We start from the raw sequence: 72,089 nt of genomic DNA on the forward strand, positions 1-72,089 counted from the left end.
AGTCTCCACATCCTCCCACTCGAAAGCAAACAGATCTCGACTCCCTTCATCCAGTGGACATGCCCAAAAGGCGTCTTTTAAATCAATGACTGTGTACCAGCGAGTGGAGGGAGGTATCCTACTTAACAGGGTGTAAGGATCCGGCACTGTGGGAAATCGGGGTATGACTATCCCGTTGATATTCCTCAAATCTTCCACCATCCTAAATTTGCCATCTTTCTTCTGAACTGCCAGGATTGGGGAGTTGAAAGGTGACATTGTGGGCTCCAGGAGTCCCTGGCTCAAGAGGGCGTTTACTACTGGTTGCAGACCTATCCTTCCTGCTCTCTTCATAGGATATTGTGGAGTCCAGAGATGAGTAATTCCGGGCTTGACCATAATTTTTATAGGTTCCATATCTATTCTTCCCATAGTTTTCCCATCCACCCAAACTTTGGGGTTAATTTGTTCTTCAGTCTCCGTTTGGAGCACATACATTGGTGTCCCTTGTTCTTCATCCATTAATCTAAACCCCAGGGGAACCATTAGATCCCTTCCCAATAAATGTACCCCTGATTCTGGTATAAACAAAAGGGAACTTTCAACCCCCCATTTTCCTCGGGTGATTCTGCTTGGTTCTAACTGCTGTACTTCAGTTGGTTTCCCACTTACTCCCACAACCTTAATCGTTTTGGATGTTTTACTTACTCCCGGTATATTTACACAGACTGAAGACCGGGCTGCCCCAGAATCCACCAGAAACACAACAGGTTTCTGGGAGGGACCCACAAATAGATTCACCAATGGCTCATTCCGGGTCCCGGGGCCTGAGCCGGAGAGTCCCTATTCATCAAACAAACTGTACAATTCAGCCCCCACTTCCCCCATTGTCCTGGCGGTCTGTGGCTGTTCCTGTTTCTGTCTAGGCATATCAGGTATTTGCTCCCGTGGTGTCCTACAATCCCTAGCAAAATGACCCATCCTTTGACACCGATAGCACATTACTCCCCCAGGCCTGAGTCCTACTCCCCTAGTTGGGCCATAGGAGCCTCTCCCTCTATATCCTCCTCTGCCCCGATATCCTCCTGTCATCCTCTGTTCCTTATTTTCTGTCCGTTCCTCTGACTTCTTCTCCCCTTCCCCCGCCTTTTGTATGGCTGCTACCATCATCTGACACTTCTGCTTTTGTTTCACAACATCCCTATTTACAAAAACCTGCTGCGCAGTTCTCACTAGTTCACTAATTGTGGCATCTTGCCAATCCATCTTTTGCAGCTTCTTCTGAATATCCGGCCAAGCTTTGGTAACAAACTGCATTTTCAATAAGTTATCAAAGGCTGGCGAATCTGATCCTACTCCAGAGTATTTGGTCAAATGTTCCCTGATCCTTTGTACAAAATCTCCAGGTGACTCTTCTTTGGTCTGATTTACCTCAAACGCTTTAGTGAGATTCGTGCTTTGTGGCACCGCGGTCTTAATTCCTTCTATAATCATTTCTTTTAAATCTCTCATGTGTGTCCTGTGATCATCATTGTTAGGGTTCCAATTGGGATCCGCCATTGGATATTTCACATCGGGTGCTACTGGGTTGGCGGGCTGCAGTGCCTGTTGCCGGGTTTCCCAGTATGTCATTGCTGCCCTTCTAATCATAGCCCTTTCCTCTGGGGTGAAGAGGTGCCCCAGAATGTACATTAATTCAGTGTAGGTATATAGGTGAGGTCCCATCCACATCTGTAGCAAACTTGCTACTTCTTGACTATTCTCATGTAATTTTGGTAGAGTTTGCTTAAGTTCCCTCAATTCCGAGGGTTTGATGGGACTCACTACATATACCATCACTGGATCCCCTGCCGCAGTCAGTCCACCCGGGGTCTCTCGGAGTGGGAACGACTGTATGGATGACTGACTATCAGGCTGATTGTCAGGCCCAAAATTACAGGCCATTCGAGGGGTGGGGGGGCTGAATGGAAGATTGATCACATCCTTTTTCAGCTGGTCTACTCTCCTCCACATGCGAGGATGGAGAGGGGCCGCTGGAGTGGATGTATGAAGGGGAGGCGCGGTCGGTTTAGACGTCCCCGAGGAATATTCTGGGGGCTCATCATCCATTCCCAGATTAATTAGTGCCACATCTGGAGTCATTAATGACTCTGCCCCTTGTCCCTGTGCCTGGTGGTTGTCTGGTTGGTTGGGGATCCTTTGTGTATTGGCCGGTACCGACACCATCTCATCCTCCGACTCATCCTTTTTCTCCTTTAGGGGAAATTGTTTTAAGGGAGGAGGATCTGGGCCAAAAAAGGTTATATGGGACCATAATTCAATGTATGGTTTTTCCTTATCCTTCTTAGACCTAATCAAATAGCACTTCAGCTGTTTTATCCAATATGGGTCGGTTTCTCCGTTGGGGTTCCAATTAAATTCCCCTCCTGGCCCTATAGGGTATTCTGGCCATATTATCCGGCAGAAATTTATCATAGTTGCCTTAGATAGTCCCCGGCTGTATGGCTTGATTTCCTTTTCATCCCATTGTAACAATACCTGGCCCAACGGGCTATTTGGATCTATAGGGGTTTTGCCTCCGTTCTCCGGGCCCCTCCTACAGGTGCTCTGACCCTTCCCCATCACAGTATTATTGTCTCTTGTCTCTCACTCTCAGATTCACACGGAATCGCCTGGCCGTTTCCCTCGCGGGCGAATGGAACCGCAAGCTAATCCTCCCGCCGGAGTCCCGGGCCCTCCGGTCCACACTCACGCGTCCGTTTGGAACCTCTCTTTCACACAGAGACTTCACACATACACAACCCTCCTTCTCCCAAGTCTTTCCCTTCTCAGGAAATCACACAATACTCACCCCTTTCAGTCCAGTGCCTCCTTCTCGGTGGCTGGTGAACTGGCAGGCGTCCCTGCAGGGCAAGGCAGTCCCTGACTGCAACGGTCCCTGACCGCTTCCTTTCTCTTACTTCCCTTAGACACACTTAAATCGGTTCTCCGTCGTTCAGCCCTCGGGATCTGTCACCACGGGGTCCGGACAGTGGGTCTCTCCGAAAAGAACGGAGTGCCGGCCGACCCTCTTCCGAGATTCCCGCCGCGCAGACCGTCGAGGGCCCCACGTTGGGCGCCAAAATTGTGAGAAGTCCCTTACGTGGACTTGCAATCAGACAAGGAGACACCGAAGTAAGTCTTACCACTTCCTCTTTATTGTAACGCGTTTGCAAAGGCGGGCTCCACGACCTGAGTGGCGAAGAGCGCCGATCCACACAAAAGCTGAGGTTTATATCCCTATTTCTGCCGCCCCTCCTAGAGGCTTGGCTTCCAATCTATCTATCAGAGTAAGACACATTTCTATACATTAACCAATCTACACTCGCTATTTTAAAGTTTAACCTTATTAGGAAGCAGGGGCTATACTTCCTTATCTCTACTCTTAACTTAGCTGACATGGCACCCTCTATTCTAACTTAGCTGACAGGCATCCTGTCCTAGCATCCTGTCCTATTCTAACTTAGCTGACAGGCATCCTGTCCTATTCTACTTAGCTGACAGGCATCCTGTCCTATTCTACTGAGTTCGAGACACATCCTGTTTTATCACTCACTCTCACACTTTGGTAAAGGTTGTTCTCCAATTAGGGACAAATGCTTCATTCTGCCTAATATTAGGTCCAGCCCTGACAGGATCTTCTTTTGAATGACTGATGACTCAAACAAAGAAAGCCAATAAGTTTATCCTAGTGGGAAGGCAAATAACGAAATGAAACTGTAGCCTTATCAGCTAGTAAAGGGTCCTTTAGTCGCCCCAGGCAAGGACAAAGATAGTCAAAAATGACACCGGGGGGTTTGAATCCAGAGAAAGAATTTAATTCTTAAATTTAAGAGACTCCTGGTGGTCAAGCTCATGACAGGAGTAAAACAACACAAATTGCAAAGCTTTCTTATACCCTTCTTTTGGGCTCTTTCCCCATCCTCTGTAAGAGTGCGTACGCTAGGGGGTCATGCATGCAAGGGGGTCACGCACGCATATATGGATCTTCCTGTGTCCAGTTGTTCTCATGCGTAACCACATGCTGACTTAGGCAGCCTTGACTATCTTGCTGCTCTTTGCGTCAGACTGCTAGCATCAGACAAGACAGTCATCTGGCCTTGATAGCTTAGCTGGGCATCCTGTTTTGTTTACATTACCCTTCGGCACACAGAGAGTGGCAAAGAGAACAAGCATTTTAAGCAAGTCACCCCAGGGATATGGGGCTAAGCCACACAGTCAGAATTCATACAATGCAAGCAATGCAAACTATAGGATCCGATTTGGCTCAATAATACAATTAGCAAATCACTCCTCCACAAAACCAGTATTTCCTAAACTGCAATCCTATACTCACTTAAAAGGGTAAAGGTAAAGGACCCCTGACAGTTAAGTCCAGTCACAAATGACTCTGGGGTTGTGGCGCTCATCTCACTTTACTGGCCAAGGGAGCTGGCGTTTGTCTACAGACAGTTTTTCCGGGTCATGTGGCCAACATGACTAAGCCGCTTCTGGCAAACCAGAGCAGCGCACAGAAACACTGTTTACCTTTCCGCCAGAGCAGTACCTATTTATCTACTTGCACTTTGACATGCTTTCAAACTGCTACGGTAGGTTGGCAGGAGCTGGGACCGAACAACAGGAGCTCACCCCGTCACAGGGATTTGAACTTCTGACCTTCCAATCAGCAAGCCCAAGGCTCAGTGGTTTAGACCACAGCGCCACCCGCATCCACTCACTTACCTGGTATTAAACCCAGTTAGAGTTAGTGGGGTTGGCTTCTTAGCATGTATAAGATTGAATTGTCAGTCAGTGTAACCTGGAGCGGGGTGTTCTTTATTATCCCAATGTCAAGAAGTAGAAATCCACTAAAACATTGCTGGTGAGGGTTAACAGTGCCCCTTACACTGATTTGTCTTTCATACAGAGTCACAAACACATACTCCCCCATGCATAGCTTTGGTCCCGACACCACTCATCAGACAGACCCATGAACCACTCTACTCACTGACACACACATCCTGCTATTCTCTTGAGCTCTAAGATGGAAAGGGGTAATCATGCACTTCAGTTTTACACTTCTCTGAATTTTGCAGTGCACTCCAGTTGTGTAGGGTGTACAAAAATGCAGGTATTAAATGTGCATTAAAATGCATATATTAGTGAAATAACATACAAAAGCGTATTATATCAAGGAACAATTGCATTGCAAAATAATCTGCATGAAAAGGTTTATATTAGGAATAATAATAATAATAATTAGTGTGAATAATTGCACATAAAAATGCTGACAAGGACGTTAAAAATTTGCAACACTGAAGTAGCTATATAGAGAACTGAATGTAAGATTGAAAAGATGAGAAACTGAAAGGAACTGAAATTACAGATTCATCCATTCCTAGTGGGACCAGAATGAAAAGTGGGTGGGACCATCACAGAACACACCCCTCAGTCTCTCTCCCACCCAGCTTTTCCTCTCTCCCCCTTCCCCACCCAGTAGGCTGCTAGGGAACAGACAAATCACATGCAGAGGACTTTTGAAATTAGACTAGGGGTCACATGAAATTGGGCTGAGAACTTTAGACTGTTGTCTACCTCTTCTGTAGCCTTTGGGTTCAGTGGGAAAAACTGGGTTACAGGCTCCTATTTCCTTTCGACCTTCAGACACAGAAGCACCAGAACAGAAATCACAAAATGTTTGACATGAATGCATCATAATCCTGATAAGGTTCTTTGTTCAAGTAACTGTTCAAAGAAAGGCTATTCTTGAAATACACAGTTTTTAATAACTTTAAAACTTTCTGTGGATCACTTTATCTCAAATAAGAGCCTTTCTTCCTAAAAGTAAGGAAAGAAGAAAAGAGATTGCATCTGTAACTGTGCTAACATTTAAGGTTTTCTTTTTTCTTCTTTGTATGCATACCAGAAAACCCACAAGCTCAACGGAACATCACATATATCAAAAGTACCTGCCTTTACCTTCAAGGTATGTGCTGCGTGGTGCTTTTATGGCCCAATTTGCATTGATTAGGACACGAGAAAGCCAACATTCAAACAGCAAATGCTAGATCATTGCAAAGGAAAACATTCTCACAAATCACGCTGGCAAAGTAAACAACTTGAACGCTATTAAATAATTCATATGCACAACTCCTTGACATTGAGAAGCCGGCTCTCCACCAACGGCGCAGCTCAGCTTTGCAGCCTGATTAATCTGCCAAAAATATATTAAGACAGAATGAAGCAGGATGACACAAGGGAAGAATGGAATTTGTGTTTTAGTTTCGTTGCAGATTTTTGACCATCATTCTATGGACAACGCAAAGTTAAACGGATAAACCATTGATGCAATCAAAGTGAAGATTTAGCAACCATTGAGGTGAGTCCAACCTGCAGAGAGAGATACAAAAGGACTCTGATTGCCTCTGTTACCTGAAATGTCTCTGTTGGAGAGTCCAAACATTAACATGACAGAGTTATGTGGGTCAATCATTTCTTCTTTAAAAGTGAGAACTCCTGATATATTGCTCCAGTTTTTTGCTATTAAGGCTAACATATAATACAAGTGTCTCCCCACTTATGTGGAGATTATGTTTCTGGGTACCACATGGATATGTGAAATCATGTATATTGGGGGACACCATCTAGAAACCTAAACTCTGCCAAACATTCATAAAAATCTGCCAAACTCCACCACAATCACTTCCTCCAAACCTCCTTTCTCAAACTCCAATTCTCCACAGGCCTCATGGGGTTGCTAGCCTTTCCCAATTTTGTGCCATTTTTACAGTTTTCCTGCTCTTTTCTAGCCATGTTTGCCCTTTTCACATCTTTTTTTCATTAGTTGAGATTCCAGCATTGCAGAGGGTTGGACTAGATGCCCCTTGGGGTCCCTTCCAACTCAACAGTTCTATGATTCTATAATTCCACGAAGGTTTCATGGTAAAGCTCTTGCTGCCATGTTGATTTCAAGTAAAGGCTTCCTGGATCAAAGCAGCACTGCATTCAGTGTCTGGGCTAGGATACATTCTTCTGATTAGACAATGATTTCATAATTTCCATGATGGCTGCAATGTAGCAAGGGAAGGGCACAAGAGGGAGATAAGAGAGATAACTTTGGCCAACCACATGTCCCACCTTCCTACATCTAGTGAGGAAGCTCTGTATGAAGCAGCAGAACTCTGTTCAATAACTAGTCTGTTTCTATGACTTTCTAGACTTTTCCTGGAATGAAAATATGCTGAAATGCAGAAGGGTCCACTGTATTGGGGTAACTCAGTTGCCCAGTGATTGCTATCCTGACAGCAACTGGAAACCCAGGAAGTGACAGCAGTAGGAAGATGTGGGTCTTGGGTAAGGGCCAGCGAAGGACAACTTTGGTAGACTGTTCATGCACCAGACCAGGAGATTGTGTAAAGGTGTATGATTCAGTTCTACTATTGAAGCTGAACAGATTTGGCCCTTTAAATGACCATGACTGGAGACCATATGGAATCACAGAGAAGCTACTTAAAGAGGACGGTTAGGTTTTACTTAATAAATAAGACATTGATCATTTGTGTACTGTTGTTGGGAGTGAGCCTAGTGCCATGACAGTGATCTTCTGTATCATGACAGATGCAATAACATTTGAACATCCTGGGAAACTCTTATTTTCACAATTCTTACTCTAGCTGTGTAACTCAGGGTGTCTGATCGACATTGGCCTCATGTCAGTCTTGTTCCAAGATCTTAAATTTCAATTTCATCCATCGTTATTTAGAACTGGTGAAGAATGTAAATTCTTAAAGGATCAAAGACCAAACACCTGTGCATAAGGGAAGGTTGCACCAATTACAGTCTTCCACTCCTCGGAGCAATGGCAAGTTCCAACCTTCCGTTTGCTGTAATTGAATTTCCTTATTATTCTCGATTAAATTCACATGCCCTATTACTTAAATGCAGCATATGTTTCTGAATTTACATGCCTCAGTTCTTCCTGACTTGGAAGGTTGTTCCTCAAGGTGTATTTGGTTTTGTTATCCAAGCAATAGGTTACAGCCACATTCAGGCTGCTAATAAATGAGTCTTAATAACATCAAATCACTGGAACAGAATACATGATCTGAATCTCCCTGCTTCTCTAATATGGTTAAAAGATAGCAAAGCTTCAGATTTTCTCACATTAGTTCTGCCCAAATCATGTGCAGTTTTCTCTTAGTTCCAGCCTCGGGCAAACCATTTCCACCTTGATTAATTTCTGATGGAACTCATGTGCACTGCAGATGATTCTAGATCATGTTCTGGGGTTCATATATGGTTTGCTAGATCTGCAAAGTCTCACTGTTGCATGGCATGAACTTAGTATGGGAGGGTTACTTTGAATGCATCTAACATAAGACTCTCCTGTGGTTGCATGTTTCATGAGGTCAGCTTTATTCAATACATTCTACCATTATTAATTTTCTGACTAGACAACCCCTGACAGACTTCTAAGGAATCCCAAGGTTGAGCAGCATTATCTTTTAGTGAATTTCCTTCTGGTGTACAGAAAGACAGACTGTCTAACTTGGTTAATGGCCCCATGGAGATAAGATTGCCCAACTCACTGTCAACTCAGCTTTCTTAACACCTGACTAAAATGGGAGCAGAAAGGCTCCAAGTTCTCAGTCACACACACACACACACCTATAACTTTGCTTCTGGTGAAATATACCATAGTCCACGAATTATCTACATATATATAGACACTGCGTGTGCAGAGGTAACACCCTTGCACTGTAACCGCTGAACCGAATTGCATCAAATTAGGGCAAAGCGTACCTTGCCCGTCAGCGAGGGATCTGGTGTAAAACTTTTCTCAAAAAACCACACCTTTCACACCTAAAATAATGATTAAACACAAAAAGTGGCACACAAATTATACATCACCAGCAGAAGCTCTGAAGACTCCAGCAGCATCCAATATAAAGGCAGATCGCACACTGTCACCAGCAAAAGCTCTGAAGGGCGGCACCAAATAATGATGTCATCAACCGAGCAACTGAAACCACCAAGGCGGCCATTACCAGACAACCCACAGAGTCAGGCCAGGGCCAAGGAATGGAGATACAGGGTGGAAGCCTCGGCTCGCATTTAAATACTAGCCCAAGCCAAGGCCAACAGACTAGACCTCACCTCTACTTTAAAGCCTACAAACTAGGGTTCTGGTCTACTTTACAAACTAGGCCTCGTCTCTACTTTACAGCCCACAGACTAGGCCTCAGCTCTAATTTACAACCTACAGACTAGGCCTCACCTCTACTTCACAGACTAGGCCTCCCCTCTACTTTACAGCCGAAAGACTAGGCTCCACTTTACAGACTAGGCCTCAGCTCTACAGCCCTTTAAATACTATCCCGAATGGAGCCCTAAATAGGTCTAAATAGGTCATGGACTAACATAGGGTGGGGGGAGCCACAGTGGGGGGAGGGGGGACGGGATACCTCAAGGGTCGCTACAGGATGGGAGTAAACACAGGGGTGAGACACAACCACCGAGGGGGGGGGGAGGAAAGAACACATAGTCCAGGGGGAAATGGACACATCCTCCCCCTTTCCTGGGAAACATTTCCTTTTTTCTCACAAGGAAGCCTATTCAGGATAAGGGAATTTCCCTTAAAAAAGGGAGAACTTGACAGCTATGACCCTGAGTCAGGCACAGCAACGCATCATGGATCGTCACAGGGTGAGGGAAGCAACAAGGATAACCCACAGTAATGCGTGGGAGGGTCAACTACCGTAGTACCTTAATAAATGTGCTTTTTTTAAGGTGCCAGAAGACTCTTTTTTTTGTTTTGGCTGCAAATAACTAACATGGCAGTTTCTTTGGAAATGGTCACAGTGGAAGGAACGTGATTTGGAACATGCCAACTAACAAAGCTCATGAAAAAATAATTACTCATCTTGCTACTAAATTAAAGCAAATTTGCAATATGTGCATGGATTCATCTCATTAATGCCCATATTGATCTTTCTAAATGGGGAGATGGGCAAATCTGTAGCACACACACAAGAGCTTCTGGTTTCCCAAATCTGTGTTGTTTAGAGATGAGGTGATGGGGGGGGGGGAGAGAGAGATAGAATAAGAGAGTAGGAGAGAGAGCTGGCACTTCAATTGTTAATTACCTGAATACATTTTTCAGAAATGTTCATTTACAATTATGAATGCACAATGATTTATTGATGAAGCACTGCACTACACAATATATAACAGTTAATTAAAGCCAGCTTGTGAGTCACGTTCATTAAATTTGAATGATTTCTTAATAACTAGCATCACTGTATATCTAATTCTTGTGGGCTCTGGAGAATGTTGACTGAACAACACAGTTATAGTTATTCTTGTTTTTATTCTTATTCGGAATCTGATGGTTGCTGAGATCAAAGCTATTCCAAGCAGTTATTATCCCATTAACAAGCAAATGTATCATAATTATATGTTTTAAAACCAGAATTTGGTTTATCAGCAAAAATATTATTTCTTTCTTCTTCTTCTTTTCTTTTTTTAAAAGGAAGTATTCATTCCATGATGTGGCCATGTTGTTAAAGAGCTTCAGCAGGTAGAAAATGTGGGAAGTGGGCTTCAGGCTGTGTTCGCCACAAGATCAAATCATTATAATAATTGTTATAACAACAGTTGGTCCTGCAGCATGTTAAAAGGTTAATAAACCATTCACAAATCAATTAATTCAACTTAAACTGTAATCTGAAGGCCCTTTGTTCAGCAGTGGGGCTACTCAGCATTTGTAGGCATGCTGAGCACAGCAACCAGGGGGGAAGCAGAGACAGGCAGAGCCAGGTCTCATCCAATATATTTTGACACCTGGAGAAAACCATAACACACACACACACACACACACACACACACAAATATATATATATATATATATATATATATATATATATATATATATATATATATATTGGCACAGTGATCAGATTTGTACCAGGCCTAATGCCATCATGCGATGGAATCAGGACCAGCTCAGGAGCCCACTGATCCCAGGCCAGTTCAGCCTCACCCCTCCCACCCCCAGAAATCCCTGGTCTTGTACTTTGTGATGGCTAATATTGGCAGGAATTCTGCCAATTCCATGTATCAAGTTGGTGGAAGGAAAGGGGAGCTCCACGCCAGCACCATTACACTGGTCTCAGACAACATGCTGTGGCTGGTGGGAGCAGTGGCATGCAGTGGACTAGGGCAGTGTTTCTCAACCAGTGTGCCTCCAGATGTTTTGGGACTACAACTCCCATCATTCCTGACCACTGGTCTTGCTAGCTAGGGATGATGGGAGTTGTAGTCCCAAAACATCTGGAGGCACACTGGTTGAGAAACACTGGACTAGGGGGACTAGACTGGTCTCCTCATATTTTTATTAATTTTCACATAAAGCATATTACATAGTCAAACATTTAATCTCATTACATTTGTTGTATTTGCAATTTATCTTTTACATTTATCCATATCATTGTCTCCTAGTCTTAATTCTCAAATTAGAAATTCAACTTAACATTCAAGATTTAAACTTAGACTGGTCTCCTAAATGTTCCTGGTAAATTAGAATATTAAAGTATTAAATCTTGGCACCTCCTTCCCAAAGCCTGGGAAGTTTCTGCCTGACTTAGGGAGGGAGACATGATGTTCTGATGGGTCCAAGAGCCCTCCTACCACCTTCCCAAAGAGGTAGGAGGGTTCCAGCATCCTGTCAGTGCCCTGGTGACTCCTTCCCAAAGCCCAGGAAGCTTCTGCCCAGGCTTTGGGAGGAAAGCCCCCTCATCCCCATTGCCTTTGCAAGCTGGTGCCTCTGGTCATAACTGTTCCACTATGAAAAGTTTCACTGCACACCACTGGGTGGGAGGGCAATGGATATTGACAGTTTTGAGTGGAGAGACCCATCCAAAATTGCCACCCCTTCTGACTCAGCCCAGTGCAAAGGGACTTTGAATTGCTTTCCCAGTGATTTCTAGAATAGACAGAAACCAATCATGTGAATGGGTCATCATAGACATAATGTCACAGACAGAACACTTCAAACACAAGTCTTTCTAGTGGAAACCATTCACAAATTCAGCTTCCTAGAATCAAGCATAGAACAGTCAAGTTATAAACAATCATATGCGAACAAGTTTCAGATCTCAGTCCAAGCCAAATATTTTTCTGCATGGCCTTTGTCATGTTCCATCAACCTAACATGCTCCAGTAGATATAGCACCCAAGATGTAGCACCCAATATTTCCCTTTTGTGAACTTTGGGAGACTGCCCCAAGGTGTCTGCAAAGCCAAGATACTTTAATAATCCCAGATGGTTACATCCTGCAGATCCAGACCTACCACAATATTGCTCTCCACTACAAAGCCCTGAAAGGAATCTGGGTGGGAGAGCTTTCGTGGGATGTGAGGAGGTTGGGCATAAAGCCACCCCTAGCTGGCATTGCTTATGAGGCCATAAAAATCATTCCATGCCCTCTTCTTCCTTTTGGAAGGTCAATGTGGTGTGACAATGTGGTGTGACAAGGACACATCAAGGCAGCTCTTTGTGGCAGCAGCCCTTGGTGAAAGTGGTCTTTTCTGACAGTGGCAGCAGCAGCTCTTGGTGGTAGCAGTTTGCAGTGGTCGTAGCCGTGGCACAGGGTGGCTCAGTGGACATCTCTGCTGAATAGGAGAGGTCCAGAGAGGACTGATAAATATGTCCTATATGCCAGGAAAAGGACTTCCTGCTGATTTGTTGTCAAAAGTTGTTAACAAAGAACAACTGGATGTGTTTGTACATATGTTGCAGATGTGCTAAGTACTGTTGCAATAGGTGCCATGAAAAGGGGGAGGGTGTTAGTATTTTCATTCTCCTTTTTTAAAAATCATTTTTATTTAATTTTCCACTTTAAACATCCAATCATATCACAAATTATACAAATATCAATTGAACAATTAATCCAAATCTTCTGCCATATTATAAAAAAAATATTCAGACTTCCCATGCTTCAGGCTCAGAGGGTCTAATCATCTTATAATACAGTGTTTCCCAACCTTGTGCCTCCAGATGTTTTGGGACTACAACTCCCATCTTCCCTAGCTAGCAAGACCAGTGGTCAGGAATGATGGGAATTGTAGTCCGAAAACAGCTGGAGGCACAAGGTTGGGAAACACTGTTATAATATACTGCATTTCTAATCAATATAGTCCAAATCATTTCCAATAATTCTACTACTATTATTCTATCTTTTTTTTTCTTCAAGCCCCTGAGTTGTTCTAGCAAGCAAGTTTAACCAAACAATATATGATTCTGTGTGAATTTTATGCCTATGATTCCCATCTGTGAGTTAGCACGCTGGTATCTTGCCAAGTCAATCCAGGAACCCAAAAGTCTTTTCACAGCCAGCAGCCAGCATCTTCAAACGATTCCAATAAATCAAATCAAGCCTCTGTTCATTAGTTTCTCAAGACTGGCTACATAGTACAGCCTTTTCAGGAGAGCTTTGGCCGGATCAAAACTGGAAACACACATCTAAAGAGAATAATTATGGCTCACTCCCCCTTTGACACATGGTGGACCCCAATTATAACTGTGTCATATCCAAGAAACTTCTTGACCAAGCTCCAGTTGCTGAGATTGTTTCTCTTTGATGTTTATACTTTAGGGAATCTTAATCTTAATCACCCTCCAGGCAAATCCAAAAATAAAAGCTTTAATTGTTTATATTTTCATTTTCACACAGTCTATTTTTTAAAAAACAACAACAACATATTATTACAATAAATTCAACTTTCCAATGCCACTTGCTTTATAAATGTTATAGATGATTCTTCTAAGGGAGGTTTTGTTAGTTAGATATTAAGGCACAGCAAAGGAAAGTCTCCCCCCCCCCCATCCGCTCCATCACATACCATTCTAGCTCTGGAGTAATCATTCTTTGGTTATCTTTTATTTCCTCAATGGCTAAGTTTAGCAGAATAAATTTTCCCTCTTCATCTGAAGCATGTCCAAAACTTAAATCCAATTATTATTCTTAAGCCTTGGAACTTGGTTCGCTTGTAAAAGCAGCGTCCAGGAGTGCCAGACCATCTTGGGGGCTTCCATCCAGAGCCCCCAGCCCCTCCTTCTTTCCGAAGTCGAAGCTGGTTGATGGACTGTGTCTTCCCGTACCCCCTGGAAGATTTAGGGAGGCTGATTACTCCCATTCTCAGCCTCTAATTACCCCATGATGGCTAGAGATATGTTATTTTCAGCCATCTTCTACGGTGCCCCAAGCAGAAGTCCAGTATTTTTATTCTCCTGTTGCTGGGCCATATGATCCCATGTTTACATTCCTTGTAGTTGTATGTGTGAGAACGGAAGTAAGACTATAAAACTTCCGCTCTTTGTTATTCTCTCTTGGACAGAGAGGGTGGATGGGTGAGATGCTGCTCACACTGCCTGCTATTCATCTTCTTTTACTTTATTGGCTGTAGATAATAAACTACTCTGATGCCACATATCTGGATAGTCTGGCTTCTTGCTAACTCTGCTATATCATGCACACAGGTCTATTGGATGTGTGTTGCTGGATGTACCGGACTGCTGACTCCGAGTGAGTGTCCTGCTATTAGGCTCACCAGAGCCCAGTTGGTTTGTAGGTATCTGGGCAGCTTGAGTAGAGTATGTGGAGTGGGAGATTGGTTTCAAATGCCCCCCCCCCAATTGTGTGCCCTGCTGCCAGGTCAGAGCCCTGTAAACGAGGATCTGTCAAGAGGGCTTGGGGTCAGTGGACTAGCAGGCCATGTGCTAAAGGGTTGCAGGTTTGAAGAACATATGAACAAACACTGCTCTAAAGATAACATGCTGATATGTTTAGACTAAGCTTGTATGGTGACTTGATGTTATACCATAATAGTACTATAAAAGAAGAAATTACAGTGATAAATGATATGCAATGTAAATAAGAACTTAAATGACTCAAAGATGACGAGTGCTGGTGGAGGGGAGCCAAATGGGTGTGGTATTTCATCCTTTTTTCTTTCTTACCCGTTCCCTTTTTGGTTTGGGGTGTTATGGTAATTGTGTGAACCTGTTTTTGTTTGTTTGTTTGTAAATATGCTTAAATAAAACATTATTATTATTATTATTATTATTATTATTATTATTATTAAAAGGGGTTGCAGGTCCTTAGGTAGCCAGAGGTCCATGTCGGGGCCCAGCATTGAAGGAGGTAGTGGTATGGTCGTGGGCTTTGTGTATTGCCTAGTGAGTGGCCTAGTAGTGCCCATAGGATACTGGCCTGGGTTTCGGGGCTATTAGGCATTTCACATTTGCCAAGCACCAGATCTATCATTGTACACCTATTTGGAGTTAGTTTGGCTTTCTTCTTGCCTTTTTTATCCATTTAGCATCCACCATCCATCCATCCATCCATCCTTTCATTCAACATCCATCTAACCCTAACCCTAACCCTACCCACCCACAATTTATTCATCCATCCATCATTGGTGCACCCAACCTTTATCCATACAACCAACCCACCAACCAACCAGTGAACATCCCACAGTGTTTTCCTTCATTTAATCAGACACCATTTATTCCTTTATTCATTTAGCACTTTTGTAGTAGTGTAATATAATGGTTGGCTACCAGCTAACATACTATAATTTTCCCCCTCCCCCATCCAGTCATAATTGTGGGAGCAGGTGATGGTTCTAGGGACTTTTGATTTTAACTTGAAAGATTGCACACAAAAAGAGGAGCATAGTTGGTCAGAAGGGAAAAGGGAAAGTCCATAATGACCCCCTTCCCTACAAAGACTGGTGTGTCAAGATTCATTTTCAGATGTGAATGAGGGGCCCAGCATTAGAGCCAACCTGGTCCTGCTCTGTCTTGAGGCTTTGGAGCAGGTGGAGAATAGGAGGCCAGTAGCTGGGAAGGGGCTGGCTAAGATAACTAGAACTACAGTTAAACAACTATTAATGTATATTGCAGTGCATAAGGACACTTGAGAGGCAACAACTAGTGCAGCTTCCTCATCAGTGGTGAAGATGGCACCTGACCATCAGGAGGGGGAAATCCAAGAGCTGAGCATGATTCTGCAGAAACCATTCTCCTCACCTCCCTTACAAATGTGAAGTTCTACTTTCAAGTTCCATCACTTACGGTATGATCTTTAAAAACTGTGTCAAGCTACTTGACCAGATAGATAGATAGATAGATTAGATAAATTAGATAGATTAGATAGATAGATGATAGATAGATAGATAGATAGATAGATAGATGATAGATAGATAGATAGATAGATAGATAGATAGATAGATGGATAGATAGATAGATAGATGATAGATAGATAGATACATGATAGATACATGATAGATAGATAGATGATATAGATGATATAGATGATAGATAGATATACTGTAGATAGATGATGAAAGAAAGATGTGATTCTACTTGCCATTTCTCAGATTGCTGCATATTAAAGGTATTGTCCAACTGTGGATTTGGGAGCATTTTTTCTTCCATTATGGAGCAACACAGCTACCTTTGCTTTTCATGAGATAAGAGCAGATCAGTTATATAAGGACCCAATGCCACACACTCAGTGTACAGGCCAATTAAACCCTAAACTCTATCTCTCTTTCTCTTCCAGCTTTCAGCCCTGCTTGATTGGTGCAACTGCTGAGGAATGAAAACTCACTAGGTGTGACAAATTACATGGAACACACGGTCTACTTTTCCATGCCATCCTTGCCCATTTGACCCCCATATATTCATTTTTGCTGGAGCAAGTGGTCTCATGTGGGGCACTTAACAAAAGCCCATATTTAGTGCAATTTTTATCTGACAGTTCTTTTCTAGCTTGTCAGAGCCACTTCCTGACTGTGAGGCACAAGAGTCACTTGCAGGAATGGAAGCTAAACTTTGGGCTGATGGGTATCCACAGCACACCCTAGTGATACTTCTGTGGTGTCATCTACTAACTAGGGGGATGGGAATGTATCTGCCACCAAGTTATTACCTCTAGAGACTTGCAGGGAATTGTAGGAGTGTAGAAAGTGGTCTTATACTAAGTCAGATCTTTGACCCATTTAACTCAGTGTTATCTACACTGACTGTCAGACATGAGATTTCAGACAGGGCTCTTCCTCATCCCTACCTGGGAATGCAGAGCATGTGCTCAACCACCGAGCCCCAGCCTTCCCTACAGGACAACATTGCAAGCTGTCTCCTACCAGATCAGATTACTTAGTCTTTTGTCTGTCAAGGGGCTGAGTTCTTTTTGGATTTGGAGCAGAATGAACACACAAATGGGGTGAGAGCTAAAGCTTTTTATTAAACAGCCCAAAGAAAGCTGTGAGGCATTGTCATCACTTTATGTTCTTTGAGTTGTTGGGTACTCAGTCAGCCACTGACATGGAACTTTCTGAGTCTAGCCCAGAGGTTTTCAACCTTTTGGAGTCCATGGCTCCCTTGACCAACTATATTATTTCTGCAGCTCCCCTGGGGGGGCTCAGGAGCCCAGTTATGTCCCCCTTTGCCTGCAGAGTTGGCAGCATCTCACCATTTCCGAACACCCTCCCTTGTGAAGTGTTGCCTCCTATCCTCTCCCTCCTTGGGAGTCCTCCGGGCATCCACAGCAGTGATGTCTTCTCATGTCTTTATCGACCTGCATATCCAAAATATTTGTTCCTCAGCTGAACTGTGGTGCATTCTCTCTCATGTTGAGGCAATAATCAACCATAGGAGAACAAGAAAGAATCATGTAAGGGCTATCATTATCTCATTCAGATTCCTCCTTCCCCCTTTAGATTCTGCAAGGGAGGTTTGCCTTTTCCCCGTATACCCCTCAACTACTTTCTTTCCTATGTCTCCCTCCACATTTCCTAAGCGAATTATTCCTTGGCTAGGCTACCCTACTCTGGCCATCTTTCCCAGGCTTCTTTCTCTCATACCTAATTAGCTCAGTCATTTGCAAGCATTGGACTGGAACAGCGCTGCTCACAGAAATTTGCTCATTCCTGCCTTGCTTCTCTATGACATCAGGACGCATCACCCACATAAACCCCAAGGCTTCACCACCAACAGCCAATCCCCTCCCTACATAACAATACAAATACAAATGTGTAGATTTTAGAAGCCCAGATGCAGTTATCCTGCATGGGAAGGTTGATTGTGTACCTTTCACATTATGGTAAGCATTTATTGTGGAAAATATTCATTATACATAGGACTGATCAGGTTTGCACACAAACACACACACTTTCTCAATTGCTAGCTCTGCAGCCAGCACTTACCAACTTGATAAATTGCTCTGAGCATTCAGTCAAGTTTAAGCAGTCCTGCTTGTTTTTATGTTTCTAGTTGAATTAAGACAACATAATAGATTGTTTTAATTAACTCCTCAAGAAACAACTACAGGTGGATATCTCCTCCTATCTTCACCAACACATACACTCTCAGTGACAAATATATCTCAACCAGAGTTGTGACTGAATTCTTCCTATTTGAGCTTCTTTGATGGCTCTGCTCACACAGGAACACTTGGAGGGAATTTTCAAATGTAGCAAAAATAGGGATCAATATTGAGAGCCAGAAGGTCAGGGACTGGGACCAAGGAGACCCAGGTTCAAATCCTGAGCCAGTGAAGGAGCTCACAGGGGGATATTAAGCCATTACATATAAGGAAAAAAAACCTTGCACTGAGGTTTAGCTTGTTGGCTTCCTGTAGGCATCTGGTTGGCCACTGTGAAAACAGGATGCTGGACTAGATGGGACATTGCCAGAGTTCCCTTTGAAGGTAGACAGATTGTTAACCCATTCTGGAAATTGTAGCTCTTTGAGGGGAACAGAGGTCTCCTAACAACTCTCAGCATCCTTTAAAAAATACAGCTCCCAGGTTTCTCTGGAGATAGCAATGGCTATTTAAATTTGGTATCATAGTGTTTTAAATGTATGATATGAAAGTGGCCTTGGTTTGATCCAACAGGTAAATCTGATGTCCATGTTCTTATATTATATTGTATTATATTGTATTCTTTATCAAGATGTGATTGAATATATGATTGCATCAAGAGCCTTCTTTGGTTGATCCAGAAAAATGCTTCTGAAGTCCTTATTCTTTATGAAAAAATCATTTCGTTTCAGTTAATACATCCCCTTAAGAAGAAGATCTGTAGCAGAAGTCATGACTCACATCGTTTGAAGAATGCAGCTTGTTTTTCCCCCAATAATCAATATTTTTTATATATAAATAATGTATATGAAAAGTTCAAGGCACTGGTTTGGGTGTATAAAGAAAGCCTTATTCAGCTTGGTACCAGGAAACCTGAAACATTCTTTTATTCCTTAGGCAACCAGTGTGCTCTACAGATGAGAGGACCTTCTGCAGATACCATCTTAGCAGGAGGTCTGTTCCACACAATGCAGGAATTGGTAATTTAGGGTTGTGGTGGCACTGCACCTTGGGCATCCTTCCCCCTCATGAATATTAAACAGGTGCCAACTCTGTTGTCATTTGAACACGTACTGAAGACTTTCAACAAGCCTTTTAAGCTGAAATCTTTCCCAGCTCACATCTGTATTGCAATTGTTTTAAATATTTTTTATTTATTTATTGTTTCATCACTTCTTGTCTGGCAACCTGGACTCCTTTGGGAGGAAAGCAGAAATAAATAATAAGTATAAACCTTTCACCAAAATTGTTGTCTTTGCCCTGTTTCTTCCAAAATTGTTGTTTTTGCCCTGTTTCTTCTTTAACTGTATCACATATTCATACAGCTTGTTCTTCCATTTAGACAACTGGAATATTATGGATAACGTCCAGCATCTTGCTAAAAAATTCATCCGTGCTGCAACTACAATGTGTGATATTAACTGTCAGTGAATTAGAGGTCCATTTTTATATGCTCAGGTCAATACAAAGTGGGATTAAATATTTGTTAGCATTGAAGTCCTTGTCATTTCCAAGGTGAGTTTCATTAGGAATAAATCCCCCCATCTCTGCACACCATCCATTTTGTGCCTCTCTGTTCCTCCACCCTACCATCTCCTTTTGTCTAGATTGGAGTGTTATTGTGAGAGCAGTGCAGAGATTTTTATTTATTTATTTTATTTTTTTAAAGCAGAGTAATCCAAGCACAGATAAAGCAATGTCGCACAGTTATGAACCTCCATCTAATGGAAGCATTTGAAGGCTATTTCTCCTTGACATTTTCAAAATGATGTTCAATGAGTTGTGCAGAGGGGGAAATACAAATGTATGCATTAATCCTGTCTTTAAAAGGGGGGAATCCTTTTCTCTTATTCACCCCTACTTTATAAGCTCAACCCATTGTCCAGCCACCCACCCATATCCAATTTTGCATCAAACCTTCTTTGTTCTCTGTTTGGGTGGGTTCATTGTGGGAAATAAATATGAACTCCATCATCATCTTAAAGACATAAAAAACACCCATTATTTTCGGAGCCAAACTGGAATTGCTGTACTGTATTTTAAAAAAAAAAAGAGTAAAGGGGCAAGAATTTTGTAAAAGCTCTGATTTCCAGTTCATACAGCATTAGTGCTAGGGGGAGCATTCAAAACAGAGGGTGGGGTGTTGGCTTAGACTATAAATCATCCATGAAGTCCTTGTGTACTGCTTAACCAAACTGAGATGTTATTAAACATCCTTCAAAACAGCACATGCAGTATATGAGTCACACAAAGAACAAGCCAGCTCTGTGTCATTTGCCTTAATAAGTGTATGCATACACAGATGATGTGCTCAACTCCATTTTGTCTGCACAACAAAATGGTTGACTCTACTCTCCAAAAGTATAACCACTAACACAGGGAATTGGGAAACTCTTTGCATCCTGAGGTCCACATTCTCTTGTGAGAAAATGTCCAGGGAACCAGTACAGTGGTACCTCGGTTTAAGAACAGTCTGGTTTAAGAACGATTCAGTTTACAAACTCCACAAAACCGGAAGTAGTGTCCCGGTTTGAGGGCTTTACCTTGGTCTAAGAATGGAATCTGAACGGTGGAAGGGCACCGGCCACGGGAGAGCTCATTAGGGAAAGCGTGCCTCAGTTTAATAATGGTTTTGGTTGAAGAATGGACTTCTGGAATGGATTAAGTTTGTAAACCAAGGTACCACTGTAGTGGGGTGGAGTGGAGCCAGAGGCAAAAGTGGTCAGAGCAGTAGTTTTGTTCCAGCCATGAAAAAGTTGGCTGTTTATACACATATCTCTACCCTCCTTTCAGGCAAGCAAGAGGCATTATCACATTTAATGGACATATTCAAGCCAAGCAACAGCACTCAAGGCAAGCATGATCTGTGGGAGAATGTACGGCCTTGGGAGAGGCGTGGTCTGGAGAGAATCCCAAGGGCCAAGTAGAGAGATAAGGAGGACCACAATTGGGACTCAGGTTTGACATCTCCAGCTGCTGCTCTAACATTTCACTGTTGGAAGTTTGCAACATTTCAGTTTTCAAAACAATAATAACAGCACACACTTCTACCTGCATTATTCCATATTGATGTGCCTAGCAGATCTATATACTCTGAAATAGCCTTTCCACTACTAAATTAAAAAACAGAGATTGCTTCCATCTTTTTGTTAAATAAACCATAATTGCACTACAATATATTACCTGCAGTTTGTAATTTCTGTCTCAGCTGAGGGCCAGTTCCAGATTTCAGGAAGACCTCTCCCACAAAGGCCTCTTCTAGTTGCAGACGTACCAGGTGGGAGAATGCAAACCATTACATTAAATTGCTCACAGTGCTCTGGAGTGTTTACCAGGGCACTATGGATTATTAAAATACCATAACCTAGCTACGGTACCTATTGTCAGGAGCTCAGGGCAGCCATGAGTCATAAGCAGGGATGGATCAGCTGATTCTAGTCCTCCTCAGTTTCACATGAGTTCATTCATAAACCTGTTCCATCCCATTTCTGCATAACCCTGCAGATTCTTGTAAAATGTCAGCAATTTCAACATTTGTTTCACAAAACTCATTTCCCCCCCTATGGGTTTTGATCTAAAATACAGTATACATTTTCAATTGCCTTTTGGTACATTTTGTTAAGGAGCCTAGAACTGTATTTATTGCCAAATTCAGATAAGTGCAACTTCTGAAAAATAACTGCATTCTGTTTTCATTTTTATTTTACACTTGCATAGCTGCCAAGTTATCCCTTTTTAAAAGGGATTTTCCGTTATGCTGAATAGGCTTCCTTGCGAGAAAAGGGAAAACTTGGCAGCTATGCACTTGAAACAATAGCAATATTTCAAATTTTTAAAAACCCACACAATTAATATTGACTCCCCTCCCCCTTTGTTCCATGGTGCATTTTACAGTATTACTTTCTTCTCCACTATACAGTGGTGCCTCTGGTTAAGAACTTAATTCATTCCGGAGGTCTGTTCTTAACCTGAAACTGTTCTTAACCTGAGACACCACTTTAGCTAATGGGGCCTCCTGCTGCCGCCATGCCCCGGAGTACAATTTCTGTTCTCATCCTGAAGCAAAGTTCTTAACCCGAGGTACTATTTCTGGGTTAGCGGAGTCTGTAACCTGAAGTGTTTGTAACCTGAAGAGTTTGTAACCCGATGTACCACTGTATATTTTGATGTTTCCCTGTATCTTATTTTCCCTCAACTTTGTATCTCAGTATTTTTAACTGCTGAATTAATTCTATTCCTGCTAGCTTTTAAATGTATTTACAATGTCTCCAAATAATCTATAAAACTAATCTTCTAATCTTTCTCAAATAGTTTTTTTAATCCTGATCTCTTATTCTGTTTGTCAATCTTGCCATTTCTATTGGCTTCACCTGCCATTCTTCCTTCGTCAGTACTGTATCTTCCCTCCACTTCTAGGCATACTATACGCCATTCATGCTGCTGTAGTAGCATATATAATAAGAAATTTATGACCCCTGGGTATGTTTACATCCATTATACCTAAAAGAAAAGCTTCTGGGGTTTTGATGAACATCTTTTTAGGCACCCCCCCCAAAAAAACCTCATTATATATCATTTCCCATAAGTTTTTTGGGGGGTGTGTGTGACTGCATTCTGATCCACATATTGGCCTGGGAAATGTGAATTAGTTTAGTTTCTAATGAAATCCTCAAGCACACATAAAGGGCCCTTTTAGAATACTGTGGCCCCAATAGTTGCCCAAGGGTGTTGGCACTGGAACTGGCTCAGCAGTTTTCAGTGTGTGAGATGGTAGGCTGCCCATTGCATGGCACCTTAGGGCCCATACTTTTTATTTGTGCTGGTACTAGATATTAGTTGTGACCACCCCTAACTCAGAGAATTAAGTCCTAGGAGGAACAGGACTTCCAGTCTATCGCCATTGCTGACCAGTGGGAGAATCTCGAGCTCTGAGATTCTCTGGCGCTGTGAGGGAGGGGGAGCCATGAGAGCGCCATAGACCCCTGAAAGAGCTCCAGATGGAGCGTTTTGGAGACGTGGGGACTCAGCAGCACCTTTTTCTGTCTCCTCTGCCCCCTGGTAAGCCCTATTAAGGGAGCCGAGAGCGAGCGGAGTAAAGAGACGTGGTACCTTGATTCAATCTATTACCCTCGCAACGTGAAGCTCTGAGCCGGCAGCCTGTGGAGTGGTGGATTTTTCCAGATTCAAAGGGAAAGGATTTTAAAGGAAAGGATTTTAAAATTTCTAATTGAAAAGATTTGGACACAGGAGGAAATTAAAAGAGGAAGTCAATTTCCCCTATTGAGCGAATTGAGACGTGATTAACTTGCCCGAAGCCAGGAAGTTGACAGGAAGTTTTTAATCACCAAAAATCGGACTTAAAACTTTCCCCCTAAGGCAGGGTAAAGGGGAGAAAGGTTGAACTTTGCAAAATCCTTGTAAAAGTTCTTTAATTTGGTCTGGGGAAAGTCCCCCTGGAAGCTACAGTCGGGTCCCTGCAGGGATCAGCGAGCTGCCATTATGACATCACAATAGGATGGAATTTGTTTACCTCTTTGAGGCTGAAAACTGTCAGCATTGAAGAGAGTGTAAAATATAAAGTTGGGAATAAGAAGTTTGACAGAGGCTTTTTTAAATAAATCGATATATGAGTTTTAAGATAGGGAGAAGAATTAAAAATGAGAGTTTGTAACCAGATTGGGCATAATTTCTGTTTCTGGTGATTGGAAATACGAACTGCGCCATTTCCTGCTGTAATCTGTGCTGCTCCCACAAAATTGGAGACGACCAGGATGTCAGTAGACACATCATCTGACTTTATTGACTTTCAAAAGGAACTTTTGGAATTGCTTTTGGATTTTAGGGATGAACTGTGTCAGAATGTTATACAGATTAGAAAAATAAGACAGAACGGTGCGGAAAGTGAGAAAGGACTAATCTCAACAAAGTATGAAGAGAAGCAAGATGAACAATTATCAGCCATGGACAATGCAATTGAATTTAAAGATGATGAAGAAGCTGCATGGAACATTGTTCCCCCAGTGAGAGGTGGGGGACAGGACTCATGTTTGATTCAAAGAGCCCTCAAGGAAGAACCAGCATGGAATAATGCCCTCCCAGTGAGAGAGGGAGGACAGGATCCATGCTGGGGCCAGAACTTAAGGGGTATCAAAATTGAGACATGGCTGGGAAGTGGAAATGTAGTTGGATGGTTTTGTGCAGCAGCTAGGAATTTGGGGAGGCAGCAGGGGACGAAGAAGGGAGAGTGGTGGATAGGTGGTGAAAAAGCAGGAGTGGGGTGAGGAGTAATAATGGATGCTATTTTCTGACTGATCAAGATGGCCCGAAACTGGAACAACCTATGGAACTGGCTGATTCATCTGGGAGACCCTGAGTCCAGGGGAGGGGGGGGTGAATTAGATTTAAGTGTTTAAATGTTATTATGATAAAAGAAATAATATTTGAATGTATGGAAAATTTGGGGGGTATAAATTTGAGGCTAAGGGGAGAAAGTTAGATGGGAAAATAAATTTAGATTTGGATTGAGATAAATTACGGGTGGAACATAGTTGATATATTGAAGAATAGAAATAGTTGTGAGATAATGAAAAAATGTGTTAGAATGATTTTTTAAAAATGAAAATTGCTTAATTTGAAGTTAAAAATGGACCCGGTGTGAGGGGAATTGAGGAAGTCTACAATGTTAATTAAAATGTTAGATTTGATATGTTCTTTTTTTCCCTTTCATGTTTTTATTCCTGTTTTTTATACCCCCCCCTTGTTTTTGTGATTTTTTGTAATTTGGAATGTTAGAAAATCAATAAATATTATGGGGGGGGGAGTCCTGGGAGGAACTAGGCACCAATGAATGAAACAGGAAGGGCTGTGGCTCAGCAGTGCAGCATCTACATTGCATGCAAAAGATCCCAAGTTCATGCAGAGCTGGGAAGAGACCAGTGTCTGAAATTCTAGGAAGCCATTGCTCTTCAGTGTATGTATATACAGTGCTACCTTGGTTCTCAAACGCCTTGGTACTCAAACAACTTGTACCCATACACTGCAAACCCGTAAGGAAGTGTTCTGGTTTATGAACTTTCTTCAGAAGCCGAACATGCTCTGTTTTGAGTGTTACGCTTCCATTTTGAGTGTTACTCTTCCGATTTGACTGCCACTCTTCTGTTTTGAGCGTTACCTGAGGTCTGTCTGCTTTTGCTAATTAATTTGCATTTTTGTTTTTGTGGCTCGTGCGTGTGTGTGACTGTGTGGAGCCCAGTTCAGCTACTGATTGATTGATTGATTGATTGTGTGACTGCATTACATTGTTCATTGCTTTCATTTTATGGATCAGTTAGTCTCGTTAGATAGTAAAATTCATGTTAAATTGCAGTTTTAGGGGTTGTTTTTAAAAATCTGGAATGGATTAATCCATTTTGCATTACTTTCTATGGGAAAGTGCCCCTTGGTTTTGGAACAGACTTCCAGAATGGATTAAGTTTGAGAACCGAGGTACTACCGTACAAAGGAAGATGAACCAATGGTCTGGCATAGTACAAGGCAGCTTCTAATATTCCTAGCAGTAGCAACCATAGCTGCCAAGTTTTCCCTTTTCTCGCGAGGAAGCCTATTCAGCATAAGGGGAAATCCCTTTAAAAAAGGGATAACTTGGCAGCTATGGTAGCAACTGAACCTAACAATTATTGAGAATTAACTAGAGTTAAGAAGAAGCAGGCAGGGGGGGGGGCTACCTGCCCCATGTATATCCTCGGTGTGTTTTCTGGTGGTTTTGCTTTTCGCCGTAATGATATCCAAATCCAGACAGTTCAATTGCAGTGTTAAACATAAAAAATGACAGCTAGTTTCCCCATGCCTCGGTTCATTCCTGGACTTGCAACAAGCAAAACTTGTCTTTCGGAGGGAAGGGGGGAGGGGAATTAAATAAATATTGGAAGTTTCTTGGTAGAAAAGCTTGCAGAAATTGCCTATGGTTAATTTAGCTTGTGTTTTTATTCCTTTTTCTATTATTTTATTAGCCTCAAAAGGTCAAGACAAGTTTTCATCTATGCTGTTTTTTTTAGATAACAGTCTGCAGCAGACCCCACTCTGTTCTTCCTTAGTCATTTGATTTTATCAAACATCAAAGATAAGGATAGAGAAGGCAGCTGAAGCCAGGAAAAAAGCAGGCTGAAACCATGGTCTTGCCTGTGTTCAATTTTTTTAAAAGTAAATTCTAAGTAAATTCAATTATTTCCGTGGGATTTACATCCAGGAAAGTTTTCATTTTTTCATGCATTTAATAATTTTTTTTGCTGCCTTTCATAATATTTTTCCCCTCAAGGCAGAACTAATAAAATACAACAATAAAGTATACCAAATTACTGTCAAGGTTTTGCTACATAATGTCCCAATGTTTTTCAGAACTCCAGGTGGTCTCTTATGTTCAGAGATCCTCTGCTGGGGCCCTTGCACAGTGAATTTGGTTATCCCATTTCATCACAGGCACTCTTTCCTTGTAAATACATAGCTTCCCTATGTTCTATCATATTCCTTTCTGGTTCACCACTGGGGTATACAGCACCAGACTCTCTCCTCTTTCATCCCTTTATCTCTTCCAACCCAGTTCCTCAGCCCTCCATGAGGCATTAGGGCATGTTGAATTTTTCAGCTTTCAAATTCTAAATACGAGGGCTAAAAGGTTATATATAACATGACTTGAGAATTCAAAAAAATATCTTAAATTAATATAATATAGTTTGCTTGGTAATTAAAATGTGTGTAAAATTACATATAAATCATTACAAATGATTGCCAAGTACTAACAACTATTTTATACTATTATTAATTAGCATTACCTGACATTTTCAGAAGGTAAAATTAAAATCCTTTGGTTTTCCAAAATCAGTTTGTGTGCTTCTTCAACAAATGTAGACTTACCAAGCTAAATGTAGTCGAAACAGAAAAATAATTCCAAATTTGAATTCATCAACACACTAGCTGACCAGGCCACGCGTTGCTGTGGTTCTTTCCTGTGACCCCCCACCCTGTCCCGATCCATGACGTATCCTGCCCCTCCTCCCTCCACTCCAGCTCATCCCTGTGTTTCGGTAGGATACCTTTCCCTCTGTTGTCCCTGGGGAGTGTTGGCCCCTCCCCCCTGTATCTCCATACCTTGGCCCCCACCCTTCGAAAAGGAACTGTTAGGTTCTGGGTTCTATTTCCCAGCATGCACTTTTGTCTGAGCCCTCCGTTGTCCCAGGGGAGTGTTGGCCCCTACCCCCGGTATCTTCCTACATTGGCCCCCACCCTTGGAGAAGGAAATGTCAGTTTCTGAGTTCCATTTCTCAGTATTTACGCATCGTGAACATTTCTATATATTTAGATTAAGGCTCGGGGTGATGATGCGCCCTGGGATGCAGAGAACTACTTTAAAAAATCATGACGGGGGGGAGTATCAAATAGCGAAGCCCCACAGCCCCATAGCAACAGACAGGCCCAGACAGAAGGCCCAGACAGATCCAGACAGAAGGATCATATGGGCCACTTGGCGCGGGCCTCCGAATCTAAAGGGGGCCTCGGTCAGCATATTCACAATCAGTAAAATGAAAAAAGTAACAAAAGGGTTAAAAACAGGGCCACATTATGTACCTGGCCCGGGCCTCTGTCTGGCCCTGCAAGGGCCTGGCAACAGAAGGTGTGTTCTGAAGCACCCGAGTTGTTCAGTTCCATAAAAAAAACCCAGGAAGTGGCAAGGGGGAAGGTAGGGGATTGTAAATGGGCTGGGGGGTGGCCACTGCCAATATCTGAGGACTTAAACTGGGGAGAGAAAGTGCATGGTGGTTGTTTTTTTAAAAAAAGACACAGAGGCTTGCAATCAGTTGTAGTATATTTCTCCTAAAATAAGACATACCCATAAAATAAGCCATAGCAGGATTTCTAAGCATTTGCGCAATATAAGCCATACCCAGAAAATAAGACATAGTGATAGGCGCAGTTCTGGAGGGCCCCAAGGAAGAGACGAGGCTGGACGCGTAATAAAAAATAAGACATTCCCTGAAAATAAGCCACTGTGGGGGTTTTTTTTAAGGAAAAATAAATATAAGACGGTGTCTTATTTTCGGAGAAACATGGTAAAGCCTAGGTTAAAAGGGGCACGACTGCCCTTACTTAAAATGGCCACCAGAGCCTCGCATGAGACACAACGCCCACTAAATTATAAAGCGAAAACCCCTCGCTGTGCCCCCAAGTGCGTGTTAGGAGAAATGATGAACAACTGCCTAATGCTGCCAGGAGTTTGTTAATGCAGCCACTGGGAGAGGCTTGGGGCTTGGGCTTTGGGGCTGGAATGGCTGTTTTGGTGGTTGTTGGACAGTTGCTCCCCCCACCCAATATCAGCCCATGACCTATTTGGGCTCCTCCTCCCCCCCCACCTCCCACCATTCAGGATAGTATTTAAAGGGCTGTAGAACTGAGGCCTAGTCTGTAAAATGGAGCCAAGGCCTAGTCTTTAGGCTGTAAAGTAGAAGTGAGGCCTTGGCTTGGGCTAGTATTTAAATGTGACCCGAGGCCTCTGCCCTGTATCTCCATTCCTTGGCCCTGGCCAGACTCTGTGGGTTGTCTGGTAATAGGCCCCCTTCAGATTCCCCTGAGCCTCAGAGTCCCCCTGTTTTACAGGATATTGTGGCGGAGACGGGGTTTGGGGTGTGGCGCATTGTTGTGTCTAATCCCTGTGACTGCCCCATGTGTCCCGATCTATGATCTATTCTGTTTGTCACCCCCCCCCTCCGTGACCGGCGTATCTCATGACGTTTTGAAGGATTGTATTTATTTTTGTCTTATGGTTATTTGGTGGAGGATTTGGGGGGGGGTTAGTGCTGCTAAATTATAAAGTAAAAACCCCTTGCCATGCCCCCAAGTGTGTTGCTGTGGGTTATCCCCCCCCCGGGCCTAGTGGGGGCCTGGCAGCAGGGGCCTACATAAAACAAAGGCCTAGGGGTCTGATAATGGCTGCCTTGGTGGTTTCAGTTGCTTGGTTGATGATGTCATTTGGTTTGTGGGTGTGGCTTAGATTTCACAGGAAGGGAGGGGGTGGAGGAGGGTATAACGCCACTTGAGGGTGCTGTTTGAAAACCAGGTTTCTACCTGCCCAGATGCAAAATTTGAGTGTTTTTTTTTGTCCCCAACAACCCTCGGGAAGTGGCCTGGATTGTTGTGTCAAAATTTCAGTGGTTACGGAGAAAAGTGCGGCCAACACTTTCAAGATTTTTACATATATATATAGATATAGATATAGATAGATAGATTATACTAGAAGCTACCTGTGAAGATGGTTTGGAAACTTCAACTGCTGCAGAATTCAGCAGCCAGGTTGCTCACTGTGGTAAGATGATATGCATATATAACATCAATCCTGGCCTAACTTCACTGGCTTCCGAATAGTTTCTGGGTCCAATTCAAAGTGCTGGTTTTCGACCTATAACGCCTTAAATGGCTCAGGACAACAATACCTCAAGGACTGTCTCTCTCCATATGAACCAATTTGAATCCTATGATCACCGTCTGAGGCCCTTTGTCATGTGCCCCCTTCCACAAGAGGTCCAGAGGTATGACAACATGAGAATGGGTCTTTTCGGTGTCATGCAATTCACTGGTATTAGACGTGGGATTTGTGCTTCCTGGTTGAGAACCTGTGAATGAGGTATGACTAGGTAAAGTTGAAGTGAGGATAGCAACACTGCTTGAGCAGTTCAGGTTGCCAGAAAGCCAGACACTATGGGGCAAATGAAACAGCAGCAAAGCCAGCAAAAGATGGAGCAGCTTGAGCAAATGTTCCAGCAGTGAGGCCAGCTGCTTGACAAAACAGAACAGCAGTTCACTAGAATGGAGCAGCTGCAATCAGATTGTGTAAGAGGCCTCACTGGAGAGGAAGGTTTGACTCCATGATGAGATGATGAGAAGTCACAGGGGGCTGAAAGTGACCCAGCTGCTGCAAGGCACCCAGGTGGAAGGGATGTCCAAAGAGATCCAGAGTGTGGCTGGGCAGCTGAAGGGCTGGGGCTGTGAAGAGACGCTGTCAGTAACTGAAGGGAAGAAGGAAGGCACCAGCTTGGAGACAGTTGGCTGACTGGATCTTAGGAGCTGCTTCTGATTTCTCTAGTCCCTGGGAGTCTCTGCTGTGGAAGAGATGATGCAGGAAGAAAGCACTCCAGAGGAGAGACAACTGCAAGATGGAGGTGAAGAGCCATTGCTTATAGATCTCATCACTCTGTATGTGCCAGCAGTGCAAGAGGAGATGCAAGAGATGTGTATGCATGAGCTTGCATAGTTTAGGATCGCATTGTAAATGTATGGAATCTGTTGCAAAGACTATGGTCTGGGGGCATTTGAAAAGTTAGGCTTGCGGTTCCAGGGAGACATACTTCGAAGTTAAGCCTTAGGAGCAGGTTTTGCAGCTCAACAGCAGCTATTCTTTTCCAAGGCCGCACTCCGTGTTCCCCAAGCACAAATGTGACAAGCTGTGGCTTCTGGAAAGGTGTCATTAGCCTATTAATCATTTCATCCTCTGATGGGCTTTTCTGGCCCTTGTGCAATTAAACCAGGCTCTTGCATCTGGCTTACTAAGCAGTAAACATAGTTTGTTATTCTTCTCTGCTGTAGTTAGGCTATTTATGTATTTATTTACAGCAAACAAAAGAATACCAGTTTCCTGTTAATGCAGTGCTCAGGAGAAGGGAAACAGGGTGGGCTGGAGGGCTGGGGGAGATGACTTATTTCAATCTTGGCAGATTTGTGACAGTTATTTGATTTTGATTTTTAATGGGCTAGAAAACTCAAAGTAGCTGACTTCAGTCAAAAATACACCAATGAATGCAAAACAGTGATTTCTGGTGCTCATTGGTACCTGGTAGGGCAGAAACTAAAGAGAGCAACTGTAGGTGGAACCACGACAAATGAAAGGCAGAGCCACCTCTAACTCAGGCCACTTTAATACCATACATTTAAAGGACTACAATACAGTGGTACCTCGACTTACAAACGACTCGAAAACCGATTTTTTCAACTTATGAGTGGGGTAAATGGCCACACGCTTATGAATTTCTCAACATCCGAACGGAAACCGAGGGGGTTTTAGTGTTTTCGACTTGCGAATTTTTAGATTGGGTTGCTTCGACTTACGAATTTTTCCATTTCCAATGCATTCCTATGGGAAATCGCGTTTCCAATGGTGCTTTTCGACTTACAAATTTTTCGACCTATGAAGGTGACTCCGGAAAGAATTAAATTCGTAAGTCGGGGCACCACTGTACCAGTTTAAAGAATCATGGCGTATTACACAAAAAAACTGGGAACTGTAGTTTGTTAAGGGTGCTTAGAGTTTTTAAGTGGCTCATTCCCCTTCTAGAGCTGGGGTTTGCAAAGTGGTGTTAACAACCAAATCCTCTTCCCAGGGAACTCTGAGAACTCTCACTTTTCTTAACTACAGCTCCCAGAATTCTTTGAGGGTAGCCATGGCAATTTGAGTGACATCATAGTGCTTTGCATGTATGGTGTGAATGTTGGCCAGTTGTAAGTAGGAAGGCACATAGGTGGGGCTGGCTGATGGAAGGCTGATGTTCATGTGGCAACGCCCCATTTGTCCCAGATTTATGTATAAGCTAAACAAGCTATAGCTTAGGGCCCCACTCTCTTGGGGGCCCCAAAGAAATTTAAAGGGGGAAAAACCTGGATGTACATTTCCAAATATAAGATAAAAAACAAATAGAATAAAACCTACATACAGTTAGAACTTAATAATTATTTCACTATTAATATACTTCTTAAATGTATTTCACTACTAGCTGTACCCATTCACAAGGTACTGTGGCTCAGTCAGGACCCCCGTTTCCCAGGAGAGGCGGATGACAGAACGATACCCCTCTGTATGTTGCCCCCGGCGAGTGACGTCATCTTCCACCCACGTTACATCACACTCCACCCTGACCCCTCTCTCGTTCCCCCTCACATACTGTTTGCACATTTTGGGGAGGGTCTGGGCGGTTTCCCCGGCGGATCCCGGTGGGTGAGGGGGTAGGCGGTCCAGATGGAGTCCCTTATCAAAGGTGAACATACCAAGGGTGGGGGGAGAGGAGAGGTGGCGGTGGTGGTGGCAAAGGGACAGGATCCAGTCCCCGGTCTCCCAGAAGGAGGCGCCTACCGTATGGACATGTTGGGGAGGGTCTGCCTGCTTCCCTCGCCGGATTCCGGCGGGTGAGGGGGTAGGCGGTCCAGCTGTAGGTCCTTAGGGAAGGTGGACATGTCGAGGCCAGCACCCCCACTCTCCCAGAAGGAGCTGTCGGCCACCCGCTCCCAGTACCCTCTGCGTGCTCAGGTCAGAACAACGCCAGCGTGTTCTCCGAGATGTACAGGGAGTAACGAATGTAATATAGCATCTGTTCCTTTGACGTCCAACAGATGGCGCTATTTTTACACAAAAGCATATAGCCTCTGTTACTTTGACATCCAACAGATGGTGCTATGTTTACACAAAATCATGTTTTTACCTGTCACAGGTGTGACATCTATATAATCTAAGTATACAAACACTCCTGTATTGGAATGCAACATTGTGTCAAAATTTCAAACCAATCGGTCAAGAACTTTCGGAGATTTTTGGTCGTGTACAAATGGACATTTACATTTTTATTTATATAGATTAATATACTTCTTCTTAATTGTATTTCAGTTCAACCATTACTTTGATGAAATACATATTTTGTTACGTGCAAATAGCTTTAGATACCTCTTAGGTCCATAAATTACCATATGACATATATTCAACACAAAAAACAGTGACAATTTGTTGTTGACAAAGGAGAGCTGGACATATAAAGGGCCCCATTACCTTCAGTAGCTTAGGGCCTCATCAAAACTAAATCCAGCCCTGGTCCTGGTGGGCCAACCTCTACTGATTAAAAGGACAGAACACTCCTTTCTTGAAATCACCACCATGCATTGGTAGACTCAGTAGTCTAGTGCTATCATTGCTAGCCATGACTCGAAGAAGAACATGTTTTTTTATTAATTTAGGTTGTACTATGCTTGTTTTATTGAACTTTCATTTTACCTGTGCTTTTTGTTTGTTTACAACACTACTATTGTTCTTGGTTGATGGGTTGTCTTATTGATTGTTCTGTAAACCCTTTTGTCACAGTCCATGGTGAAATGCATTCTATAAAAGATTGGAAATGAATAAATAAGAAATTAACAGTGGCACTTTTAGGTATTTTGGTCCCAAGCCATTTAGGGCTTTGTGTTCTAGTGCTAACCAGCTCTAGTACTAACGGGACGCAGCTGGCGCTGTGGTCTAAACCACTGAGCCTCTTGGTCTTGCTGATCAGAAGGTCAGCATTTCAAATCTGCGTGACAGATTGCGCTCCCTTTGCTTGCTTCTGCCAACCTAGCAGTTCGAAAGCACACTAGTGCAAGTAGATAAATAGGTACTCCTGTGGTGGGAAGGTAAATGGCGTTTCCTTGTGCTCTGGCACTTGTCACAGTGTTCCTTTGCATCAGAAGCAGTTTAGTCATGCTGACCACTTGACCTGGAAACTGCCTGTGGACAAATGCCAGCTCCCTTGGCCTGAAGCAAGATGAGTGCTGCATAGTTGCCCTTGACAGGAGTTAAAGTCCAGGGGTCCTTTACCTTCATCTTTTTACCTTTACTAACCAGCTGAACTGGGCCCAGTAGCTATGTCCTTAATAATGGCTTGCTCTGCAATGAGGAATCAATTTACTAATTAGGAATCAATATAATTGCAACACGTGGTTCTTCTGGAGAGATCCTAATATAGTTTAGGTCTGCTGAGACATTGCCCTTTGCAAAGAAATCCTCTTCTCATGATAACACATGTAATTGCATTGTTTTCCTTGCAAAAATGCACAGGATTTTGTTTCATGCTAATATAGAAAATAGCATTATGTTTATTTCTTTATTTAAAGTATTTATACCCCATTCTTCATTGAAAGTTTGTAGTCCCAGAGCAGGGAACAAAGTAATAAAAGTAAGCAGAAAACAATAATGTACAAAAATTACAAAATTGTATAAGCAGGACCAATAAACAACTAAGCAATTCTGTCATAAGATAAACAAGCATCAAAAATTAATATTTCCAATTTAACTAATTGCCCAGGTAAAAACATTCAAATAGATTTAAACATATTAAACAACCAATTGTCTTATCAACAGTTCCCACTGTCACAATTTTCAAGCACTGATTATTGACAGGTTGTATATATGAAACTGTGGCAGGAAAGTTAGCCATGAAAAGGTGTATGTGTGTGTGTGTGTGTGTGGTGTGAACAAAATATATAAGGATCTTTCATATGTCAGTCAGATGGCCTAGATTACATAAAGCAGTGCTGTTGGACCAAACTCATGGTCCATCTAGTCCAGCTTCCTCTTTTCATACAGTGGACAATTATGTGTGGTTATGGGAACAAATAAGCAGGGATTGTAACAGTTCACAGAAAAGGCCTCCTTCTGCACTCCAACCAAATTCAACTCAGATGTTGGCAAAAGCCTCTCCAGAAGATATGAATGGCTGAAGAGGTTCATATTCACCTATCAAGTAGTGAGGGGATGCAGACGTATGCTAAAATGGTTTCCATCCACATTCTCCTGCTGCATATAGGTTACCTCCGAACCATACATTTGAAGCACATTAAATGTGCATTGCTTCCCCCAAAGAATAATGAAAATGGCAGCTTACCCTTCAGAGACTTACAATTCCCAGCACCCTTAACAAACTGCATTTCCCAGGTTTTCTTGGTTCCTGAAATCACCTTTATGGTGTGGATGTGACCTAGCTAAAGGCAGCAGCAGGAGGCTTGAGGATGAGCTGTCAAAGGAGGGAAGAAATGTGACCGTCTCCTGAAAAAAGCTTTTTGAAAAGTGAACATTGATTAGCACAACTTGGGGATAAACCTCCACAAATAAATGATTGTGTTGGCAGCCCATTGCTGCTTGGAACAATTGTAGACCAAGAAACCAAAGCAAATGTCTCACCAACCTATGGCCATTCACCTGCTCCTCAAGCTAACTAATTAGCACATTAAACTAATTATCGCACTCCCCCAAGAGCTGTTGTTGGAGAAAACCACTTAATACAAAAGATCGACTCTAGGTGTCAGAGTGTATGACTGGAACAATCTTTTGTCTCAGGGGATGCTGGTTCACAGCTTGCTTGTACTCTGCATGGAAAGTAATTGGATAAAACACAGCCCACAGGGCATTGGCTTACATCAGAAACCCATAAACCTTTGCTATTTGAGCGAGTTGACATATAAAACTTGCGAACAGCTAAACACCCAGAATAGAAGGTTTACTGTATGTCAAGGCTAAGCAGGGTTGCCAAATTCAATACTGAGCATGCCTCTCTGGTTTTTAATGAATATGCACATAAATAATTGTAGCAAGTGCCATTCTCCACCACATCAGCACTAATTTAGGAGAAGATGCCATGAAAATAAGAAATTCAGGCTCCTGGGGCCATCAACTTTGATGATCCCACAGGATTCACTTTCCAGAAAGGTGGCTGTGTTAATCTGGAAACCGTGCCAGTCTCGTGGCATCCCAAAGGGTGAATGTGATTGTTGTGGCTTAAGGGTCTTCTGCAGCACAGCTCATTTCATCAGATGTATGGAGTGATCACATAAGCTTGGAACAAGATACTTAGCAGACCAGTTGTGGGGCTACCCTGGTTTAGAAGTTGCAGCCAATGCAAAATCCACACAGATTTAGACATATTATGCCATTGTTGGCTGATTTGCACTGCCTCCTTATTACCCATTGAGCCAAGTTCAATGTTTTGTTGCTGACATTTTAAGTCCTAAATAACATGAGAGCAGGCTATCTAGCAGAACATCTCCCTCCATATAGACCAAGTTTACCTTTAAGATATTCCAAAACATATAGATATTACCTTTAAGATATTCCACAAACATCCCACTTGGCAGGATGTGAAAATGTGTACCCTCTGGAGTGCCCTCCTTCAGGTAATTTGTGAGGCAGAGACTGTAAAAGCCTTTAAATGCATGCATGCTTATTCAAGCTTCCATGGACTCTGATTCCTATTGTTTCAATTCTCTGTTTTGTACATGCACAATTTTATCTGTTATGTATATATGTTCCCTTTTTACCTCGCTTTTTAGGAAATTGTATTGACTATTCTTTGTACTTTCTATGTAAACAACTTATTTATTTTATTTAAATATTGATAATACTCGCTTCCATAAAGGAATATAACAAGGCAGTGTACAACATAAAAACACAGTACTGTATTACAATAATAGAATGAATTTTTAAAATGCCAGTAGCATATTAATAAACTGGTTGGTGGAAAAACAAGTCAAGTTCCAAAGACCTGTCTCAACACTACAGTTTTTTTTAAATATATCTAAAATAAAGTCTTGCTGTACACTTTCCCCCCCCCCCTTTAGCTTGTTGTGTTTAACAGAATGAAACCTATTTTCCCTGGCTCTCATCAAGCAAAACCATAAACCTTCTACCACTACTGGCCTTTGTCCCTGCTAACTATCTCTCTGCAGAAGGAGGGACTGTCTGGCAAAGCCTATACCTTTTTAATGGCCTTCTAAATGGCTCTTCTCCTTGTCTTTGTTAAGCTTAGTGGTTATTCCCCCAGGGAAAAATGGATTTGCCTGTATTTTGACACTACTAAAATCAATTAAAATATTTCACTAAATTCAAAATGCAAAGGTGTTTTTTCTTTCTTTCTTTCAAGTGCAGGCACCCCACAAACTTATAACAATATTGTCTGTAAGAGAGAAGGAAAATTTGGCTATTCAGAAGAATAAACTGACACCTGCAGCCTCATTAGCTTTGATAAAAAAGATAACAAATAATATATACTGGACATGCCTAAATGCAATGTGCACCAGAATGCTCCATGTCCCTTAGACTAGCCTTCCCCAACCTGGTGCCCTGCAGATGTTTTGGAGTATAACATTGCTCTGCTTGCTGGATCAGATGGGAGTTGTAATCAAAACATCTGGAGGACACAAAGTTGGAAAGGCTGTTATAGATTATCATTTTTGCAAATACCAGTTCCATTTGCTGCTTTAAAAAGGGAGAGCGCGAGAGCGCGAGAGAGCGCAGTCTTGGATGATGCAGCCTCCCTTGACATCTCCAAGTTCAGATGATCTTTTATTCATGCAAGTTTGACTGAAGATCAGAAATAAAATCTCCCTAAGAAGTTTACTTGAGGAATAAAAAGAAAGAAAGGAAAACACCACTGCCAACTGCTCTTTCTTCAGCTCCTAATTCTTTAAATATTCTTCTTAGATCTCCTTGTCGTTTTCACTCAACTTTGAATGTTGTTTCCTTCAAATAACGCATGTGTTTATTCTCTGCATTCATATTTTATTTTGCTATGATTTACTCAATGGTTTCTAAATTAATAACGATGCCTGTAAATCCAATTTAAAAGAATTTGCTCCTGTTGGAAGATACATATGAACATTGAGTGCTCTTTATTTGTATTATGAGCTACGGGCTAATTGAATCTCACTCCCCTTCAGTGCCAGTAATGGTTTGTGTTCAATGCTAGTTCTAGAACTTAATAGACATGACCAGTCCAAGTCTATTGATTTTTATTGGATCTACCTAAACTAGAAATATAAATTGGGTTATTTATTTCTTTTACAAAGCATATTTTACACCCACATGAACAGTCTCATTGAGGCAAAGACCCCTAGAATATTCAGCTGTGTGTTTCTGTGTGATTTCCTTGCATTGTGGTTGGATTTGCAAATGTTATCATTTGTCTTCAGCTGACAGGTCAAAAGCTACAACTGGTTCCCAGCACATTCTTTGCATGTAGAAAGATTCCTGGTTCAATCCCTGGTGTCTCTATGTAGGGCTGGAAATGTTCCCTTTCTGGAACCCTAGGCATTGTTGGCAGTAAAAAGCTACAGTAGATGGACCAATGATCTGACTCAGTATAACAGATCTTCCTACAGTCCTACACAGAGGCACAAGCTGGCATCTGTGGAAAGGGAAAGGGGGGGAGCATTGGCAAGTCAGGACCAGCCCTACAATTAGATCACTCGCTACTGAAGGGATGACAAGAAAAGGGGTTGCCATTTTGAGGGTCAGCTTTCAAGTGGCATGAGGGCCTGACCCCTGGCCCAAGGGATTGCAGAAGGACTGCCTGTACCTATGATCAAATATGCACTTCATTTTTACTGCTACAGGTGCAGGTAGGTGAGTTGTATCTCCAAAGGAGGGGAGGGGAGGGTGAGAACCAGGGAGCAGCCATCAGAGTCATAGAAGACAGAGGGAAATGTGGGGAGGGGGGGGAGAGAGAAATAGTTCCATTAACATCAAAGGGCAGCACAAGCACATGGACTTTGAACCAACGGATAGACGAGGATGTTGAATGTTTTAAGAGACAAATATAATCAGATGTAGCCCAATAGCAATATTTGCAGCTTCGGCACTTGGTAACATCTTTGTTTGAACCGGCAGCTTTTACACTGGAGGTTCCTATATTACATTCTAGACAGTTTTTTTTAGATTCTGTAGCAAAGGTGTCTGCGGATCTTAAATGATGACTGATACAAGAGAAAATGATATTTAGACTCTATTGGACTCTACTATGTTTATATAGATAAGGATTGTCTAAGGATAATACTTTTCTGAAACACTGTTTTCACAATGTCCTTTGGTTACTAAGTTTTGGGAGAAATCATTGCGTAGGAATTGTGTGTTTAAACCTTTAAACCTCCCCCTATAAATAAATTCAGACAAGACTCAAATTTTGGTTTGGTTTTTGGCAGAATTTAGGGCACAACTTAATTGATTACAGCAAGTGAGTGGTTGCATAGGTTCTGGTTCAACTAGCTCCTTGCACCATTGCAGGTAGCACTGACCCAGGGCACCAGCATAGGTCAGCCTAGGGTGAACACCTGGCTAGTCGGAAAGCTGGGGACATGCTATGTCCACCACCCAGATGTCCCCCTGGACTCAGGCATGGGCACAAACCCTCTCAGGGTTGACCAAACCATTGAGTCCCTGGATTCCTTTAACAGAATACCCTTCACATAGGGATGGTGAGAGTGTTCCCCCATCCCTATCACCTGAACCAGAGCTATCCACAACCTTACAAGTTGTGACGTTTTGCTACGCAGCAGCCAAAACCCAAGTGGCACCAGCCAATCAGCCAAGTGGGAAAATTCCTGCTGTGCCCCTGTCCCAACAACAGACGACACACGACGCATAGCAAGGTCAAGCGTGCAAGCCCCAAAAGTAGGGAGAGGTGGGCAGGTGTTCCAATGCACTGACCAAAAGAGGAAGCTCTGAGTCACGTGCATGGTTTGATCGGTTTGGCTAACATCCTATTGGCCTGATTAACCCAGCATCAAGGGACCTACCAATAGGGTGCTGTGGCTATCCAATCGTACCCATCCACAACACAGGGTTTGGTTGCCAGGTCGCACCGCAACACATGCCCTCTTTGAGGGAGGACACGATATGTTAAAATTTTCAGAGGGAAATATTCTTTTGAATCACGTACCTAATATATGGAATTTTACAACTGGACAATGTAAATAGATTATTTGTGCCCATACTAGGCCTAAAGGCTGATATTGATTCACTGGAAAGATAAATCTATGGTCCCTTTCAGTCAATGGACTGAAGACATGACAACACTCACAACTTATAGATGGATCACTTCCAGACTATGCATGGACAAGTATAATGAAGTAGGTTATAAATAACCATATATGTATTTGCATAATACAGTGGAACCTCGGTTTACGAGCGCAATCCGTTCCATGGAGGCGTTCGTAAATGGAGGCATTCGCTCCCCGAAGGCACGTTTTTGCGCGTGCGCGAAGTGCCGATAGAGCACTTCTGTGCACACGCGATCTGTGCATCCAACACCGCGGAACCCGGATGTAAACACTTCCGGGTCTGCGGCATTTGTAAACGGAGGCGTTCATAAACAGAGGTAGTTGTAAACCGAGGTTCCACTGTAATAACATTTACATACCTTTATACTAGACAAGCATGCATGGAATTGTAGCTGTTTGCATAAAAAGTGCAAACAGCTTTCCCCTTTTCTTTCTTTATTCACTTTTTATTTCTACTTTATTTTGTTCAAATGAAATACCAACAATAAAAAGCTAAAACAAAAACAAAAACCAACAACTTTCAAAGGTGAGATACAGGTGATTTTCCATACAGCAGTCAGAAAAAGAGGCAGAAGCCAGTAAATGGTTGCTTGGTTACAAAATGGTAAAAGTTCCTAAACTATTGGTATAGAAGTAAAATAAAAAAATTCCTTCAGTAGCACCTTAAAGACCAACTAAGTTTTTATTTTGGTATGAGCTTTCGTGTGCATGCACACTTCTTCAGATATTGGTATAGAGAAACTCTCATATTCTGGTTGTGTGAGGCTTGTTACCCCTATTACACAATGTCCAGAGTTTCTTCATTGCAGCTGCGGTTCAGGGCTGGGTTGAGTGCTGTGCTGAATTTACGTATAAACTAAACAAGCTATAGCTTAGGGCCCCACTCTCTTGGCCCCCCCCCAAAAAAAAACTAAAGAAAAAAAAACTGGATGTACATTTCCAAAATATAAGATAAAAAAACCAAATAAAATAAAACCTACATACAGCAACAGTGGCAAATGGCTTTAAACACCTATTAGGTCCATAAATTCCATATAGCATATATTCAACACAAAAAACAGTGATAATTTGTTGTTGACAAAGGACAGCTGGACATATAAAGGGCCCCATTACCTCCGGTAGCTTAGGGCCTCATCAAACCTACATCCGGCCCTGGATGCGTGCACTTTGCTACCTGCAATTCAGCCAGAATATGAAAGGAGTGAGGTGCACCCCCACTCTTCAGAGGAGGAGGAGGAGGAGGAGGAGGAGGAGGAGGAGGAGGAGGCTTTTATGTAATATGAAACCTAAAATATGTGGAAATTAACAGAGAAATATTGGGGAAATGCTTGAATGCAGCTAAGAGAGAGGGAGAAGAGATACACTTTTTGTTTTTTTAAAAAAGGCTTCCAGTTTTTAATTGAGGTTCAAATCATACAGTCAAATTCTGATGCTTCTGTGGCTCTGGCAGCATCTACTCACAGTACATTCTCTGTGTGTTTGTACTTTGGAGAAAAGGATTACAAAGTTAATCTACCTAAGAGCTACTTTACAGTCACAGAATGTACCAATTACTGCTGGAAAAGCTCCTGAAAATTATATCCTTTTCTTCTTTTAGCTCTCTGGTGTCTAGAGATTCCACTCCATCTGATCAAAAACAGCCTCCTTAAGGATCATTTACTCCCCTCTCAAGTAGTATTCTTATGTTCAATTACGTGATTTTTTATATATATTTCTTTGCCATGTGGAGGTGTGTTTTAGCGATAACTTGTCAAAAAGCAATATTTCCCATACCCGGGGGGGGGGGGGAGCAGAAAAAAGCCATAATTTTTTTTCTAGCTTTAAGAGAGAATGATGAATCTTTGAAGCATTGCCCCCTTCTTTTCTATTCCTCCCTTATTCTGGGAGCAGATGATCTTTCAAACCTTGTGGGAATTCAGAATCTGTTCTAGAACTGTTGTCCTTATATAGATGGGGGAATGGGAAAGTTTATAATTTCCAGTGAATTTTCAGGCAACAAATGGATTGGAAAATGTACAGGTAAATTTGTACGACTAGGAGAATTTCATAAGCACCATATATGTTTGAGATGAGCAAGTGACCTCTGGATATTGAATATTGGGAAAAACTAGAAACAGACAAAATCCTTCCTTGCCACATAAATGGCCAGAACATTTTCTATTTTATCAGGCCCTCTCAGTTTAGACTTTTGACCATCTCTGTAGATTTGAAGAGAATGCTTCTGCTTTGACAGCAGGTGTTGCCAATGTAATGGCCTTGGCTGTGTCTTTTTTCCACTACAGCTAGTGGTGGTACGCTGCGTGAGTAGCAAGCAGAATTGAAGTGTGGGTTGGGACCCACTTGAGGTACAATGTGCCCATGTTGAGTGACAGTGCTTGGCTAGCTGAATGCTCACTCCCAACACACAATGTAGAACCAGGGGAGCTGCCTTATTCTGAGTCAGACCATTAATCCATTTAGGTAAATATTTTTTCTCACTTACTGGCTTTCCAGGTTTTCAAAGAGTGGTCTCTCCCAGCCCTACCTGGAATCATGGAATCATAGAGTTGGAAGGTACCCCAACAGTCATCTACTCCAACCCCCTGCAATGCAGGAATCTAAACTAAAGCATCAATGATAGCTGGCCATCCAACCTCTGCTTTAAAAACTCCAATGAAAGAGAGTCCACAACATCCCAAGGTGAGACATTCCACTGCCGCAGCTCTTACTGTCAAAATGTTCTTCCTGGTGTTTAGCAGAATCTCCTTTCCTGGAGCTTGAAGCCATTGGTTTGAGTGCTATCCTCCAAAGCAGGAGAAAACAAGCTTGCTCTATCTTCCATGTGACAGCCCTTGATATATTTGAAGATGGCAATCATATCTCCTCTCAGTCTCCTCTTTTCCAAGCTAAACATACCCAGCTCCTTCAACTGTTCCTCATAAGATTTGGTTTACAGACCCTTGATCATCTTGAGATGCCAAGGTTTGAATATGGGACCTTCAGGATACAAATCAGGTGCTCTACCTCTGAGCTGCAGCCCATACGGTTTCTTTAGGAACAAAGAAAGTTTCTTTATAGTATATGGATTCAGATCATTGGTCCATCCATCTCACTACTGTCTTTCTTGACTGGCAGCAGATCTTCAGGGTTTTGGGCAGTAGTCCTTCTTAGCCCTATCTTGAGATGTCAGGTATTGAGCATGGGTCCTTCTGCATGCAATGCTGATGCTTTAACGACTGAGCTACAGTCCTTTCCTTTATGATGTTCCATATGGATGTCAGTGACAGGTTAGGTCCAGTGCAATGTGCTATGATAGTGTTGTCATTTCATGCATTTCAATTACTGCATGATTTTTCTTTCTCAATTTATTTTAAAGTAATGTCTATCCTAGGGATGCAGGTGGCACTGTGGTCTAAACCACTGAACCTTGGTCTTCTGATCGGAAGGTCAGCAGTTCGAATCCCTGTGACGGGGTGAGCTCCCATTGCTCGGTCCCTGCTCCTGCCAACTTAGCAGTTCGAAAGCACATCAAAGTGCAAGTAGATAAATAGGTACCGCTCCGGTGGGAAGGTAAACACCGTTTCCATGCGCTGCTCTGGTTTCACCAGAAGTGGCATAGTCATGCTGGCCACATGACCCAGAAAATCTGTCTGCGGCCAAACATCAGCTCCCTCAGCCAGTAAAGCAAGATGAGCACCGCAAACCCAGAGTCGTTCGTGAATGGACTTAACTGTCAGGGGTCCTTTACCTTTAATATCTATCCTGCATTTCCACCACATTACACCTTGAAGGCAGCTAATGACTAAATTTACAAACTCAAGATAAAATGCCACAGGAGCTAACTAAAAACTTTGTAGCCTTAAAATCTGACCAAATTAAAAAAAAGAGGGAACCATCCATTAAAATGAAACTCGTCAATATTATTTAACATTAAGGACCTGAGAGGAGAATGTAGCTTAAAACCTGTGCCTGATCTAGCTCCCAAAGCCATTTTTTCTGCCCTAAAAAAGCCACTCTGGTTTTGGCAGCAATGTTTACAAAAATGTGTGTTTTAGGAGAGTGTGTGCAGAAAAGGTCCATAAATAGCATACAGAAATGAATTATACTAGCACGAAATGCTTTCCAAAATGTGCAGATTAGTCATAACTGCTTATAAAAATTTCTTCTTATTAGAAGAAATTCACACTAAGGTGCTGACAGATTTTCATGAGGACATTCTTTAAAAAATAAATAAATCACAAATTACTTCATAAAGGTGTAGGACTGAATTTAAGATTGGAAGGTAAGAAACTGAAATAATTTAGATGTATAGTTCCTTCCATCCTTTGACATAATATGTTGCTGTCCACAGCCTCCCTTTCAGGTCAGCAGATCAAGCAGCTGATGCGTAGGGTGGAATAATAACCCCCAGTCCTTAGCTGATCATTATGAGTTAATGTGAGAGTATGCATGCAAGAGGATGGGGTGGTTGCTCCCACTTTGGGCCACATCCACCACTGACCTATGGCTCCCTATAGAGTTGGCCAGGGATGAATGTGGCTCTCAGGCAGAAAAAATGTTTAGCCATCTGGCACTAATAATGCATTAGTGCCAGGCATAAAGAGTGATAAGAGTGTTCCACATTCAGTGCATGAAGGCTCTACCTGTGAACCATTTTATGGTGTATTCCAGTGGGGCATCCAAAATACAACCATCAGATAGTCATCTTGTCAATCTGGAAGTTTCAAACTGGGGAAGATACTCAATTTATAAAAGAGAGTAGGGGAATATTTGAATGGCGATTGCTATTTTTTGGTAGCACACTTCATTATTTTCATCACATCTAGTCCTACTAAAACTACAACCTAGGGGCCATTTACCTCCTAGGTTGTGAGACTGAAAGTGGCAGGTTTCATTATCTCCAAGGGCTGTGTTGAAATATTACAAACCAGCTTTGCCAGCCTTTTCACATGCTAGATAAATTGGTGATTTGAAGGGCTGTAGAACTGGAAAGAAGTGGAGTCTGCTGATTACAATTGCACTCACAGGAGTTCCAGAAGCAGGTGCCTGAACAGTTACCACCCACCCATACACTTACCTGGAGTCCTTAAGCAGGAAGCATTTCATTGACTGATTGGCTTCATGGTGAGAGATATGTGCTGATGAAACAGACAGTGGTGGCAACAGAAAAGGTGAAGATGCTGGACAGTTTCTGAAGAACTACCATCAAAGGTTCTTAAAGGGCATTTGGCTCAGCCTTGCTATTTTTGAAGCTTTTGGCCTAAGTAACACAATCTGAACTTCTAACAATTGGAACATTAGAACTACCTTATGCTAGATGGAAAAGACCCAGATGTTGGGAAAGATTGAGGGCACAAGGAGAAGGGGACGACAGAGGATGAGATGGTTGGACAGTGTTCTCAAAGCTACGTACATGAGTTTGACCAAGCTGCAGGAGGCAGTGGAAAACAGGAGTGCCTGGTGTGCTCTGGTCCATGGGGTCACGAAGAGTCGGGCACAACTAAATGACTAAACAACAACAAATGCTAGATGAAACCTAGAAGTAGTACCCATAGCTGCCAACCCTCCCTCTTTTTTTGCTGGAAATTCCCTTATTCCAGTGCCGTTTTCCGCTGCTATCCTGGATTGTTAGATATACCGTAGACTGTCCCCGGGACAGGTGAGGCTGTTGATCCCTTATTTTCAAATCCGAAAGTTGACAGCTATGGTAGTACCTCAGGTTAAGAACTTTATCTCAGGATGAGAACAGAAATTGTGTGCCAGCGGCGCGGCGGTAGCAGGAAGCCCCATTAGCTAAAGTGGTACCTCAGGTTAAGAACAGTTTCAGGTTAAGAACGGACCTCCAGAATGAATTAAGTTTGTAACCTGAGGTACCACTGTACTGGGGGTGGTGGAGAAATTCGGCTCAATTTGGATTTTAATGCAAACCTGCCTAATTTGTGGGTTTTGAAACTATATGCAAACACACAGTTGTCCTTGAAAATGCACACTTCTCCAAATTTTGTTTCATAGTTCTACAACCAAATGAGGTGATGAATATGTGTGTATTTGGAGTAAGTGTGCATTAAAAATGCACACATTAATTAAAAAATGCATTCTTTTCCAGGAAACTGCTTGCAAAAAGGTGACACTTGTATTAAATTGCTGGCAAATTTTCATGAGGACATTTAGAAATAAATTCATAAACTGAAACAGTTAAGACTGTAAGAAATGGAAAAACAATAAATGGAAATTTACAGATCCACCCATCCCTACCTAGGTCCATGGCTCAGGGCTCGACTATGCTTCTGCTTGTTTAATGCCTAGAAAGCACAGGCCCAGTTTTCCACTTGTCCCAATTCCCCCCCCCCCAGAAAGCCCACTCTTTAGCAACAAATCACAGCAAATAGAAATTCACAGAAAACCCAGTTGCTGTTTTCTCTGATTCAACACTAAACTGCAGATTTTCCAAGGGAAAAGAGGCAAGGCATACAGTAGTCTGGATAAGCCCTCATGCACAAATCCAGAAGCTGTGTTCTGCCTAAGGGCAGGTTGTCCTTTTTACATGCACTAAAAGTAAACATTTTTGCATATACTGTAAGAGAGGGGCATGCCTTAAGCCAGAAATTTGGGGAGCTCTCTTCTAGGATGCTGTGCTTCATTAGCTTCACAGCAGATATTCACACAGAAGATCCAAAGATATGCAATTCCCTTTGCTGTGTTTTCTTTAATGTGAGGAAATCCACATTCTTTTCCATTTTACTGTTTATTTGCCTGAACAGAAGGGTGCTTAAGCACAGCTCTTTATGCATCAGAGCTCGGAAAGCCAAAATTGCTAAAATTTGTTAGAGGTGCATGGCAGGCATCTAATGCCTTGATTATAAAGTTCTGATTGATCATAAGTACTGAAGCTGAGGAAACTACTACAAATAATAAAAGAGGATATAGTTGTGTTTCTTGCATCTTAATTTTTCTCTTCTTTTTCTCTCTTCCTTCCCCAACCATAAGTGTCTGCCTGAAGTGATGGCCACCAACATGGGTGGTTTTGAAACAGGGTCATTTATTTATTTATTTCAATCCACAAGGTAGATTGGGCAAATATATAGAAGATAAGGCTATCTGTGGTTACTAGCCATAATGACAATGCTCCACCTCCACTTTCAGAGGCAGTATGCCTATAAATACAAGTTGCTGCAGGTGGGAGGGATCTGTTGCATTCGGGTTCTCCTGGCCATTGTGAAAACAGGATGCTTAACTAGGTGGATCATTGGCCTGATCCAGCAGGGCTCTTCTAATGCAATGGCCAAATGTCACAAAGTGGGCTTCTTGGTTGACTTGAGATTTGAGCCCGGGTTTCCCGGTTATAATCTCTCCCCCTACCCAAACTGACTCTCAGTTTTAGACTGGCATCTCTCCCTTTGGATTGATGAAGCTGGGTGCTGGAGGTTTCAAAACAGGCAAAATAAGTACTTCTTCACATGCTTACAAGATGTTCTGAAGGATTTTTGTTAATGAATAAGAATTTATAATACCCCGCCCATTTGGCTGGATTTCCCCAGCCATTCTGGGCGGCTCCCAACAGAATACTAAAAACACACTAAAACATCAAACATTAAAAACTTCCCTAAACAGGGCTGTCTTCAGATGTCTTCTAAAAGTCAGATAGTTGTTTATTTCCTTGACATCTAATTGGAGGGCCTTCCACAGGACAGGTGCCACTACTGAGATGGCCCTCTGTCTGAACAACTCCTGCAATCTGATGTGTTTTTGTGTATAATCGCTAACCTATAATATATGTGTATAATGATTGGTATTTGCTGCTGTTGTTGCCTTCAGTTTTTAAATGATACATAATTTATTACATTTTTCCTGCATTCACATTGTGTTTCTTTTGCATTAAAATGAATGGGGTGGGAAAGCAGAAGAACATGATAACAGGTAATTAATGTGTTCAATTACATAACTTATGTAAGTTACGTAATTTCACAAGAATGGACAGTGTGATAAATAATGTAGAGGAAGAGAAACAGTGCTGCATGTGACCAATGCCTGCTTACATCCCTGCTCACCACCTATTGCCACAGTTGTGTTCCATGGTCACACTGCCCATGATCAACCATTCATAGTGGAAATGCTTCCCTGCCATCTTGATGACCAGTAAGCATGGAAAGGGCTCCGTGCATATACTGATGTACACATGTACAGGTCTCCCATGTGTGAATGGTACCTTGATTGGGCCAAGTGATACAGTCCAGTTTCCAGACACTTCTGTCCAAAGACAGGGGCATGAGGAGCTGTAGGTAAACCGAGGGGCTTTGTGATAATAATAGATGGAAACAACATAGAGAAGATACCCAATGTGGGGTGGAAAAGGCTGGAAACTTTAAGGAAACACATGTTGGTGAGGGTAGAACTATTCTTTAAGGCAGCTGTGATCCAGTTCTTTCAAAGATAAATTTTAAAATGCCTTCTCAAAATACTCTAGGCTCTCCCCTCCCCTCAGATTGAAGGGCAGAAGGAACTGGGCTTGTATTGCAAGCTGGCTAGTGGCAAAGAGACTAACCCACAGGAGCAGCTTGACCGTCAATATGCAAACTTTTATTCTCTTGGCAGTTGATGACAAACTCCACATTACAGGCTCAACCCTGTAGGTAGATTAGAAAATGATTAGTGCTCTCCTTCTGCAAAATAATAATTTGCCTCTCTGATGGCTTTTAATGAAACCCACTTGCCAACAACAACAAAAAATTCCTTCAGTAGCACCTTAAAGACCAACTAAGTTTTTATTTTGGTATGAGCTTTCGTGTGCATGCACACTTCTTCAGTGTGGAATTCCCATCACCCCCACCCCACCCTCTGAATATACATAGGGGTCTGGTTACTTCTGTTTCAGTGTATCTGAAGAAGTGTGCGTGCACACGAAAGCTCATACCAAAATAAAAACTTAGTTGGTCTTTAAGGTGCTACTGAAGGAATTTTTTTATTTTGTTTCGACTCAGACAAACACGGCTACCTACCTGCCACTTGCCAACAGTTCAGTTTCATTTAACACCATCCCTTCAATATGAGTGAAGCTGAAGATTCTATTGGGAGTATACCACCCACACTTTCATTTTTGGCATAGATGGATTACATTAAATACCTCTAGTAGCCATGCAATGAAGCAACAAGGAAATAGACCCACAACTCCACAACAGGACTTTAAATGAGCAGTTGTACCTGGAGGCTGCTTGAAATATTTTTCAACCTGCTCATCTAGATCTTGTGAAATGTGTACCTAGCCTTGTAGAGGTAGACTGTATAATGTGGAGATGTTTCCTTACAAGGGATGCCTGTCAACAGGATTAAGGAAATAGCAACGGTATGTCCTAAATCCACTGGGGGCCCTGTTTGATTAAAGAAAGCCTTGAGACAACAGTGCGAGCTGCTTAGTCAAAACAGAGTTTTCAAAGTGTGTTTCTAGGATCCCTGAGGAAACTCAGAGGCTTATCAGGGTTGCTCAATGTGAAGATCATAGTGTGAAAAGCATCCCTTAAAGAAAAGGTTTCCCTGCTTTCATTCCATGAACAGTAGTCATAATGGCATGATATGGGACCAGGAGGGTTGGAAAGAGATTGTGTGTTGCTACCTATATAAGACATTAATAACTAAAGTGGTTGCACATCTGTTCATGGGTTCACTTTTAGCCCTCAGGTTAATACCCTGTGGGTAACTCATAACTTGTAATTATCTTACCAGCTGGTGTAACCTTCTAAGCTCTTCTAGCTTCCCAAAGGGGACAAAAGTTATGATGGCAAGGAACTGTGTACAAATCCGTATTTGTGATCCCCCCCCCCCAGCCATATGCAAGAAAATCATGAGCTGGAGTAATCCCAAATTCTTAAATCCCTAACAGCAAATTGGTTGCTTTTATTTCATTGAGAGAGTTCCATGCATAATCTGACTTGGAAGGAGTATTAAGCAAATTGAACCAAGTTTTCTACCCAAAAGAAAATCCACCCTCAAATCAACCTTGATTTTATTATTAAACACTTTGTTTCAACATAATTATTTTGAATAAAATCCACATTCATCCTGCCCTGAACCAGCACCAACTAAAATGTTGCTTGAGCATTCATTGTGTCAAGTTTTCAGTCTGTTTTGAAATACTGAAATTTCCTCTGGGATTCAAATTGCATTAAACTAAGTGCTCTAATAGATATGCTTCAAGAGATCCATTTCAGATTTTACCCTATTATACATCTTTAAAAACCTCTAACATTCTAGAACTCTAGGGGAAGAAATGATATGCACAGCGCTTATCAGATACCTGCAATTTCATGGTTTATGACTATAGTCCCATAAGATGTACTCAGGAACACAATCTAGGGAGAGAAAATGGGAAATCCCTTCCCTTCTGGGTCCTAGGTTCAGTCATTGGCAACATCAGGTGGGGCTAAGAGAGACCCCTGCCTGAAATTCTGGAGACCATTGGTAGTTCTGACTCAGTAAAAACCAACTTTCTATGATCCTATTAGATGTGTTGGGCCATGGCTCAGTTGCACAGCATCTGCTTTGTGTACAGCAGGTCCCCAGCTCAATTCCCAGCATCTGCAAGTAGAGCTGGGAATATCTCCCCACAGAGAACAACTGTCAGTCATGGTGGAATGCTGAACTGGAGGGACCAGCCGCCCATATTCCACCATATTTCAGATTGCAGGCTACTGTTGCTCAGTATCTCCTGAATGTTTTCCCCATGTATCCTAGGGAAATGCAACCCACTATGCAGTCCCCATATCCTACAGTGATTAAGCTAAGTATTTCCAACTTTAGCTGCCTGTCTATCTTTTTTTTAATGAATTCTGTTCTATGGTTGACTATTTTACATTTGTTCATTTAATGTGTTGGTACCTTACCCTGGTATCTACACAAATGAAGGATGGGTTATAAATCGTTTGTTTGTTTGTTTGTTTAATTTCTATACTGCGCTTCATCCAAGGATCAGAGGGTGGTTCACAATATAAAAACACAAAAATACATAACATAGTAGCAAACAAAAACAACACACACAGAGCCCAGTTTAAAAGGCCATAGATGGTTTAATTAGCCAAAGGCCAGGGAGAAGAGGAATGTTTTTGCCCAGTGCCTAAGGAAATGTCACAAAGGCACCAGGTGATCAGAGCATCCCACAAGCATTCTCATGTTGACATAGCAAAGACCTGTTTAAATTTATTCAAAACATAAACAGGACATTTTCAATACATCTTTAAAAATATCTTCTTAAGACCCCCACTTTCTTTTTCACCAAGGATAGGAAACCTGTGGCCCTTCGGATACTGAGTACCATCTCCCGTAATCCTTGCTGAGGCTGATGGCCTCCATCAAGATACAGAAGGCCACAAATTCTCGATCTCTGCTTTTAGTGATGGGATTTTCTAAAAACTCTTAAAGTTGAGTTGAACTACATAGATTCCCATCTCAATGAAAAATGAGAACCAGTTCCTCATTCATAAAAAATGAACAATTCTTATGTATTATCTGCATTATTATACTCATAATAACTTACTCAAAGGTGCACCTCATGTTTCCTAAATTAAATGGCACATAAACAGATACATAAAATAGTGCATGTAAGTATTTCTTTACATGTACTTTTGCATGTAATTAGTCGGGGAGTTGTTTCTGGTTTTTAATTGACAGTGCATGAGCAATTCAGACATAAGCACTCACCTGATGCAAAAGGTAGCCCATGGCAGGCAAATCTTGAGTGGGTCAAAAGTGTCAAATTCCATGTATAAATCTGTTTAAAATGGACTTCTCCTTCCATCTTTCCCTGACTTTCAAATATATACTATCTTACTCCTACACATAAGCACGAGGTGGGAATTCATGCTCCCAGACCTGCAGGTGTCAATCTGGGGAAAATCAACCAGAACTTGAATTACTGCAAAACTAAGTTAAATTATGATTAATCAATTCAATGACATCATGATCCTTAATGTACTCGGAAAACATAGACTGCCATGACTGCTTTGTCAACAGTAGCTAACCCATTCATTTATACATCGGTCAAAGGATTCTGAAGTACACCACTGTGGACAGCAGAATATAGGGGTCAGATGGTTTTATCTCAGAAAGTTTTCATTGGAAATCAACGAGCCTGGGCCCTGTTCACAGAACTGCTTCTTGTGTTCCCTGATATAACCACCATCCACACGATATAACTCAATGCCACTTCACAGCAGGAAAGTTATTTTCAAGTTTTGATCCCCAGGTATTTACACTGAGAAGAAGATAGATTGAAGAGAGCATTGTAGCTGAGAACCAAGAGTTCTTAAAGGAAGACAAATGGATGGGAAACAAGGCCTCTGAGGAATAACTGAAGGAATCAAGAATGGATGACATGACACAAAAGAATGGGCAGATGAGGTAACAACAGTGCATAGCAGGCAATGTTGTGGAAACGTTTGTGAACAGAATATGTGACAAGGCTTGGAGTTGAAGAATAACTGTACAACCTCTTCTTCAGAGGATGCGGCTGCAGATTCAGAAAGAGAGATGGATATGCCACCACAACTCTAGATGTACCAGATAAACCAGAAGCACTTATACAAGAGGAACTGGTTGTGAAAGTGCCACAAAAGCCCAAGGACATTGCATTACCCACCTCTTACTCTGAAGAAACCAACAGAGAAGCCCTGTTGGAACCAAAGTGTTCCTGCTCCATTAGCATCAACAACTCCTACAGCAGGCTGGGCCCCTTTAAATGAGGAGGTTCCTTTCACTGAAGCTGGCTACTGAGATTTTATTTTATCTGTTTTATTTATTACTGCCCCTCATCTGAAGAACCCAGGATGGTTAATAACAGAAAAAATGAGAAATGAGAAATGCAAAATACATAATATAACAAAAACAACCCAATAGCCCACCTCACTTCTAATGGGTTTACTGTGAGCATAAGTAGCATTGGATACAACACAGGCTATCAGGATTCTAATGATACCTCTCACCTTCTCATAACACATGACCTCATCATCATTATCACGAGCAATTATATAGTCACTAGTATTGTTAGCAGTGAACCAGAACTGGGGGATTGTGGGGTTCTATGGTGGTGGTATTTAACTTATATGCAGAATTCATCATGCAAAAGGCTGGACTGGATGAATCCCAAACTGGAATTAAGATTGCTGGAAGAAATATCAACAACCTCAGATATGCTGATGACACAACCTTGATGGCAGAAAGTGAGGAGGAATTAAAGAACCTTTTAATGAGGGTGAAAGAGGAGAGCGTAGAAATATGGTCTGAAGCTCAACATGAAAAAAATTAAGATCATGGCCACTGGTCCCACCACCTCCTGGCAAATAGAAGGGGAAGAAATAGAGGCAGTGAGAGCTTTTACTTTTTTGGGTTCCATGATCACTGCAGATGTTGACAGCAGTCACGAAATTAAAAGACGCCTGCTTCTTGGGAGAAAAGCAATGACAAACCTAGACAGCATCTTAAAAAGCAGAGACATCACCTTGCTGACAAAGGTCCGTATAGTTAAAGCTATGGTTTTCCCAGTAGTGATGTATGGAAGTGAGAGCTGGACCATAAAGACGGCTGATTACCGAAGAATTGATGCTTTTGAATTATGGTGCTGGAGGAGACTCTTGAGAGTCCCATGGACTGCAAGAAGATCAAACCTATCCATTCTGAAGAAAATCAGCCCTGAGTGCTCACTGGAAGGACAGATCGTGAAGCTGAGGCTCCAATACTTTGGCCACCTCATGAGAAGAGAAGACTCCCTGGAAAAGACCCTGATGTTGGGAAAGATGGAGGGCACAAGGAGAAGGGGACGACAGATGGTTTGGCAGTGTTCTCGAAGCTACCAACATGAGTCTGACCAAACTGCGGGAGGCAGTGGAAGACAGGAGTGCCCGGTGTGTTCTGGTCCATGGAGTTACGAAGAGTCCGACACGACAAAATTACATGGTGGTGGTGGTGATATTTTCCCTCTCTTACCTCTCCATAACACACCACATCATTAATTACCAGTAGTTATTTAATAACCATCCAGTCTCGTTTTAAATGCAGTTTTTGCTTTGAATTGTTTATTATTATTATTAAATTATCTGCAAGATTAACACTTTTTAAATAAAAGTCACCATAATTAACAATTAAACAAAATTCTGGAATGGGGAGGGGGGGCTTAATCCATCAATTAGCCAATGACTAAACCGTAACTGGCCATTAATAATTTGTAATCACTTTGGTTAATATTATTAATAATAGCCCTAATACATTTTAATTAATAATGTTAATAACTATTATTATTATTTATTATCCGCACTTCACCTTAAGGCCAAGGACAGGTTACATTTTAAAATACTACAAAAAACACAACCACAAAAATAACACCTAATAAAAAGTAACTCATAAAATAAAATAGTAACTCATAATAAAAAGAAACTCATAAGAAACTCATAACTACCCCTCCCCTAACACCAGATACACTCCACTCTGTGTTCTTAGAATCATAGAATTATAGCATTGGTCCTCTGGGCATCATCTAGCCCACCCCCTGCAATGCAGGAATCTCAACCATAAAATAAACAATAATTTATGGCGTATCTTGAAAAGATACGGCACAGGGGCTGGGGCAGGAGGTAAAATAACCTCTCTGCCCACTAGCATTTCTTCCTGCATCAGAATACTTGCTCAGTATGCTTCCGTGTGTATTCCTGCTGCCAAGTTCTTAAAAACCTTTCTTTCCCGTTCAAATCAGCAGAGTTTGATCAGCAGCCAGAAAGCAATCAGCTTCTGTGTCTGTAAATAATGAAGAGCAACTCCTTTCTCATTAAAACACAGATGTTTACTTAAGGAACTCCGCAGCTGAGAGTTTCACTTCCTCCCGGCTGTAGAGCAACGACACGACAGTACACAGAAAATATAAGGATGTCTCACATTACACAGAGAATGCAGTAGTACACAACTTTCCTGGATGTAGACATCATAGGCCTGTGATTGCAGGGTGAACGCTGAACTGTTTAACCCTCTCAGCTCACACCCCCTCTCGTCCTGCATCGCAAGGGTAGCATAAGAACTCTCTTACGCAAGATACAAACCATTACAGAATTCCCCATGCCTTTGGAAACTCAAAGGTTTGGTGAACCCATCTGCCAGGTTTTCCTGACTTGGGCAATACCTCGGTTTTACCAATCCTGTGTGGACGCTTTGGCAAACGTTCTGAAAACAAATGTCCATGTGTTTGGTTCTGGCTTTAAATTGGCCAGTCTCAGCCAGCTTCAAACAGGGCTGGTTGTCCGCCCAAACCGTGATGGGTTGGCAACACTCCCCGTTGACCTCCTGGACCAAACATCGGTAAAACTCCAGTTCTCTACAGACCTCAGAAAGAGCGCCATACTCAACCTCCGTAGAGGAAAGAGCTTCATCCAATCAGAGCTTCACCATATTTCAAAACTATCCCAGACATTGACTTCCTGTCCTGCAACTCAGCCCAACTGCTGTCAGACCAGCACGTGACTTGTGCTGTATCTTCAGCTGGCAGCTTAAGGCACAACTCCTTAGTACCCTTCAGATATCTAAGCACTCTCTTGATGCCATTCCAGGCATGCGCAATGGGCTGTGCAGCCTCCCGGCTAAGCAAATTCACAGCAAAAGCAATATCTGGTCTACTCCACTGAGAAAGGTACAACAAACTCCCTAGAGCTGATTGGAACACCTTGGGGCTCTGAAACTCAGTGTTCAGCAGCTGAGCTATTTAACCCTCTCAGCTCACATAATTATATTGTTACATACCAGCCCAATCTCTGAATAGAGAGAAACTCTAGAGGTGCCAGTGCCTATTTGGGGTCTGGTTTCCTGGAAATGAAGGGCAATAGAGACTTTGGTGTCTTTTGCATATATGGTTTTATTTACACAATTACCCAACCTGAGCACAGGCTGGCAAGACTCAGGAGAAGGAATCTGAGAAGCAGTGCTCTGGACTGGTTGCAGTTAAAGAGGCAAGTAAGTGAGAGCTGATGGCAACCCCGTTTGCCCTAATACATTGGCCCCCACTGTATGAATGTGTTTGAATGGTTTGGGAGAGATAACGTTAGCCAGTATTCATTCCACAACTCTCTAAATTTCCTCAATACTGTGAAATTTGCAGCACTTGATTGCTGAGGTGAACAAGCAGAAATGAAAGCATCTTGGAAACATTTAGTGTCTTCCATTTCTGCCTGTGAAAACGAACAAAGAGAAGCAGAGGTTCTTCATTTGTGCAGCATGCCTCCCCAACAATCTTCGTAACCTTCAGATTTCTAATTAGGCAATCTGAAACGCCTCACATTGTTATTTTCTCACGCTGCCTTGTTAAACTCCTTTGAAAAGGAAAATCTTTGTATCTTGCTCTTTGGAAAACAGTATTGTTGTGCCTGGTAGGAACAGCTCGAATTCATCACTGTGTTGCTTGCTCACAGGATTTCTCCTTTCTTTGCAGCTTGTTGGCCTACGACACACACACACAATCAACTCTATAGCAAAAGCGACTCAGATCTGATATAATGGTCTGTCATTACTAATGTGACCTCTAAGTGCAGAACAAGGTCAAATCTCTCTGTTTCCCTCTCATCTCCCATCATCTAGGTAATTTCACCTGATGCATATATTCTTGCTTCCTTTACTTTTCCTCCTCTTTTAAAAAAATCATGGAGAGCAACAATTTCCATTGATTCTAAAAGTCACATAAAACCATAAGACGGGGGGGGGGGAAGTATCTGATGTGTAACATGACCTGCCAAACATACAGCTCTGAATTTTGTAAGAAGCTACCCACCACCACCTACTTCAGGTAGGATACCAAAAGGCTGCTTTTCCACATACCTCTCACGTCACACCCCCTATTTATGTTCCAAAACATCTTATTTCCTATTTCCCATTGAGATGAACAGGCCCTGCTTTTACATGTTTGGGCTTACTAAATCAACATAAGAGTACACTGTTGTTGTTGTTGTTGTTGTTGTTTAGTCATTTAGTTGTGTCCGACTCTTCATGACCCCATGGACCATAGCACTGGGTCTGATCAAATGTCCATCTAGTCTAGCATCCCTTCCCCACATTCCAGACCATTCCAGGATGTCCACAGCCTGGGTGTGAAGAAAACAGGTGTCTTCCACTGTTGCAAAAGCAAATCTAATTCAGTGGCATACTATTTTTGAACCTTGAGGGTCTATTGTGGTTAACAGCCATAGACATCAATAATGAGGAACCTGTAGCCCTCCAGATGTTGTTAGACTCCAGTTCACACCATCCCTATCCATTTGCCATGCTAAACGTGGGGTGATTGGAGTTGGGAGTTTAGCAACAAGTGGAGGGCTACAAATTCCCCCATTTGTACCTTACTTGTCAACCATGGTTTCAAGATTGCACAAGATTGGTTCCTTGGAGACTTTTCAGGACGATGAGTATTCTGGGCAGTTGCAACTGCCTCCTGGCTTGAACAGCCTACATTCCTTCTTTTAACAAGAAACCTCAGTGATGCAGCAATGGCCCACAGAATCTGACATCCAGCAACAGGCAGCTTCTTACAAACAGCCTTAGCTGACACTGTTCACCTTTCTTTTAGACAATAATTTATGCATGTACAATAGCTTGGTTTCCACTAGAACAAAACAAGCCAGTGGGCTGGCTATGTTTCATTAAGGCCTGAAACAAGAGAAGGAATGTGTGATACCATGTCTACTTCCAAAGAAAAGGTGATGACAGATGTCACCTCCACGTGACCTTTGCAAGAACACCTGCCACTTTGTTCCATGACTTGCTAATTGCTGGTTTTCGTAAATAAATATGGAGAAACTCACCACCTCTCCAGCACTTAGTGGTACAGGATCAATTAAAACAGCCACTAAACAGATGAAGAGTCTAATCAACAGGGCTTTTTTTCTTTTTGTAGCATAGTGAAATGTCCTGGGCTCCTCGCCAGTTTCTCCCCAAGCTCTCTTCCAAATAACAGTCTGGTGGATCTCTTCCTATTTGTTTTGCTGATCTCATTTCTTGAAAATCCTGAGATCGCTATACTGTGTATTGAAAAGTAAACTGCCCAACAGGTTCTGCTTACAGGTTTCCCACAGACACCTGGCTGCTAACTGAGAACAGGATCCTGGACTAGATGGGACTTTTGCCTGATCCAGCTACACTAAATGTGTCACATTTTTTTTTCTATTTTTGGTCAAATATGGTGCTCGTGTGTGATATTTCTGAGTGAAAGAGGATCACATTATGAGTCTACATGTCTGTTGTAAATCTTCACTGTTGCTGCATTTGAAAATAGTTTATTGAAAACGGAGTTGTATCCCATGTTACTCCAACTCAGATAAATTAATTCAAATGACTAACTTAGTTCTACTGATTTCAGTGGGACCACAGTGAGTAAAACTTGCAACGCATTTAATTATTCTTCCTCAATTGGTCATATGGAGAATCCAGGGCAAATGGGGCTTAGGAACATAAGAACTTTTCTTTGATGAGTGCGTGCGGGGTGCTCCTGGCGCACGGCAGCCCCACGGGCTGCCGCTCATGCACAGCAGCCTGTAAAGGGGTATCGTGTGAGAGTAGCAGCTGGGGCTGCAAGGCCACCACATGGCAGTGGCAGCCTGTAGGGACTGTGCATGTGCACCACCCCATATGGAGTGCCCAAGCACAGGATGCTGCACATGAACAGTCCGTGAGGGGTGCCGCTGGCACATGGCAGCCCTGCGGCCCTCCTTCATGCACAGCGGCCCTTAAAGGGGTGCCGTCGAGAGTGGCAGCCCAGGCTGCAAGGCTGCCGCATGCCAGCAGCAGCTCGTAAAGACCGCGTATGTCCGTATTGCGTGCGCGGTGGAGGCGAGGGGCAGGGAGGGGCACACTGACTGTCACCCCCCACTCAGGCTGGAACCTGTGGCGCCCTGCCCCCATTGCCCCTCATTGCTACACCCCTGCAATAAGCTTAGGGTGCAACTCAATATAGAGGGAACCCCATGCACTATGGAGTTGGATACCGGCTCATCCTACTCCATAATATCTGCTAAGACTCTGAAAGAGCTTTTCCCTGATGGCGGTCCTCCTCTCCGCCCGGCCCTCGTAGTGCTGCGGGACTTCCAGAGAAAAAGAATCCAGCTAAAGGATATGGGCACCTTCAAGTTCCAGTTTAAGAAGTACACCAAGAATTTGGACCTCATCATAACTGAAGGCCTATTCACTAGCCTTCTAGGCCTAGCATGGTTCGGGCCATTAGGCTTAAGCATTTCAGGGCTTAATCAGATTTCCCCAGGGGCAGAATTCGAATCAATCTGCCACGAGTTTCCATCAGTCTTCAATGGAACCCTGGGCCTGTACAAAGGGTTCCAGATTTCCCTACGGCTCAACCCCATGGTGTAACCCATCCGGGTCAAGGCCTGTAGAGTCCCGTTTGCACTTAAACCCAGGACTGATGAGGAGCTTGATCGCTTAGTTGCCCAAGGGGTCTTAGAGCCGGTAGCTTTGGGGATCTGAGAAACCCCAATCGTCTCACCGGTTAAGCTGGACGGCTCAGTCTGTATCTGCAGCGATTACAAATGCACACTGAACCGGGCCTTACAGGACCATGCGTACTCAGTTCCTGTAGCGACCACCTATTAGCGACCCTGGCTAGGGCCAAGGTCCTCGGGAAGCTCCTGCCCACCAGATCCTGCGGCTGGAAGACTTACTGGACCAACCCCTGCATGTGAAGCACATTGCCGCCGCAACCGCGAAGGACAGGCTATTGGCCTGAGTCTCGGACTGGTTGGGGAGGGGGTGGCCCAGTAAGCCGGGTCCAGAATTTTCATGTCACACAGCCCGCAAGGAGGAGCTGTCTACTCACAGAGGATGTGTGCTATGGGGTAGCTGTGTTATAGTTCCCCTCCCATTATGAAAAAAAGTCTTAGAAGGGCTGCATGTGTCTCACCCGGGAATCGTCCAGATGAAAGCATTGGCCCAGGCAATTGTAGTGTGGTGTGGTAGCCAGGCATTGATGCGGAGATAGAGGGCTGGGTGAAACATTGCGAGCCCTGCCAGGTCTCCCAGCCATATCCACCAAAGGCACCAGTACAGTCCTGGGAGTCCACACAGTCCCCATGGTCCTAGGTGCACGTGGACTTCGTGGGGCCCTTTCAGGGCCAATACTTCCTAATAGTGGTTGACTCTCAGTCCAAATGGCTCAAGGTGGTGCCGACCTCAACCGTGTCCACTAGAGTGACTATAAAAACACTCAGGAAGCTATTCACGACACACGGCTTGCCAGACACACTGGTGAGTGATAATGGAACTGCTTTTACATCAGCGGAATTCAAAGAATTTGTAACTAAGAATGAAATCTGCCACATTCGTTCCACTCCTGTTCACCCGGCCACTAATGGCCAAGCTGAATGCATGGTCCATACTACCAAAGATGCGCTTAGGCGCATAGTGTGACTGGACTCTCCAGTTAGCAGAGTTCTTATTGGCCCAGCACCTCACCCCGTGCAGTTACCGGCAGGAGCCTGACGGAGTTAATTATGGGAAGGAGTCTTAGACTCCTCCTTGATCATATGCACCCCAACCGGGGTGGTGTGGGGGCTCCAAGAGAGTTCTTCCCGTGGGACACTATGTATGTCCAAAACTATGGGCCCGGACAAGGTTGGGTCCCAGGTACCATTGCCCGCTGTACAGGTCTGGTTTCCTACGAGGTAGGGTTGGAGGGGGGGGCTGGTTTGGAAGAGACACCTCAATCAGATCAGAACCACGGCACCTCCGAACATGGAACTCCAAGCAGAACCAGAGGACAGAGAAATGGGTACTTCGGAAAATTCTGTGCCCAGGCCAGGGCGGGAACCAGATGAGTTGCCAGTAACCGTTACCCCAGCAGGGCGACTTCATGCCAGAGTCCTCAGGGGTTCCACTGGCTGTGACCCCTTCGGAGCCGACCCCATTAGACCGCAGGTACTGGAGAAGATCTGGCATGTAACAGCAGATACCATGCTGCCTTTGAAATCAAAAGTTAAGACAGGCCAGCTCTGCATGACCTCAGCAAGAACATCTAGAATTTGACTTCATGGCTGGCATCATGACAACATCTCTACAGGCAAGCAAAGACAACGAAGTGTGAGTGAATGCAAAATTTCCTGATTACAGGAGTGCTGCCAGTCTACAGCAGATTGCATATCAAACAAGGTGGTATCCTGGAGCAAATTAGACAGCAGAGTACAGCCAGTGCTACATAGTGGTTAGAGTGTTGGATCAAGATCCAGGAGACCAGGGTTCAAATCCCCAAGCCATGAAACCCATTGTAGGCTAGATGAGCCTATTTACGGTAGCTCATAGGGTTGTTGTGAGGATGAAATGGATAGGGAGAAACTGTCATGAGACAAAGGTTCTTGAGAGCAGAAGCAGTAAGACTTACAAGGCCTACACAATCATTCAAGCCTAAGCCTATTAACTGTTAACAGCAAACTGCTAAGTCACTGTGACTTGTGACTCATCTTGGGTCATCCCTATAAAAGTAGCCAACCTCTCTATGGGCCTCAGTCAGTGCCTGTGTGTGTCTCAGCCAGTGTGCTTGTTGTATTGTTACAGACAGAGTGGCTCCAGGACTCTAGTAAATCAGTAACTAAGACTGTGCCTCTGTGAAGAGTCTGATAGCTGCTATGAGCACTCTGTGTATGCTCTTTAACTATGCTGTTTCTGAACAAGTTTATTTTCTCAAGTAAAAGTTTTATTCTGTTTATAAAGAAGACTCTGTGTTGATTAATTTACTGCTGCACAACAGAAACCACTTACACCACCTCATGCTCTTTAGAGCAAAGGTTGGCTATTAATGTAAAGGTTGGTTATTAATGTAAATAAAAAGTAGGTAAAATATTACCAGTCATTTGTAGCTACCTATGTAGTGACATCACTGAAAGCAAACAAAAACCCAGTTTGTGAAGCATTCCCCTAATTTTGAATAGACAAGTATTTTTGGATGCCATCACCAAAACCAAAACAAAAAAACCCCACATTTCCAAGGGTTAAGTTTAGTCATGATGGAAAGGCCACCTGAAAGTATTAATCCAGGTGTGAGGAACCTTTTTCAGCCCAAAAATCATATTCCCTTCTGAGCAACCTTTCTGAGGCAACAGACCAGTGGTGGGGTGGGTCAAATGCAAAAGTGGGTGGAGCAATAAACTGGGGGAGTACAAAGGGCTAGATCAGGCACCCCCAAACTGCGGCCCTCCAGATGTTTTGGCCTACAACTCCCATGATCCCTAGCTAACAGGAGCAGTGGTCGGGGAAGATGGGAATTGTAATGCAAAACATCTGGAGGGTCGAAGTTTGGGGATGCCTGGGCTAGATAAAAAGACCTGGAGAGCCACTTTGGCCCTATATTAATCTAAAATTACTCCATCCTGCACAGTAAACTGTTCTTGACTCAAAATGTCTTAAATTGTGTTACCATTCCTGCATTTCTAAATTGCTTCCAAAAGCGAAACAAAATGTTGGAAATTTTAAATGTGTACTCATTTCAGAGGCTGAGACTGATAATCCATAAATTCTGGAAAATCATAAAAATGGATTTAAGGCGAGAAAATAGCTTCGGAGGGCAGAAGCCAGAGGCATCAATTTTCTTTATTTACTGATGTGTGTGTGCCGCCTTTCCTAGCAATGCTCTGACACATCAGGTTAAGACTCCCCTGCTTTTCTCAGCCAGTGGTTTCCCTGGCAACCAATCCCATCTTTAAATACTGAATGTAAAACAAAGGTGATGGGCCCACAGAAGAACAGTGTGGAACTGTAGCCAGGCTTACAAATCAAGAGCAGCTGAAGTGATTGCAGTCAAATGCCTTTTGTTTTTAATGTGGCCATCAGTACCCAGAAGCAAGCCTGCCAAAGGAGTAAATTAAATGGCTCAGCCGGATTTCTAACCTCATCATCCACTCTGGCTCTGTGCTAATGTCTGCCAATGCTTGAGCTCGAATCAAAAAGCTAAAATGGCATGTTAAGCTTCCTCCAAATGCCGTGGTGTCTGTTACTATCCTATTAGAGTCATCTTATTATTTGGAAAAAAGCACTTGGCTGAGGGAAAGGAGAGTAGAGCCAATGTATAAAACAGCACAGGATAATGAACAGTTATATGTGTGGGGAAAGTTGTTCTGATGTCGTCAGGGGCTCTGAGTTTAGGGCTGGAAGCTCCAGAGTTGACCAGGCAGAGGACTCAGAGCCCGTTCAGGTACAGAAGGAGGCAGGTGGGGGCATGTTGTTAAAATGTTGTACACGCGATTTCCGGTGCACTTCCAGGTCGTCGGAACACCGGAAATAGCTTGTGTGCATATGCATGTGCATCCTCCGGCCCGTAAGTATGCCAGAAATGGCGCTTGTGCATGCACACAAGCTTTTTCTGAAGCTCCGGCCACCCGGAAGTGGGCAGCCGCACCGTGCTGCACTGTTAAGAGCGGGCGGCGGCAGCGGGCAGTGGGGGTCACCGGGGGCCGCATAAAAGAGCCTCACGGGCAGCATCTGGCCCCCAGGCCTTAGTTTGGGGAAGCCTGGCCTAGACCTTGAGTGCCTTATTGAAATTTAGTGGGGAGGAGGGCACAGTAAGGACCTCGTTGCATGCATCTCCTCTCCCTTGTCAGATTGAAGTGACAACTTCAAATACCTTTAGATGCCACCTGCCTCCTCGCCACCCACAGGCACACACATTTCCAGAGCAGAAGTGAGAGCTCTCCATAGAAAACAGTGAAGAAGTTCAGATCGTCATAATCAAAAACAACTTGTTAGAATTCCCTCCACTTTAAATATTAGATGGGCACCATCTATGTTGCCTTCTTCCTCCAAAAAGATATTTGAGTAGAGATCTGCATATGTACTGGAATTGTTTCCTTTGGGATGAAGGATGGGATAAAAATTGAATCAATTAATCAATGAATGTAAAAATTAGATCTGATCCATGTGGGGGTAATTAACAAAAGAAATAGCTGGGCACCTAGATTTCAAAATCAGAAAGTTAACAGAGTTAACAAGCAGCATACTGTGGAATAAGGTAAAGGTAAAGGTACCCCTGACCATTAGGTCCAGTCGTGACCGACTCTGGGGTTGCGCGCTCATCTCGCATTATTGGCCGAGGGAGCCGGCGTACAGCTTCCAGGTCATGTGGCCAGCATGACAAAGCCACTTCTGGCGAACCAGAGCAGCACATGGAAATGCCGTTTACCTTCCCGCTGTAGCGGTTCCTATTTATCTACTTGCACTTTGACGTGCTTTCGAACTGCTAGGTTGGCAGGAGCTGGGACCGAGCAATGGGAGCTCACCCCATCACAGGGATTCGAACCGCTGACCTTCTGATCAGCAAGCCCTAGGCTCAGTAGTTTAACCCACAGCGCCACCTGGGTCCCCATACTGTGGAATATAGGTTGTTAAATCCTTTTGCAAATTCTGTTTAGTCTGCCTTAAAATTATTGCCCATTTTCTCTACCTCTCTAGCAATGAACAGCCCACAAACTCTACCTCTCTAGCAATGAACAGCCCACAAACTCTTACTGGTAAATTTAAAAGCTTTACTTACTAAATCAAAACGTCTGATTCATGCATCCATGAGCATCCCCAGCAAAGGGAACACAGGTAGATTACTCTTGGTTGCAAAATACACCATATTGTTTCATAAATGGTCAGACATGACCATCCTGGTTGGTTATTTGGCTGGAAGGGAATGAGGAATAGGAAGAGAAGTAGCTTCATGTTGTCCCTCACGGAGATGAGGGGGCATGACCTAGCTGAATCTAGAAACAGAACTCTGTGGTCTTAACCCCTGTGTGCACTAACAAGCACTCATGCGTAGTTATGTTTGGCTGCAATTTCCCACACAATCATCACTATCTAAATTTTTATCCCTCCCTCCCAAGGGAGCCCAAGAACAAAACTGAAAAACAATACAAATTTAAAAGGTTTTTTTGTTTGTTAACACAATCATATATCCTTACAGTTCTTGATTTCAAGGTTGTCAGGAATTATATTTAAGCTATCAGCTGCCTAGGTGAACCAGGATGATTTTAACTTATCTCTGAATATTAATGGGGGGGGGGAGGGAGAGATGCATCTCACCAAAGAGGGCATTCCATAAATGGAAACCTTTATCAACAAGGCCCTCTAATGGGCCAGCACCAACCAGGAATGAAGCACAGCAACAGCACAGGGTACAGCTGAAATTTGAGACCCCCCAGCAGGTCCGCCACTGCTTCACCCCACAGAATCCTGGCAACTGTAGTTTTTTAAGGGTCTCCTAACAGCTCTTAAGAAACTAAAGGTCCCAGGATTATTGGGGCAGGGTACAAAGCTATGAATCCTATGAAGTGGTATAAGACCCAAGTCTTTCAGAGTCTTTTGCACATTACTCTGTTTTCTTGAAACTTTGGCTATGGAAAAGATGCCAACAGCAACAATAGCTTAGTATTCTGAAGTTTGCCCATCCCCACTGTACAAAAGGGCATGTGAGACACATTCTTTGGGGGGTGGAGTGTATATAGGGATATGAAATGGGTGTGAACTAGTGAACAATCTGTGAGTTTCTATTGGGAGCAGCTTAGAGAATGGGAAGGTGCCAGTGCCCTTCTTTCTCCTTGAATCATTCTCCCCACACGCACCCAATCAATACACATGTACGATGTGACTTGGAAAAGGATATTTTTAAATGGCAATCTGGGTAAATCAACGGTATCTATTTCCAATCTCTAACACCCGTAAGCCACATGGAGATGTACTGTACAGCACTGATACCATCCTTATCTATGAAATCCTATTTCACAACATAAAATAAATTGGCTACAGGCAGAAAGAAGGGAACTTGCATATATATATGCAGGCTTCGAATGCTTAATCTATATTTCCAACGTAAATGTTTGACAAAGATTAAAGTGGAAAATCACAGGCAATAAAATGGGTCTGCATATGGGAACAGGAAATAATATTGATATGCCCTGCACATGCATTAACAATGCTCAAAGATGTCCCCAACTCTTGTTCACAACAGGAATGTGATGTGTCAGTTATGAAAATTGCCCAGCAAAGCAAACAAGCAAGGAACAACAAGATACATCCTTGTTCTTAAAGTTATTGAGCCTCAGACAGCCTTTTTCATGCACACAGATTCCTATGTCCCAGTGTGATTCTGATTGTAAATTATGACATGTGGCTATGATCTGGAGAAAACAGAGTGTCTTCAAGCATGGAGGTTTGCACATGATCCACAAAAGCACAAGACCTTCTGAAGCATGTATAATGCACATTAGCCTCAAAGGGTTGTGCGCATATGTGACTTGATCTGAGTCATGCTAGACAATGGGTACTAGTTAGCATGACTGAATCATCCTTGCCCAAGGTGTTTATGCCACTAATCAGGCCACACTTGAGCATGTTTAATAAACAGGAAAAATACAATAAGTGAGGCAGAAGGAACAACTCACACCTTGCAAATACAGCTGGCAGGGACATGTATCAATTCCTGTATTCTCTCTAGGGGTGAGGGAGAAATTAAATTCAGTTTTTATTTCAAGGCAAATCTACTGAAAATTAACACTTTCCAAAACAGTATCCAAACCAAAACACAACCCACCTTCAAAAGTCTCACTTCTCTGAATTTTGCAATGCATTTTTCTGGCCAATTAATCAGGTAAGATATGCATGAAGTAGGGTAAAATGTGAATCTGTGGCTCTGTTTCTTGGAGCTTTCATTTTGACATGCAAGGATGGGCAAATGGAACATGGTGAGATGAGCTGTATTTCTATTTAAACTGCATGCAAATATGTGTCCTAAATTTTGGTGATGTGTTTCTAACTTTTGTATGGTGCTTAAGTGGCTATTCTGTTATGAGAATCTGGGCCAGTTAAGAAAGGCCTCCCTAGTTTCAAGCGAGCCCTTTCTCCCACTAGTTCTTTTTCCTCATTGCAACATGGGTTTTTCTGCTTAGGAGATAAGTGAGATTGGCAAAGAAAGCTGACTTATCACAGAAAGTGAAACGTGATTTGTGAGTGCGTGAGACCCAACTTTGGAGAGATCTTACCCATTAATTTTATACTGCAGCTTTAAATTTTGAATTCCTGCATTTCCAAAACTCTTATTCATTGATGCTTTCTGTAAAACAAAATCAGAAGCTCTTTCACAGAACAACTGCAATACAGTTGAAAACACAAACAAGAGCTCTCAACACATGCCTCCCAATATTAGTAATTTTATCTGCCATCTGTTAGAATGCAGGCTGCCATTTCATTTAATTTCTTACAAGATGACCCTGAAATAATGGCTCATAAAATATTAGTTCTCTCTGTGTGTTGCATCATCTGTGCCTCAAGAGAAGAGTCACCATAATACCCTGGTGCTAGCCTGGGACATGGAAAACTTGGAAGTTGACTACATATTCAGGAACCAGGAGACTGCTGTTTGTAGCAAGGAGGCAAACAGGAGAGAGAGTGGGCAAGAGAGAGACTTCAATCCTCTTACCATCTACAGCTAACCCCTCCCTCCTGCTAGCCTTGCACCTGTTGTGCCTCTCACCATCAGGCAGGCCAGCCCCAGCAGCAGAAAGCAGCAGTAATCCTGGGACCTATGCACCTACAGCCAATCTGCATCTCCTGGCTGCAGCATGAGCTATGAAACATAGGCAGGGCCACTGTTACAATTGTTTTTTAATTATTTTAACTTTTGTACTTTAGGGGGGGTTGTTTGTTGTTGTTGTTTGCTTTTATTGAGGGAGAGGATATGTGTCTGGGAGGAGCAGAGCTGGGGAAAGCACCAGAAGTGGGTGCAATCACAGTAGCTTAGGATAGGAGGAAGTATGGTGTGGGAGCTGGGGCAGGTCCAGTAAGGGGCACACAAATGACTATGCCATGTGCCAGCCCCTCTTCCTGCTTGGGGAACTGTGGTTCTGCTATCAGCCAGCCTTCGGGTTTGTGGTTGCTGCTGCTGAATAATGCCAGGTTGGGTCAGAGTAAGACCTCCCTCATCCTGCTTATGGATGCGGAGGTTGATCTAGTCCAGGGGTCCCCAAACTTACCTGGCTTTGGGCCGGTTCCTCCGGCGCCGATTGCACGGCTGGGCCGGAGGGCGGGGGAATGCGCTCCCATACGTGCATGCACTCACTTTTTCTGGCACGGTGCGGCGCCGGAAATGGCTTCTGTGCATGTGCAGGCATCATTTCCAGTGCACTTCTGTGTTGGCGCGGCACCAGAAATAGCTTGTGTGCATGCGTATGGGAGTGCGTTCCCCCGCCCTCCGGCCCGCGTGTGCGCACAAGATATTTCTGGCACCACGCCAACCCGGAGATGGGCAACTGCACCGCGCCGTGCCAGTAAGAGCAGGTGATGGTCATCGGGGGCCGTACAATTGGCATCCGGGCCCCGGGGTTAGTTTGGGGACCCCTGATCTAGTATGTATCACTGAGACCTGGGTGGGTCGGCAGGGTGGAGTTGCTTTTACCTAGCTGTGGGTTCCTTAGGGTTCAATTCTATCTGGTGCTATTTTTTCTAGAAAAAGAAGTGCTAGAACTCACCACGAGCGCTTCCCTTGTTCTCTTAGAATGGCAATAGTGACAACCTGAGAGGTACCAGAACTGAGTTCTGGTGAGTTCCGGCTGGAAAAAAAGCCCTCTTATTCCCCCATGCTGTTTAACATCTACATGAAACAGTTGTGTGGGAGCATCCAAAGTTTTGAAGCATGTTGTCAGCAATATGCTGGTGGCACAGAGTTCTACTTCTTTACATCAGCAGGTGTGGCAGTGGACTGTTGTCTTGTTTCAGTAATGGGCTGGATGAGAACAAATAAAATGAATCTCAATCCAGATAAGAATGAGGCACTGTTAGTAGGGGGTTCCCTAGACCAGACAGATAGGAGGTTGCCTGCTCTTGACGGGTTTACACTCCCTCTGAAAGACTGGGGGTACTTCTGAATCATTTGCTGTAACTTGAGGCTGAAGTGGCCTTGGTGGCATGGTGTGGTGGTCCAGCTGCACCCCTATCTGGGCAGGGATAGTACAGTGGTACCTCGACAACCGAATGACTCGACTTCCGAAGGTTTCGACTTCCAAAGTCGACAACCCAGGAAGTCTTTTCGCCACACGCACCCTGTGTGCACGTTCTGCACCTGAACAGAAGCGGCGTGCGCGGTCAGCGCATGCACAGAATGGGCACTTCGAGAACTGAAGACTTTGACTTACGAAGACGGCCACGGAACGGATCGTCTTTGTAAGTCAAGGTACCACTGTATAACTTATGCCGTCTATGCTTTGGTAACCTCTAGGTTAGGTTACAACAATATGTTTTACATGGAGCTGCCTCTGGAGACAGTTTGGAAACTTCAGCTGGTGGAGAATTCATTGACCAGGTTGCTTATCAGGGTAAGACAGTTTAAGCATATAATGTAGAGTTAGATTATTAGAGTTGCCTCCTTCCTTCCCAATTGCTATTTTTTCCAAAACATACAATTAAAAATCATAGCACTCGTTCTCTTTCTCTCTTAACAGAGGGTACTTCCAGGGACCTTTACCTTTACCTTACTTCCAGAGAAGGTGGGGGAAGGCAACAAGAAAAAAAAAGACTTTTCCATAAAAGACAATAATAATGAAGGTAAAATACCCTAGCTTGATGGCTCCGGAACAGAACATATTAGTACCTCAGAATAACACAAAATGGATTCAAAACAAGATATTGCTTCACACATCTACCCTGTGGCCAATCACATTTGACTAGGTGATGACATCAGTGGGGGCACAAAATGGAAAAATGCGACCTGGAGGAAGAACAACAAGGATTTGGAAAGGAAAAAGACAGTTGTCAAGAACAACAAAATGAAATAAAGACTCAACAAAAGAAGGCTCCTGGAGGGACTAAAAATTGGGCATGGGTAACAGAGGGAAAGAAAAGGCAGAGGAAGGGGGGGACAGAGGTCTGGATTTGGAAGTGGGAATGAATAGGTGTGGGGTGAGAAATTTTAGTTAAAAAATATTTTGGTGTCTGAACAACGGTTTCTGAAATCTTGGCTTGTTAAAGGACTGCTGATCCAAGGGGGGGGGGGTAAGGTACCGGGAGGAGGAAGGAGAGTTAATAGATATAAAAATTGAGTTTTCTGGAGGGAGGTAGAAGAAAGGCTTGGGAAACAAATTTTAGATTTGTATTAATATTTTTGTGTTCAGATGAGTGTCTGGATGGAGGGCCACCATCCCTCCTCGCTTTGCCCAGAAGGTGGCAGAGGGTGCTCTGGGGGGGACGAGGAGGGGGTGGAGGGAAGCCCAGACACAAAAATGGAACCTTTGAAGTGCGGCACCTCGCAGGTTCCTCTTGTGGCAGGAGAGGATCTGGGGGGGGGGCGGTATGAAGAAGGAGGAGGAATAAGTGATATTATAAGGATAAGATTTGGAATTGGGGTAGAAAACCCGCTACAATCTAACAGAGAAGTTAGGAAAACCAGGAAGAAGAGATTTGAGGAAGTCATAACTATAATGTTAAGAAAATAAGAAATGGGAATTTTTATATTTTTATTTTTACTGTATTTTTTATGTGTAGTGTGTTTATGTTTGTTTTAAGGTTTGGGCTAAAGGAGCAGCTGAGGGGAAACCAACCCCCAGAACCCCTCCATCCCTGTCCTCTCAGTGGCAGAGAGGGGATGAGGGGGGAGGGGGAGGTCAAACCCAGCCTTATAATGGACCCCTTTGATTCTCAACACCAGCGGGTGCCACTGGTGGCAGAAGTGGACTCGTGGGTGGGGGGTATTTGAAGGGACAGAACATGTACTGTATTTTTATTTTTGTTATTTTTTTTCTTTTTTTCTTTTTTTGTTATTTTTTTTCTTTTTTGTAATGTTTCTTTTGTCTTTTTTGTGCTTTTTTCTCTTTTGTATTTTGGAAAACTTTAATTAAAAATATATTTTTTTTAAAAAAAAGAATAACACAAAATGGATTCAAAACAAGTTATTGCTTCACACATCTACCCTGTGGCCAATCACATTTGACTAGGTGATGACATCAGTGGGGGCAAATAAAGTCAACTGAAGGAAAGCAGGTAGGTCTGACGTAGTTGAAACAAAAAATAAAATCCTTCCAGTAGCACCTTCGATGACCAACTAAGTTTGTCATTGGTATGAGCTTTTGTGTGCATGCACACTTCCTAGATCAGTTGCAAAACCCTGGGATGTAAGGGAAATCTCATCCAATAAGGGATTACATAGTAGAAGATGCTACAAAGCTATATAGCCCTTCTGACTTGGCTATGTGGAGATATCACAAAGACCAAAGTAAGTCAACTGAAAGAGACAAGAAGAGAGGACAATGTAAATGGGCAAGTAAAGTTCTGGAAGGGTTGTGGTGGGGGGAGTTGCTTGTTTTTGCAGGCAGCGCTGGGGGGGATGCTGGAAAAGGGGGCACTTTTGTTGCTTCATAATATGCTCCTAAACTGCAATAGATTCAACTGAGCCCTAGTTGAAATAGGTTATCAGCTCAGGAGGAAATCCTCATGTTCATTATTTCTTTTATGAGAACAGACAGAAGCATGACAACAAACTAGACCACTTGGAGGTTCCCAAGTAAATCCATCTGACACCCAATACCAGGCAGCACTAGATGTAAACACAATATACCTGACCCTTCAGGGTATTATATTAGAGCAATAACCAAATGCCATAATAAATAAGTGTTTTCAAAATGCAGAGAGGCCTGAGGAAAAGAGATGTGGGGGGGATTCATAAGGTGGGGGTGAGAGATAAAATGGAAAATGAAGATGAAGGTTTGTTTGCATGATAGGAAAAGAAATATCCCTGGCACCAACCGTCTGCTGTAATCAGAAACAGAAGCATTGTTTACCTGAGGCTATTTGGAAGCATGTATATCCTTCTAATTAGGAGTGTTATGAGATGAAAAACAGGGGTTCACTTCACATTTTACAGGAGGGGGGGTGTTGATTTCCTTGCTGGAAATACCCAACACGTCATAGAGGGTTGTAACCAATGTTTGTCCTACTCAGAATAGACCTAATGGACAAGACTAACTTAGTTGTATTAATTTCTGCTCTACGCGT

The sequence above is a fragment of the Zootoca vivipara genome, chromosome Z (genome assembly GCF_963506605.1).
Source record: "Zootoca vivipara chromosome Z, rZooViv1.1, whole genome shotgun sequence".
In the NCBI taxonomy this organism is placed as follows: domain Eukaryota; kingdom Metazoa; phylum Chordata; class Lepidosauria; order Squamata; family Lacertidae; genus Zootoca; species Zootoca vivipara.